This window comes from Bubalus kerabau, chromosome 8, assembly GCF_029407905.1.
Source record: "Bubalus kerabau isolate K-KA32 ecotype Philippines breed swamp buffalo chromosome 8, PCC_UOA_SB_1v2, whole genome shotgun sequence".
NCBI lineage: Eukaryota > Metazoa > Chordata > Mammalia > Artiodactyla > Bovidae > Bubalus > Bubalus kerabau.
In genome coordinates, this window is record NC_073631.1 from 96,354,738 (window position 1) to 96,426,826 (window position 72,089).

The 72,089-nt window shown below is 44.4% G+C and overlaps 1 protein-coding gene and 1 long non-coding RNA gene across 2 annotated transcripts; one reads left to right on the forward strand and one right to left on the reverse strand.

Annotated features, from left to right (window-relative positions):
- Positions 1-38,408: 38,408 nt before the first annotated feature.
- TSPAN33 (tetraspanin 33) lies at positions 38,409-57,892 on the forward strand. Its single transcript, XM_055590875.1, has 8 exons — positions 38,409-38,648; positions 51,674-51,731; positions 52,401-52,528; positions 52,869-52,943; positions 54,364-54,459; positions 55,985-56,113; positions 56,513-56,674; positions 56,860-57,892. The coding sequence occupies exons 1-8, from the start codon at positions 38,547-38,549 to the stop codon at positions 56,959-56,961; spliced, it is 852 nt and encodes a 283-aa protein (XP_055446850.1). The 5' UTR covers positions 38,409-38,546; the 3' UTR covers positions 56,962-57,892.
- A 4,532-nt stretch (positions 57,893-62,424) lies between these two features.
- Positions 62,425-62,948, reverse strand: LOC129658635 (uncharacterized). The gene is made up of 2 exons (XR_008717470.1): positions 62,754-62,948; positions 62,425-62,580 (listed from the first exon to the last, which is right to left on the reverse strand). It is a non-coding gene; the product is annotated as an uncharacterized LOC129658635 (long non-coding RNA).
- Between the last annotated feature and the right edge of the window lie 9,141 nt (positions 62,949-72,089).

Genomic DNA, 72,089 nt, shown 5'->3' on the forward strand with positions numbered 1-72,089 from the left:
GGCCACAGGGTAAATACAATGATGTTGCCACGGAGGGTGCATTCTTGACTGGGAACTTCAAGTAGAAAGAAGTTCAACCTGTTTGCTCAAGCTCGGGAGGAATGGAAAAATGCCATGAGAGATGAGACAGAAACAGGGGAGGAGGATCAGGTGAATGCTTGTATGCCTTCAGTCATGGGTTGAGTCCTTCATTCAAGAATTTTACCTGTTACTTTCTGTGCACCCAATGCCAAGTCAAGCACTTCTAATGGCTTTACCTTCAGTAAGCCACAGTCTTGGGAGGAGAAAGGCCTATGCAAATACTCTCAAAAAAATGTTGTTTTTGTTGTTTTAGTCATGTCCAACTCTTTGCAACCCCATGGACTGTAATCTGCCAGGCTCCTCTGTCCATGGAATTCTCCAGGCAAGAATATTGGAGTAGGTTGCCATTTCCTTCTCCAGGGGATCTTCCCCACCCGGGGATCGAATCTGCATCTCCTGCATTGGCAGGTAGATTCTTTACCACCAAGCCACCTGGGAAATTCCCTCAGACAAGAGATACATGCAAAAAGAGGTGTACTTTAAGCGCTGAGCAAGAGACACACAAACTCTGCCCACAGGAGGGGGAAGGAGAAGGAAGCCCATTCAGAAGATTTTGCAAAGGTTGTATGATTAGTAACATACTTCCTGGGTAGCAAGCAGGAGATGAGGAGCAGTGGGGTGGCAGCTGACAGTCAGCTGGTAAGCAGCTCACAGTCTGCTTCTCACTCAGAGTTGCTCTAAAGGCACAAAAAGCACATCCAGTCTAATCAGGTCCTTAATGGCTCTGTTCCCACTGCACCAAGACAGTCCAAAGCCGGGTTTAAATCCCACACAAATTCACTTCTCTCCTGCTCCATTTACCTGCCTCCTGCATCACATTCCTTGAATGTTTCTCTCTGCCCTGTAGCTCTACAGTCTAGCTCAGGATTTTGACCTTGGATTCACAGTCTGGCTGCAGCTCTTTAAATTGCTGATTCCATGAAAGGCCTTAGGGTCACATCAACTGGCTCTCTACTGGTTACTCAGTAGCTAACTTGCAAACTCTGAGATTACCAGTCAGTCAAGAAGAAAGAGCTCCTGGGCACATGGCATTCGCTCCGCTTGGCTAACTCAGCATTGCAAAGAAAGTTTTTCCTTCCAGAGGTGAATTCCAGCTTGCACAACCAGTGGAGCCCACAGCTGGGAGCCCATAAGCACCATTGCCATCCTCCCCCAGTGCTGGGCAAGTCCACAGTATTTTCCCCTCACCTTCCCAACTACACCGAAGACCACGCGGTTTCATGGCATCCTGCTGCAGCTGCCTAATTTTTGACCCTCCAGGCCCCAAAGATAACCAGTGATTTCTGTTTTCCTGCCTTACTGGGAAGCTCTGAAGTGGCCTGTGCCCCTTGTGCAGCCAGAAAGACCCTGTACAGATTCTTCACAGGATCATTTAGAATAAAAAAGACCCTAGCAGGCACTGGCTGATGACCACTGCAGCCAATGAAAAGATTAGCGAGCCTGTGTTTCATGGAACCTGTTTCCTGGCTCTGGATTTGCTCAATCACTAGATCGTGTCTGACTCTTTGCGACCCCATTGACTGTAGCTCACCAGACTCTTCTGTCCATGGGATTCTCCAGGTAAGAATACTGGTGTGGGTTGCCATTTCCTTCTCCAGGGATCCTCCCAGTCCTGGATTTCTTGTTGTTGCTTAGTTGCTCAGTTGCGTCCGACTCTTTGCGGCCCAATGGACTTCAGCATGCCAGGCTTCCCTGTCCTTCACTATCTCCCAGAGTTTGCTCAAATTCATGTCCCTTGAGTCGATGATGCCATCCAACCATCTCATCCTCTGTTGCCCCATTCTCTTCCTGCCCTCAATCTTTCCCAGCATCAGGGTCTTTTTCACTGGTCTGAATTTGACCTGTGTGCAAATTTCCAGGAGGGGCTGAACATAATGATGCTATGAACCAGCTTGGATGCTGAAGGAGGTGGCCTTACAGGAATGGTGGTCCTGAAGGTAAGGCCCAGAAAGGCAAGCTGGCTAACCACCTACACCTGTTCACCAGTCTGGGCAAGCCCGGAATTTGGCTGGGGCCTGTCCAGAGCACAGAGCTCTGGGTGGATGACTGTAATTGTGTGCCTATGACCATAGAAACTGGTGTCATTGACATAAGTTTCTAAGTGCTGAGTTGGGCTTCCCTGGTGGTTCAGACACTAAAGAATCTGCCTGCGATGCAGGAGACCCGGGTTTAATCCCTGGGTGGGAAAGATTCCCTGGAAAAAGGAGTGGCTACCCATTCCAGTATTTTTGCCTGGAGAATTCCATGGACAGAGGAGTGTGGCAGGCTAGGGTGCACAGGGTCACAAAGAGTTGAATACAACTGAGTGACTCTCTCTCTCTCACACACACACACACACACAGGAATTGAGTCACCTTATCAAACAGGGCCAGTCCATAGGGTCCAAATTCCCTCACACCCAGACTTACCTGTTTTAAGATGCTAGGGTCATGCCCTGAGACCTCAGGTGGCAGCCACTTCTTAACTACCTGCTGCTTGTCAGCACTGCTTATAGGCTTTGTGGTCTGTAATTTACATTTAATTTATAGTAACAAGACCAGGCTCCCAGTCCCCCCTCACTTCCTGCTTCCTGCTCTCATCTAACCCCTCCCAGCCTGCTGGCCACTCACCTGAGGAGTAAATAACACCTCATGGGGACAGTGGCTGTCTGTGTCATCACCTTTATGCCCACTGCTACTGATATTTGTATACACTGACCAGCACAGGAAAAGCACTGTGTATGCTCTTTATGGGCTTCCCTGGTAGCTCAGAAAGTAAAGAATCTGCCTGCAATGCAGGAGACCCAGGTTTGATCCCTGGTTCGGGAAGATCCCCTGGAAAAGGGAATGGCTACCCACTCCAGTATTCTTGCCTGAAAAATCCCATGGACAGAGGAGTCTGGCAGGCTACATACAGTACATGGGGTTGCAAAGAGTTGGATGCAACCGAGTGACTAACAACGTAATAACAGGCTCTTTATACAAACTATTTTCATTACTGTAACGCTATATGCTGTGCTATGCTATGCTAAGTCGCTTCAGTTGTGTCCGACTCTGTGCAACCCCATAGACGGCAGCCCACCAGACTCCGTCGTCCCTGGGATTCTCCAGGCAAGAATACTGGAGTGGGTTGCCATTTCCTTCTCCAGTGCATGAAAAGAGAAAAGTGAAAGTGAAGTCGCTCAGTCGTGTCCAACTCTTAGCGATCCCATGGACTGCAGCCTACCAGACTCCTCCATCAATGGGATTTTCCAGGCAAGAGTACTGGAGTGGGGTGCCATTGCCTTCTCCTACGCTATATAATGATTCCTAAATAGACAGTTTTTCAATTCTGGGACCATCTTTCTTCTAATTGTCGGTCGAACATCCCTCATGTTTTGCCACGACTTCAAATTCAGCACAATTAACAAATCCCCTCCAAATCAGGTGTTTCCTTCCAACCACTCTATTTCTGTTACCATTCTCTCAGTCTTTGGGATTAAAACACTGAGTCCCCCCTCCAATTCTTCCCAACAATCACAGCTCACATTTTATCTGTTCCCTGATACCTCAGAGTTTTTCGAATGCTTCCCTAACCCAGCAGTTCTCAGCCCTGGTTGTACATTAGAATTATTAGAGGAACAATTTTAAAAGTACAAATGTGGGCCTGGGGTGGCCGGGGGTGACCTCTCTCATGTGGTTGTGCAGATCATTCAGTGTAGCAGCGGGAGTGGGTGGTCGAGCCAGTTCATGTTCTGCTGCCTAAGCCAGCGGCGCTGGCGTGAAGTTACATTTGATGAGAGGAAGGGGAGCCTTTGACTTCACGCAAAGGCACAATACAGACCGAGAAAGCCCTGGCCATCCTCTGAAATTCTGGCTCAGCAGACCTAGAGGTTTATATTCTAAATAGTTCCAGTGAAATAAAGACTTCATTCCTAAATAACTGCATCTGCACTCTCTCTCTTTTTTGTGCTTTTATTGTCTTATATATTACATCTATGTATATTATAAACCCAGGAATACATTGCTATAATTATTACTTAAAGAGGCTTAGAGAAGGAGAGCAAGTATATATTACAGAGCTGTTCTATTAACTTTCTGTTTTGGTCTTCTTGTTTCTCTTTATTTCTTCCTATGGATTTGAGTTTCTATCCAGGGTCATTTCCTCACTCCAATACAGCTCTGCTCCCACCTGCTTCCTTCATGCTCTTATTGTCAAATACGTTACACTTTTACATGTTCTAGCCCCAGCAATACAATCCTATATGTATAATTTTATGTCATTGCTTTTTAAAACAATATATAACTCAATACCATAAAATTCACCCTCTGATGACTATTAATGACTAGTGCTTGTTGGCCATTTCTGTATCTTCTGGGGTGAAATGTCTATTCAGATCCTTTGCCCATTGAGTTATTCCTCTTTTTATTATTGAGTTGTAGAATATTCTAGATACAAGTCTCATATCAAACACATGATTTACAAATATTTTCTCCCATCCTGTAGATTATTTTTTCACTTTCTTCATGGTGTTCTTTAAAGCACAAAAAGTTTTTTATTAAAAAAAGTTTGAAATTTTGATGATTCCAATTTATCTACTTTTTTTCTTTCATTGCTTGTGCTTTGGTGTCATATGTAAGAAATGGTTTCTATTTCAGTTTATGTCTTTCCTCTTGCATTTGGTTATGAGCTATAAAGGGAAATCGGGTCATGCCTTGGATATGTCAACTAGTGCTTTGCGTAAAGTTTGGAGTTTTCCAATATTTCTTTGAATATTCTTTTCTATCTCTTTCTCCCCTCTTCCTGGTACTACAGTTACGCATATGCTGGTATGCTTAATGGTGTCCCACACTTCTCCAAGGCTCTGTTTACTGTTATTCATCCTTGTTTCTCTTTGTTCTTATGATTACAAAATCCCTATTGATCTATCTTCGACTTCACTGATTCTTACTCCTGACAGATCAAATCTACTGTTGAGCCCCTCTAGTTAATTTTTCATTTTGGTTACTGTACTTTTTGACTCCAGAATTTCAATTTGAATCTTGTAGTTTTTATCTTTTTACTGATATTCTCTGTTTAATGAGACGTTGTCATCATAAATCCTTTAAATCTTTAGGTATGGTTTGCTTTAGTTCTTTGAACATATTTATAATGGCCTTAGGAAGCATCACTACGAACTAGACTAGTGGAGGTGATGGAATTCCAGCTGAGCTATGTCAAATCCTAAAAGATGATGCTATTAAAGTGCTACACTTAGTATGTCAGCAAATTTGGAAAACTCAGCAGTGGCCACAGGACTAGAAAAATCAGTTTTCATTCCAATCCCAAAGAAGGGCAATGCCAAAGAATGTTCAAACTACCTCACAATTGCATTCATTTCACATGCTTGCAGGAGAAGGAAATGGCAACCCACTCCAGTATTCTTGTCTGCAGAATCCTGTGGACAGAGGAGCCTGGTGGGCTGCTGTCTACGGGGTCACACAGAGATGGACATGACTAAAGCGACTTAGCAGCAGCAGCACATGCTAGCAAAGTAATGCTCAAAATTCTCCAAGCCATGCTTCAACACTACGTTAACCAAGAATTTCCAAATGTTCAAATTGGATTTAGAAAAGGCAGAAGAACCAGAGATCAAATTGCCAATATCTGTTGGGTTATGGAAAAAGCAAGAGAATTTCATCTACTTCTGCCTCATTGACTATGCTAAAACCTTTGTGTGGCTCACAACAAACTGTGGAAATCCTTAAAGAGGTGGGAATACCAGACCACCTGACCTGTCTCCTGAGAAATCTGTATGCAGGTCAGGAAGCAACAGTTAGAACTGGGCATGGAACAATGGACTGGTTCCAATTTGGAAAAGGAGTACGTCAAGGCTGTATATTGCCATCCTGCTTATTTAACGTAAATGCAGAGTATATCATGTGAAATATGAGTTGGATAAACACAGCTGAAACCAAGATTTCTGGGAGAAATATCAATAACCACAGATAGGCAGATGACACCCATCCTTATGGCAGAAAGTAAAGAGTAATTAAAGAGCCTCTTGATGAAAGTGAATGAAGAGAGTGAAAAAGTTGGCTTAAAACTCCAACATTCAAAAAACTAAGATCATGGCATCTGGTCCCATCACTTCATGGCATATAGATGGGAAAACTATGGAAACAGTGACAGCCTTTATTTTCTTGGGCTCCAAAATCACTGCAGATGGTCACTGAAGCCATGAAATGAAAAGAGGCTTGCTCCCTGAAAGAAAAGCTGTGACAAACCTAGACAGCATATTAAAAGGCAGAGACATTACTTTGCCAACCAAGATCCGTATAGTCAAAGCTGTGGTTTCCCTGGTGGCTCAGATGGTAAAGAATCTGCCTGCAATGCAGGAGACCTGGGTTTGATCCCTGGGTTGGGAAGATCCCCTGGAGGAGGATATGGCAACCCACTCAAGTATTCTTGCCTGGAGGTTCCCCATGGACAGAGGAGCCTGGCAGGTTAGAGTCCATGGGGTCGCAAAGAGTCAGACATGACTGAGTGACTAAGCAGAGCACAGCACATGGTTTTTCTAGCAGTCATGTATGGATGTGAGAGCTGGACCATAAAGAAGGCTGAATGCTAAAAAACTGATGTTTTTGAAGTGAGATGTTAGAGAAGACTTGAGAGTCCCTTGGACTGCAAGGAGATCAAACCAGTCAATCTTCAAGGAAACCAATCCTGCATATTCATTAGAAGGATTGATGCTGAAGCTGAAGCTCCAATACTTTGGCCACCTAATGTGAAGAGCCCACTCATTAGAAAAGACCCCAATGCTGGGAAAGATTGAAGGCAGGAGGAGAAGGGAACGACAGAGGGTGAGATGGTTGGGTGGCATCACGTACTCAATGGACATTAGTTTGAGCAAGCTCCATGAGATGATAAAGGACATTGAAGCCTGGTGTGCTAAAGTCCATGGGGTCACAAAGAGTCAGACACGACAAGTGACTGAACAGAAACAACAAATAATCAATGCTTTGGAGTCCTCGTCTGCTAAGTGCACCATCCAGGTCCTTCAGGGCAGTTTCCACTTTCTGATTTTTTCCCCTGTGGATGGGTCACACTTTTCTGTTTCTTTGTATGTTTCATAATTTTTTATTGAAAAGTGGACATTTTGGATAATAGATTGTAGGAACAATGGATGCTGATTTCCCATCCCAGAGGGTTGTAGCTCTTGTTGTTTGCTTCATCATCATTTGCTTGTTTAATGGCTTGACTGATGCATTGTTTAATGTTGCAAAGTTTACTACCCCTCTGATGTGCAGCCTCTGATGTTCCTGCTCAGTTTCCCCTTGTTTTTATCTTTTAGCCTGGCTAACTGAGGTCGCCCTGGATTGGCCTCAGCTACTTATTGGCCGCAGGTTGCACTTAAAGCTCCTTAGCCAGTTATATGTTTACCCTTTATCATTGGATGTGTGCTTAGCTTGGAGGCTACTGTCACATTAAGGGAGTTTACTTTTTTGCCCCATGTTTGTCCAGATATAGCTTAGATGTATCACTCTGATCAGATATCACTCTGATCACTCCTGATATGGTGCAGCCTTGGGCATGCCCACAGTCATCCCGACTGCCAGGTGTGAGTGTGATTTGACTTTTCTTAAAAAAATTATTTACGCATTTATGGCTGCACTGGGTCTTCGTTGCTGCTGGAGGGCCTTCTCTAGTTGCGGTGAACTGGGACTGCCCTTCATTGCGGTGCACAGGCTACGCACTGAGGTGGCTTCTCTTGTTACGGAGCACCGGCTTTAGGCTCGGCGCCTCAGTGGTTGTGGCGCACAGGCTTAGCCGTCCCAGAGGCATGTGGGATCTTCCCAGACCAGGGATTGAACCCGTGTCCTCTGCATGGGCGGGCAGATTCTTAACCACTGGACCACCAGGAAAGCCCTGATTTTATTTTTAAGACTACTTTCCCAGGCGCTGTCCCTGGTCAGAGTAGCTTATTGTTCTGTCAGTGTTTGGTCAGAAGTTGTATTTGAGCCCCTCGTGTCATAAGGAGCCCTGTGTTAACAGCCAGTGTGTGTCTTGGGGAAGTTTTCAAGTCTGCTCCATGCCCTGTCCCGAGTGCCCCTGAGTGGGAACAGCCAGGCATGTGTGCTCAGCCTGTCTGATCCATAGAGTTAAACAGGCTTCCACGGGGGCGCGCCTTGGCTTCTTCCTTTTTCCCTGGTTCTCTATTAAATTTCTAGCCACAATGCTATTTTGCTTATATCATGGAGCTACCAGCTCCTCTTAATTGTTCTACGTCAAGACTCTGTTGTTTTCCACAACACCATTAGGCAGAATTCTCCAGGCTCTGTTCCAACACCGTCTTAAGCAGACTTCTGAAGCTCTTTGTCCTCAAGGGTTGCCTTCCTCCTTGGCAGAACCCACAGCATCAGAGCTGGGGGCGGGGCCCCTTTTTCCTGGAGCAACATCCTGCTTTTCCAGTGGGTGGGGGTGGGGGGTGGAAGCTACTGATCTTCTCTGCCTGTTCCTTCTGGTGTAGAACCCCCACTCTACAATGGGATTGGGAGAGGGGCGTAAGACTTGGGGCCCCAGTATTCTCAGCCTGCCATGCCTATAACAGAGAACTAGGGGATGGAAATTCTGACAGTCTACTTCTCATAGGGTGAAATTAGCCACAGACTGGGAGCTGGGATGAATCTTCTTGTAGAGGAAGGCTAAGAGAATAATGGGTCATGGCTCAAATGCTGTAGACTCTCATCATTCTTCCTAAAATGTGGGTTTCTTGTACAGTAAGTCCCCTACATACGAATAAGTTCCATTCCAAGAGCGTGTTCATAAGCCCAGTTTGTTCATAAGTCCAAAAAAGTTAGCCTAGGTACCCACTAACACAATTGGCTATAGAGTACTGTACTGTCATAGGTTTATAATACTTTTCATACAAATAATACATTAAAAAAAACAAACACAAAAATAAAGAAAACATTTTTATTAAACATACAGTTCCTTGAAAAGTACAGTAATACAGTACAACAGCTGGCATACAGGGGCTGGCATCAAGTGAACAGGCAAGAAGAGCTGCTGACTGAAGGAGGAGGGGAGGTGGGAGATGGTAGAGCTGAAGGATCGTCAGCAACAGGAGAGGGAGGGCAAGCTGCAATCTCACTCAACGCCTGAATGCACATTCACACCTTTGAAAGTTCACAACTTAAGGGTTCGTATGAAGGGATTTATTGTATATTTTTCTGCTTGCTCTATGCTCTTGGAGCAATTTTGAGTGATTTTTAATGATAGTGCATGCTTTGTTTTACAGTTTTTACCAGTTAAGTTGTTGTTTTGCTGGGGAGAGGATCCACCTAACTCCTTCCTCTGCCATCAAAAAATTCCACTCTCCATGTATTGTATTTAGAACAGTGTAGATGGTGACTGCAGCCATGAAATTAAAAGACGCTTACTCCTTGGAAGGAAAGTTATGACCAACCTAGATAGCATATTCAAAAGCAGAGACATCAGTTTGCCAACAAAGGTTCGTCTAGTCAAGGCTATGGTTTTTCCTGTGGTCATGTATGGATGTGAGAGTTGGACTGTGAAGAAGGCTGAGCGCTGAAGAATTGATGCTTTTGAACTGTGGTGTTGGAGAAGACTCTTGAGAATCCCTTGGACTTCAAGGAGATCCAACCAGTCCATTCTGAAGGAGATCAGCCCTGGGATTTCTCTGGAAGGAATGATGCTAAAGCTGAAACTCCAGTACTTAGGCCACCTCATGCGAAGAGTTGACTCATTGGAAAAGACTCTGATGCTGGGAGGGATTGGGGGCAGGAGGAGAAGGGGATGACAGAGGATGAGATGGCTGGATGGCATCACTTGACTCAATGGACGTGAGTCTGGGTGAACTCTGGGAGTTGGTGATGGACAGGGAGGCCTGGCGTGCTGCGATTCATGGGGTAGCAAAGAGTCGGACACGACTGAGCGACTGAACTGAACTGAACTGCATCAGAGAAAGTGCTTGACAAATGGTAACTGATATATTTTGTTTCTTGCCATTTGTCCTTCAAGATTCAGTGCTTTCCATCTTTTGTGAAGCCTTTCTTTGAGTGCAAAGCCTGTGACAGAAAGCCTGCCTCTGAACCCAGTGTGTACATGTGTGCTAAGGGGCTTCAGTCGTGTCTGACCCTTTGTGACCCTGTGGACTGCAGCCTGTCCATGCTTCTCTGTCCATGGGATTCTCCAGGCAAGAATACTGGAGTGGGTTGCCATGCCCGCCTCCAGGAGATCTTCCTGACTCAGGGATCGAATTTGTGTCTCTTGTGGCTCCTGCATTGCAGGCAGATTCTTTACCACTGAGCCACTGGGGAAGCCTCTGAACCCAGTAGCATTTATTATGTTCTGTTTTGCCCAATTACTTACCTGCTGTGGATGAGTGCTGCCTCCTTGGCTGGAGCGTGAGATGTTCTGCATTTTTATATTCCCGACACATCTGATGTTCAGTAAATATTTGTTAAGTGATATGAAACACAGAGTAGTATAAATTATAGAGGAACAGTTTGTACCTGACAACAATGTAAGTAATCCCATTGACACGTCCACTCAGTAGGCTAGTTTTTTTAAATAATGGTTTTATCATAATTCTTACATCATATAATTCAACTATTTAAAGTATCCAAGTTAATGGTTTTTAGTATATTCACAAAGTCTCACAACCATCAGCGCAGTTTTAGAACATTTTCATTACTCTCACTAGCAAGCATTCCCCATTTCCCTTCAGTCTCCCACCCTTGGGCAAATCCACTCTCTCCACGGGTTCGCCTAGTCTAGACTCTTCATGCAACAGGAGCACCGTATGTGATCCTTCTTTTCTGGCTTCTTTCACTCAGTGTAGTCAAGGTTCATCCAGTTTGTAGTGTTTCGGTACTTCGTTTCTTTTTATTCCTATAAGCAGTAGTTTGTACTACTTCACTGTATTGATAGATCATGTTTTGTTTATTCGTTCATCAGCTGATGGACATTTGAGTTGTTTCTGTCTTTTAGCTATTATGAACTGTGCTGCTTGTGTGCATGTGCAAGTGTGTGGACATGTTCTCACTTTTCTTGGGTATATACTGAGGAATGGAATTGCTGGGTCATATGTAACTCCATGTTCAAACTTTTGGGGAACTGCCATATGGTTTTCCGAAGCAACTTATACCACTTTTCCCACCAGCAGTATACCAGGCTTCTCATTATTGTCTTTTTGATACAGCCATCCTAGTGAGTGTGAACTGGTATCTTGTGGTTTTGATTTGCATTGCCCTGTTGAGCATCTTTTCATGTGCTTATTGGCCATTTGTATGCCTCTTTTGGAAAAATGTCTATTCAAATCTTCTGCCCATTTTAAATTGAGTGGTTTGTCTTTTTTATTATTATTTGTGAGAGTTTTAAGTTAATCCTAGATACAAGTCCCTTATCACATATGTGATTTGCAAAAAATGTCTCTCTCATTCGGTGGATTATCTTTTCACTTTCTTGATGATGTCCTTTGAAACACAAAAGTTTTTAATTTTAATAGTATCTAATTTACCTCTATTTTCTTTTTGTTGCTTGCTGTTATTGTTTATCCTTAAAAATTGTTGACACAATTTAATATTTTTTCATATGTGTCTACTCAGGCAAGGGAAACAGAAGCAAAAATAAATAAACAGAATACAACAAACTAAAAAATTTTTTCACGGTGAAGGAAACTATCAACAAATGAAAAGGCCAGCTACTGAATAGAAGATATTTGCAAACAACGTACTTAATAAGGGGTTAATATCCCAAACTGACAAAGAACTCATACAACTCCACATCAAAAAATTAGACCATCTGATTAAAAAAATGAGCAGATCTAAATGGACATTTTTTCAAAGAAAACATACAGATAGCCAACAGGTACATGAAAAGATGCTTAACATTACTAAACAGAGAATGATTAATGCAAATCAAAACCACAATGAGGTATCACTTTATACCTGTCAGAATCACTGGTATCAAAAGACAACAAATAACACAGTGATGATGTGGAGAAAAAAGAACCCTTATGCACTGTTGGTGGGAATGTAAATTGGTGCAACCATGACAGAAAACATTATGGCTATTCCTCAAAAAATCAAAAATAGAATTACCATTTAGTGCAATAAATCCAGCAATTGCACTTCTGAGTATTTATTCAAAGAAAATGAAAACACTAGTTATGAAAAGATATATGCACTTCTATGTCTGTTGAAGCACTATTTACAATAATCAAATATGAAAGCAACTTAAGTGTCCATGAAAGGATAAAGAAGATTGTGTGTGTGTGTATGCATGTGTGTGTATACACATATATATTAATATATTCATATACACATTGGAATATTATTCAGCCATAAAAATGAATTAAATCATGCCCTTTACAAAAACATGGATTGACTTAGAGGATCTTAAATTAACTCAAATAAGTCAGAGAAAGACAAACCCTGTATGAGTTCACTCTTGTGTGGAATCTAATAAACAAAACAAACATAATAAAACAGAAACGGGGTTATAGATACAGAGAACAAAATGTGGTTGCTGGACTTCCCTGGTGGCCCAGTGGTTAAGAATCCACCTGCCAATGCAGGGGACATGAGTCCCACATGTTGCAGAGCAACTAAGCTCCTGCACCACAGCTGCTGAGCCTGCACATCCTAGAGCCTGTGCTGTGCAACAAGAGAAGCCATTGCAATAAGAAGCCCATGCGATGCAATGAAGAGTAGACCCCACGCACTGCAACTAGAGGAAAAGCTCGCACAGCAATGAAGACCTAGTGCAACCAAAAATAAAATTAATAAATTAAAAGAAAAAGTGGCTGCAGAGGGGAGGGAAGCGGTGGTAGAAAATAAATAGATGAGAGAGATTAAGAGGTACAAACTACAGGTGCAAAATAAATGAGTAGGAAATATTTATTTATTTTGTAAAAATAATTGGGTATGAAAATACTGTGTGTGGAATATAGTCATTAACTATGTAATATCTTTGTATGGTGACATATTGTAACTAGACTTATCATAGTGATCTTGTTGAAATGTATAGAAATATGGAATCACTATGTTAAATAAAAGAAAGTGAAGTCGCTCAGTTGTGTCCAACTCTTTGCAACCCCGTGGACTGTAACTTACCAGGCTCCTCCGTCCATGGGATTCTCCAGGCAAGAACACTGGAGTGGGTTGCCATTTCCTTCTCCAGGGGATCTTCCTGACCCAGAGATTGAACCGGGTCTCCCGCCTTGCAGGCAGACACTTTAACCTCTGAGCCACCAGGGAAGCCCCATGTTATGTAACAGGAACTAACATAGTGTTACAGGTCAATTTTATTTCAAAGAAAAACTCATAGGAAAGAGATCAGATTTGTAGCTAACAGAGGTGGGGAGTGGAAGGGGAGGGGGAATTGGATGAAGGTGGTCAAAAAAGGTACAGTCAGTTCGCTGTACTGTTGTGTCCAACTCTTTGTGACCCCACGGATTGCAGCACGCCAAGCCTCCCTAACCATAACCAACTCCAGGAGTTTACTCAAACTCATGTCCATCAAGTTGGTGATGCCATCCAACCATCTCATCCTCTGTCGTCCCCTTCTCCTCCCACCTTTGATCTTTCCCAGCATCAGGGTTTTTCCCAATGAGTCAGTTCTTCACTTTAGGGGGCCAAAGTATTGGAGTTTCAGCTTCAGCATCAGTCCTTCCAATGAATATTAAGGACTGATTTCCTTTAGGATGGACTGCTTGGATCTCCTTGCAGTCCAAGGGACTCTCAAGAGTCTTCTCCAACACCACAGTTCAAAAGCATCAATTCTTTGGCCCTCAGCTTTCTTCACAGTCCAACTCTCACACCCATACATGACTACTGGAAAAACCGTAACTTTGACTAGATGGAAATTTGTTGGCAAAGTAATGTTTCTGCTTTTTAATATGCTGTCTAGGTTGGTTATAACTTTTCTTCCAAGGAGGAAGTGTATTTTAATTTCATGGCTACAGTCACCATCTGCAGTGTTTTGAAGCCCCCAAAAATAAAGTCTGTCACTGTTTCCCCATCTATTTGCCATGAAGTGATGGGACCAGATGCCATGATCTTAGTTTTCTGAATGTTGAGTTTTAAGCCAACTTTTTCACTCTCCTCTTTCACTTTCATCAAGAGGCTCTTTAGTTCGTCTTTGCTTTCTGCCATGGGGTGATGTCATCTGCATACCTGAGGTTATTGATTTTTCTCCCGGCAATCTTGATACCAGCTTGTGCTTCATCCAGCCCGGCATTTTGCATGATGTAGTCTGCGTATAAGTTAAATAAGCAGGGTGACAATATACAGCCTTGGCATACTCCTTTTCAAGTTTGGTACCAGTCTGTTGTTCCATGTCCAGTTCTAACTATTGCTTCCTGACCTGCATACAGATTTCTCAAGAGGCATGTCCACTGGACTGGTATTCCCATCTCTTGAAGAATTTTCCAGTTTGTTGTGAGCCACACAGTCAAAGGCTTTGGCATAGTCAATAAAGCAGAAGTAGATGTTTTTCTGGAACTCTCTTGCTTTTTCGATGATCCAGCAGATGCTGACAATTTGATCTTTGGTTCCTCTGCCTTTTCTAAATCCAGCTTGAACATCTGGAAGTTCACGGTTCACGTACTGTTGAAGCCTGGCTTGGAGAATTTTCAGCATTACTTTACTAGGGTGTGCTGCTGCTGCTGCTAAGTCACTTCAGTCGTGTCCGACTCTGTGCGACCCCACAGACGGCAGCCCACCAGGATCCCCTGTCCCTGGGATTCTCCAGGCAAGAACACTGGAGTGGGTTGCCATTGTGAGATGAGTGCAGTTGTGTGGTAGTTTGAACATTCTTTGGCATTGCCTTTCTTTGGGATTGGAATGAAAATTCACCTTTTCCAGTCCTATGGCTGCTGCTGAGTTTTTCAAATTTGCTGGCATATTGAGTGCAGCACTTTCACAGCATCATCTTTTAGGATTTTAAATAGCTCAACTGGAATTCCATCACCTCCACTGGCTTTGTTCGTAGTCATGCTTCCTAAGGCCCACCTGACTTCACATTCCAGGATGTCTGGCTCTAGGTGAGTGATCACACCACTGTGGTTATCTGGGTCATGAACTTTTTTGTATAGTTCTGTGTATTCTTGCCACCTCTTCTTAATATCTTCTGCATCTGTTAGGTCTATACCATTTTTTGTCCTTTATTGAGCCCATCTTTGCATGAAATGTTCCCTTGGTATCTCTAATTTTCTTGAAGAGATCTCTAGTATTTCCTATTCTATTGTTTTCCTCTATTTCTTTGCACTTTCTTATCCCTCCTTGCTATTCTTTGAAACTCTGCATTCAAATGGGTATAGCTTTCCTTTTCTCCTTTGCCTTTCACTTCTCTTCTTTTCACAGCTATTTGTAAGGCCTCCTCAGACAACCATTTTGCCTTATTGCATTTCTTTTTCTTGGGGATGGTCTTGATCCCTGTCTCCTGTACAGTGTCATGAACCTCCATCCATAGTTCATCAGGCACTCTGTCTATCAGATCTAATCCCTTGAATCTATATGTCACTTCCACTGTATAATCATAAGGGATTTGATTTAGGTCATACGTAAATGGTCTAGTGGTTTTCCCTACTTTCTCTAATTTAAGTCTGAGTTTGGCAATAAGGAGTTTACAATCTGAGCCACAGTCAGCTCCTGGTCTTGTTTTTGCTGGCTGTATAGTGCTTCTTCATCTTTGGCTGCAAAGAATATAATCAATCTGATTTCGGTATTGACCATCTGGTGATGTCCATGTGTAGAGTCTTCTCTTGTGTTGTTGGAAGAGGGTGTTTGCTATGACCAGTGCGTTCTTTTGGCAAAACTCTGTTAGCCTTGCCCTGCTTAATTCCGTACTCCAAGGTCAAATTTGTCTGTTCCTCCAGGTATTTCCTGACTTCCTACTTTTCCATTCCAGTCCTCTAAAATGAAAAGGACATCTTTTTGGGGTGTTAGTTCTAGAAGGTCTTGTAGGTCTTCATAGAACCATTCAACTTCAGCTTCTTCAGCATTACTGGTTGAGGCATAGACTTGGATTACTGTGATATTGAATGGTTTGCCCCGGAAATGAATAGAGATCATTCTGTAGTTTTTGAGATTGCATCCAAGTACTGCATTTTGGATTCTTTTGTTGACTACGATGGTTACTCCATTTTTTCTAAGGGATTCTTGCCCACAGTAGTAGTTATAAACTAAATAAGAACTAGGAATATAATGTACAATATGATATTAAATATCATTAACACTGCTGTTAATGTTAATTATAATGTTATATATGAAAATTGTTAACAGAGTAAATCATAAGAGTTCTCATCACAAGGAAAACATATTTTTCCTGTTTCTTTAATCTTGTATTTATATGAGATGATGGGTGTTTATTAAACCTGCTTTGATCATCAGTAAGGCAAATTATTATGTTGTGCACCTTATACAGTGCTGTATGTCAGTTATATCTCAATGAAAATGGAAGAAAATTACAGACAGGAATATTGTACAGAGAAAAACATGCTTAGGATGAATGTGCTAATTTTTTTTTGACATAAGACATCTACCCAATTCAAATACATTTCAGCAGACAGGAAATTCATTGGTCGTGAACTTTAAGAAAGGTCAAACAATTAAATTATAAAATGGCTAGGGTCATGGATCAACCTCAGAATGAGCTAGATCCAGAATTTCTAATAGCACCAGGGCTCTCTCTACAGCTCTTTTGTCATTTATTTTAATAACATATCCAGATACACCATCCCTGGCAGCTCCCAAATTTTGCACTTGCTGTTCTAACACTAAGGAGGTGCTGCTCATATTTTAGGCATCCATACCCCAAACAGCATCAAATCTACCACTTGCCCAAGCTCTCACAACACATGCCAACCCAGCCGTGCACCCTATATAAAAAGCTCTTTCCTGAAAAGATGTATAAGAGTTGACAGTGGTCACTGGGGATAAAGCTAGAGGAGAGAGACTGTTACCTTTTATTTCACACTTTTATCATGTACTTCAATTACTTTTTTTTTTTCAGATTTAAAATAAAACAATCCTCTAATGCTTAGAAGGGGAAAATATGTATAAGAGAAAAGATGGGAAAGAAAATCTCTAAATGCCAGCATGTGATAGATGCATTAAGAGGATGGAGTCATGTAGGAGTATTTCCTTTCTTTGGTTGTTTTTCCCAAGTCTTTTATAAAATGATTATACTATTTTATACCAAAGATGATCTTTAAAAAAAAATAGAACCACACAGGGAACTATATTCAATATCTTGTGATAAATCAGAATGGAAAAGAATATGAAAAATAACATATATATGTATAACTGAGTCACTTTGCTGTACAGAAGAAATTAACACAACATTGTAAGTCAACCATATGTCAATAAAATATAACATTGATACATAGTCACCTCCCAAATTAATCATTTCAGGGAAAAAAAATCCGGATTTCTATATTTTATTTTTGCACGAAGCAAAGCTAACCCAGAGTCACTCTGCTCTTTCGGTGCTGGCGGTCATGACTGTTGCTGGCTAGTGTGTGAGTCAGAGAACTGAAAGAAGAGTCTTTTCCATAGTCTGTATTATCTCAAGACTGGTTCTGGGATAATAAACTAGGGGAAAGTGGTGAGGTTTTAGAAGCCTAGAGATGATGATAAAGCTTCTTTCATATAAAATAAGTGGGGTTTGGCTGCTCCAGTTTTATTGCTGGGCAAGGTCTGCGTGGACCCACCCAGGTGCAAGAGTCCACTCAACCACAGACACGGCTGCAGAGATTACCTTGGACTGCAGTTGGCTGATAGATTTCCTTCAGCCTCAGCCCTAGTCTTCCCTCTTTCTCCTTCTTTCCAGTCATATCTCTTTTTGTATGGACCCCATAAGTTTCCTTGCCACTAATCATTAGTAAGGCTAATCACTGATCTCTACATTGTGACCTAACAAATTTCTGTGGTGCTGCTCCTCTCCAGAGGGCTCACTATGGATTTTACTGTGTTGTCCATCAAATCGTCAGCAGGAAATGCAGAGGACAAGATGAGTGGACAGGAGAGGCCTGAAGTGACCACAGTTATAATCAGCGCATTTAGGCATGGACCTCGCAGCTCCAAGCAGGATGAATCAGCAATTGGAAGAGTGCTGGCTCTTTCCCATTTCTTTAGCTCCTGGACTCACCATCCAGGCTGTGGAAGTAAGAAAGGACAGTGGATGGAGTGGTATTGGTTTTCCCTTGGATCTCTGTGCTATTTTAGAATTCCAAACTTACAAGACACTTTTAGCTTTTAACCTTTCTTATATTTGTTTATTTGCTTTATTACTTCTCTTGGCCACCATATTTTATATGTCAGTGCAAACACCTTCATAGTTTGCCTATGTTTGTGTATTAACACCAATATAGGCCAACAAAACTCAGAGCATCTGATCACTTAAGGTTGTTCCCCAGTTGGGTCTGATCCTTCTAAACCTTCCCCTCAAAGAATCAAGCTGACTTCCAAGTGGAGGGATCTGGCCATCTCCTGTCCACAAGGACATTCTCAACCTTGTTGTGGGGAGTGGGTGGGACAAGGAGATTGGCAGAGGGTACTGGCCTAGAACCCAAACTCAAGAGTCCACAAGCAACTGGGATAGACGGTTGCTCCTTTGTAACGAAGAACTGGAGGCTCTGGCAACTCAGCTGGTCTCCTGCGATTAATTCAAATTTGGTTTTACTTAATGGAATTATGGCCCCTGTCTCTGGTCCTGTTTTAAGGTTAGGCCATGGTGTCCTGGGATTAGGGAAGGGGAGAATCTGTAATAGGCATAGGATTGGTGTGTGGAGGGTCACAAGGCAGACAAATCTGAGGGGTTCCCAGGGGATGCCAATGTTCCACATCCCAGTATTAAGTCGTACAGCCCATATAGAGCCAGGGGCATCTGAGGCTGGGCCAGGATTTAAGGAGAAAGACAAAAGATCCCAGAAACAACAGAATAACTTTGTGAAATACAGAGAGGCTGACAAATGCAATGTGGCAGATCTTGTTCTGGGTATTAAAATTGCAGGTCTGATTATGAATAGGATGACTCTGCTGTCTCTGGGCAAGTCCTGGTTGGCCAGGCTGCCCTCCAACAGCTCTGACCTCACAGGACCCAGCCTCCTTTCCGTAACTGGAGGGACCAAAATGGCCCTTCCTTAAGGACAAAAATATTTCCCATCATAGGACTGATTTTGGACCATGAAAACAAGTTTGTTCCTTTAATGGGAGTGTTTCTGCCAAATTGGATCCAATATTCCTGTTAAGACGCAAATACATATTTGGAGCGGTGACAAGGAGTGGGTCAGTAATAAGCCTTAGCAGCTATTGGTACTTCAGCATACATTAGTTTAGGAACAAAAGAAAATATCCTGAGGACAAGTTACGGATCGGGATGGTTAGGGGGTTTTGCTGTGTTAGTGGTGATATTAGTTGGTTGTTTTGTTTTATTGATAGGGAGGAGGAGACTTGAAGGAAGGCTCAGAGCCAAAACAGTGCTGATTAATGTAAGAGGCACTCTGATATATCATAGTCCTTGATCTCAAAGGAGACATCATTCAGGCACTAGGGAGATAAACCACTGATATTCTATTCTCTCAAAGTAATCATTGGAAAAGGAAGGATGAGCCAGGATATATTGGAAAGTAGAGTCCTACAGATCCCTGTCCTGTCACTTCATGGCAGATAGAAGGGGGAAAAGTGGAAGCAGTGACAGATTTTCTTTTCTCGGGCTCCAAAATCACTGCAGACAGTGACTGCAGACATGAAATTAAAAGACACTTGCTTCTTGGAAGGAAAACTATGACAAACACACTAGATAGCATATTAAAAAGCAGAGACAACACTTTGCCAACAAAGGTCCATATAGTCAAAGCTATGGTCTTTCCGGTAGTCCTGTGCAGATGTGAGAGTTGGACCATAAAGAAGGCTGAGCACTGAAGAATTGATGCTTTTGAATCGTGGTGCTGGAATAGACTCTTGAGAGTCCCTTGGATAGCAAGAAGATCAAACCAGTCAATCCTAAAGGAAATCAACCCTGAATATTCATTGGAAGGACTGATTCTGAAGCTCCAATACTTTGGCCACTTGGATACAAAGAGCCAACTCGTTGGAAAAGATCCTCGTGCTGAGAAAGATTGAGGGCGAGAGGAGAACGGGGCAACAGAGGATGAGATTGTTGGATGGCATCACTGACTCAATGGACATGAGTTTGAGCAAACTCTAGGAGATAGTGAAGGAACAGGGAAGCATGGTGTGCTGCTGCTGCTGCTGCCACTAAGTTGCTTCAGTTGTGTCTGACTCTGTGCGACCCCATAGACAGCAGCCTACGAGGCTCCCCCGTCCCTGGGATTCTCCAGGCAAGAACACTGGAGTGGGTTGCCATTTCCTTCTCCAATGCATGAAAGTGAAAAGTGAAAGTGAAGTCACTCAGTCATGTCCAACTCTTAGCAACCCCGTGGACTGCGGCCCACCAGGCTCCTCCGTCCATGGGATTTTCCAGGCAAGAGTGCTGGAGTGGGGTGCCATTAGCAAAGAGTAGGACATGACTTAGTGACTGAACAACAGTCTTACAGAAGGGGTCTGTGGAGGTGAGGGATCCCTTTACCTCCCCACTGGGCAGAGTGTTTGCTGGAGGAAAGGGTTGTAGGGAGAATGTTGACTCCACAAGAAAAATTCTTGGGTTGGTCTGTGTTTGCTAAGTAGGGCCCACTACTCTGGCCTGCCAAGCCCTACACAGGCCATGCCTTCAGAAAAATGACAGGGTTCTACTTCCCTCTGTTCTAAGAACCATACTGACATTTGTGGCTCCACAGGCCACAGAGTTTTCTGATCAATCAGGAGGCCAGCACTTTGTGATAGGTGCTTATCCTTCATTTAACCAAATACCACCACCAGCCAACCACTACCCTCAGAGGCTGTCCTGAGGGAGGCTCTTGAGTCTCTGAAGAAACCCTACTAGCTCTATGCCATACTGTGCCACGAATCCTGGCACCCTGGATAGGGGCTCCCCTCTGCACACCCCAGAATAGCAGCTGGCCTTATTAAAATGTGCCAACTTGCTTATAAATCAGTCCCTTTAGGCTCTTCTATTCCCCAAGCCGTATACACTCAGAGCCTTCAGGAAGTATCAAGGCCAACCTCCCCAGGAAGTCTCAATGACACCATTTTACAAGGAAGAAACGGAAGCCCAGAGAGATTAAGGGGCTTAAGTCACACAGCTACTTAGTGCAGATATGGAGCTAGAACCCAGGTTTCAACTCCCACTCAGTGCTCTTTCCTCTAGAATCTAGCCTCTGCCCTCTTCTTATGTTTGACATAAGAGAAAAGGATTATATCTGTGGCTCTCAGGAAAGCTTCACTCTTGGATTGAATTCTGATTTTTCTCCTCTCAAGGCTCACTGAAAGCCACATACAAAATTTCTCTGCTGGATATGAGTTTTTTTTTTAATGGCTCTGAAAGAAAAAAATAGCAAATCTGGTTTCCTAATGAGATAATGAATGCACAAGTACTTTGAAAAAGGTACAGCACTTCAATGCCTTTCCAATATAAGGTATTATTATGCTCTTAAAAGAAATGCATAGCCCTCACTAGTGTGGGGGTGGGGTGGTGGGGGCCTGGTAGAAACAGTGAATCATAGACTGTTTTCTCCAGAAAGCTGACTCATTTCTTGGTTGTCCCAAACTCAGAGAGTCAAACATCTTGGGGTTATTTCCCACCTCAGTAAGGAATTGGTGGTGGGTTTTTTCCTGGGGTCCAGCAACTGCAGGAAAAGCTGCCCACAGTACAGGGGTGAGTCATTTGCCTCTCGACTGCCCAGGCCCGCTTTGGTTACTGCAGTTAACAGTCATTAGCTGTCAGCATAATCAGCCTTCGGGACCCACCTTTTAAACAGCCCTGCTGTGTGCTTCTCTCTGCTGGAGCTGCTGAAAGGAGGTCATCAGGCAATTGTGCAAAGTCAATGTCTAAGCTATAAAGACAAGCATCCTAGACCTGGCTACATCATGGGGATCTTGCATACGGGATGGATTCCTAAGAAAAGGCAAATATTGATAATATCTGCAAAACACAACAGGGTGGAATATCGGGCCACTCAGTCCTTGTCTTAGTCGGTTCGGCTGCTATAACAAACTACTGCAGACTGGACAGCTTATAAACAACAGACATTTCTTTCTTACAGGGGAAACCAAGGTCAGGGAGCCTAACAGATTTGGCGTAAGACGAGAATCTGCTTCCAGGTTCTGAGAAGGCTGTCTTCTCTCTGTTTTCTCAGATGGCTGAAGCAAAGGGCTTAGCTGTCCGGGTGGTACCAGCCTCATTACTTCATCACCTCACCAAGACCCCATCTCCTAATACCATGGCAGTAGGCACTGGGTTTCAACATATGAACTGGGATTGGGGGGAGGGGCACAAATATTCATTCTAAAGCAATTCTTTCTCAATTGCAAGCTATTGGAAATGCATTTGAACCTGACTTAAGCAAAACCAACTAATTTATTGACTCACCTAACTGAAAAGACTAAGGAGAGGCCTAATTTCAGGCACGATTGGATATGGGAACTCAAACAGGGTTACCAGGGCTTAGTTTCACCCCATCGCTCAGTCCTGTCTCTCCTCGATGTTAACTTCAATCTGTGCGTGGCCCAAAGTGGCAGTTGTTCACCTGTAGTGCTAGGGGTCCTAGCCAAAAAGAGAGGCAATCTTTTCATTCATATTCCTCTCCTTTACCACATTCATTCTGAACTTGAATCACTCCCATCCATGTGTTCTGATTGGCCAGAACAGAGTCATATGCTCAACTCCAGGCCCCAAGAGTAGATGTTCCCCTTAGATAGTTAGCTTGAGAGAGAAGGTAGGGTAATTTCCCAGAGGGAATCTAGAATACTGGTTCCAGCAGGGGGAATGGGTGCTGGGCTTGGAAAAATAATGGACAAGGATTTAGTTCTACTCACACAAGCGTTTGAAACATTTTCTCCCTTCAAATCAGCTATGATCAAATTTCAAATTCCAGGGATTCTGTCTGAGCTTGATCATACTTTGATTTCTGGATGGTTGAATAGAAGGTATACAGAATAAATGTTTTCCAAAATGTATGACGTCTATGGTATGAAGTGTAGATATTGGGCTGGGTGTCCCTCCCGGGAATATTTGTTTTTAATAAATGAATAAACACCTTAATTTAAAGCAGGATTAGATTATGATCAGATTAGAAAGCAGTTGGAATTTCAGGCAAGCTGGTAAGAGTGAGAAACAGAGGAAAGGATCTGTCAACTGACACAAAAATGAACAGTGCTCTATCCTTATACCGCAGTGAGGCTGCTTCTGATAGGAAACGTCCCTTTCCTCCAGTTTGCAGTCTCAGCTCAGTCCCAACTCCAGAATCACTACATCCCCTCAAGGTCACCCCTGGGTCTACCAGTTACCTCATAGCCAGACCCTCTTCTACAGGCAAAGGCCAGCTCCCTCTGATGTGCTGGTTAGGTTCTCCTGACCTCCCCCTGACCCAAATCCAGAGCTGCTGTTCTGACCTCTCACACCTACTCTAGCTCTAGGTTCAGATACCCTGCAGACAATATCTCCAAGGTCTCCAGGCCTCCAGATTCCAAACCTTATTTGTTTCTTGCTCACACAACCTGCAATCTTCAGCCCATCTTTTGAAAACCTCATAATCAGCCCTGGGGCTTCCCCAGTGGCTCAGTGGTAAAGAATCCGCCTGCAGTGCAGGAGATGCAGGAGACGCCAGTTCGATCCCTGGGTCAGGAAGATCCCCTGGAGGAGGGAATGGCAACCCACTGCAGTAGTCTTGCCTGGAGAATCCCATGGACAGAGGAGCCTGGCGGGCTACAGTCCATGGGATCTCACAGAGTCCAACATGCCTATAGTGACTTAGCACACACACTCATATACTCAGCCCCAAACTTATTTCTTGCTATTCCTCGATACAATCTGTTCTGGTTTTCAAGGTCTCCCTAGGTCTCTGGGTCTTCCTTTCTCCAAAGGCACACACAGTCTCACCTCTTCACCCTGGACTGGAGGCTCGACCCTGCTGCCTCACTGAGTTCTGCGCTGTCTCTCCTCCATCCTCTGTGATCTGAAAGGATGACTGTCAGTGGAAGTTGAGTACACCTGGAATTTTTCACTGGATTCTAACAGACCTCGGTGCTTTTGACTTCTTGAGAGAGCACAAGTGAGACTTCTCCTTTCATTGGCTGGTTTACAGTCCTGCTTCAGAAAGAACTCCAAAGTCTCCCAGGATCTTTTGCCAATTTACATGTTCATTGGGATCATCTTTTTGTCATTGCTACAACATGTTGCTTCCCTGGTAGCTCAAATGGTAAAGAATCTGCTTGCAACACAGGAGACCCTGGTTCGATCCCTGGGTTGGGAAGATCCCCTGGAGGCAAGCATGGCAACCTACCCCAGTATTCTTTTTTTTCCACTTCAGTATTCCTGTCTAGAGAATTCCAAGGACAGACATGGGGTCACAAAGAGTTGGACACGACTGAGTGGCTAACACAACATGTTAGATTTTTAGATTCCCCTACAACATGTTCCTGACCTGTGAACCTTGCCTCTATTCCGTTATTGACATGCCTCTAACTCTTTGAATCATTCTTTGTAGACTATTCGTTGGCTGTATTACTCCAGCAGTACAAATTCTCTCCTTCACTTTGTCTCTGTCTCTCTCTCCAAGGGCTAGAGAGGAAGTACAGTTTTTGAAGCTGGCTGAATATATACTTAGGAATGGTGGAGACTGTGGCTAATTGGAGAGGGTAAGCCCAAGCTAAAGGCATTCAAATTAAAAAAAAAAAAATTAAGACACTGTGGGACAAATAAAACTCACCTATTTTTCAAAGAAGCTAATGTGCAAACCACTGTTTAGACTTGCCTGGAAGTTCTTCTGTTTTGCAGGACTATTCCTGAGCAGGGCATTTCCTTCTCATCTAGTGGAGTTAGAACATACTGTTTCACACTCTCATGGGAAATGGCAGTTGTTGGAAATGGAGACTGAGGAGGGGGTTGATACAAATCTTAGAATATAATCTCTTTACCACTTTTTATTAGCGTTACATTAGTAATCATGAGTGAGCTATATGAAGACTTCAGTACATCCTGGAAACAATACTACTTATTTAATATCAACCTCCTTTCCCTTCCTTAGAATCAGACTCTGGATCTTACATGGACCCAGACAGTTCCAAGTCACTGCTTCTTCAGATACTTTTTCTGTAAGAGGCAGTAAGGTTCAATGGTTATGAGCATAGTTCCAGAGTGAGTCTAGATGGGTTTAAACCCAGACTCTACAGTTTCCTGGCTGTGTCTGTGTCTATAACCTTGGACAAGTTAGGCAACTTCTTTTGGCTTCAGTTTCTTTATTTGTTAAATAAGGACAATAGCACCTATTTCATGTCATCATTGAAAGGACTAACTGAATTAATATTTGTAAAACATAAAGTATATGGAAAATCGAGAAACAGGAAAAATTTGTTTTTAAACATTGTATTAAATTTTCATATAACATCATCAATATCTTTTTTCAACTCTGGGACAACCCCAATTTAAAGCAGTAGGTTCAATTTTAGTCTATAAAAATACAATACACTAAAGCATGTCTAAAAATTCTAGAAATATAGGGAAAATTATATACAAAGTACCCTGGAGTGGGTTATCATGCCCTCTTCGAGGGGATCTTCCCAACCCAGGGATTGAACCCAGGTCTCCTGCATTGTAGGCAGATTCTTTATCATCTGAGCCACCAGAGAAGCCCATGTGTGTGTGTGTGCGCTCGTGTGTGTTTAACAGGCACGACTGTTGTTGAGCAACCATTAGTGGTCCCTCTCAGCCATTGGTTGGCATCACAGTAGGCCCTTCCCCCAAGAAAGCAACACTTAGTTAGTGATTGTTAGTGAGCAACTGATGGTGAGCAATTGTTAGCAATACTGTTCAGCCATTGGTTGGCATCCTACTGGGTCCTTCCCCTTCCACTTCCTCTATATAAAAGGACACTGAATTTGGACTGAGGGAAATTTTTTTTTTTGAAACATTAGTCTGCCATCTTCTTGGTCTGTTAACTTTCTGATGAAAGTCATCATTCCTTACTCCAACAACTTGTCTCCCAATTTATTGGCTTGTCATGAGACAAACAGAGCAAGCTTGGGCTTGGTAACATATACATATATGAAAGAAACATTTTTTTTACATTAATAAATGTATTCATTGCTTCAGACTTAGAGACATTTCCCTGAAAAGATGACTTGAAAAATTTAAAAACTAAACATATTATTTGAAAAGCTAAATAACATACAATTTAAAAATCAATGTATCCTGTGTTTCCTAACTTTTCAGACATGCTGCACTTAGAACAGTGATTGGCACATTCTAAGTTAAAAACGTCATTTTCTCCTGGTTAAGTCTCATTACTTTTGCCGGAAGTGTTTCCTCCTCATGCTGAACCATTCTGGTCCTACATCCCCACTTTGGAAACTCTTGATGTAGCATGCCTCCAGAGATCTTGGCCTGCCTATGCTATTCCTTGCTGTTCTTGGAGGGTGAAGTGATATGTATAGAAAGAATATTATAGACACAGCCAAAAAGAGTAAGTGAGCAAGTGATACTAGAAACCACTGATTTTATAAATAACCAGAAAGCTTAAGTATAGCAGATGCTGACCATTTTTTTTCCCAATAACTTACTATATTTATTTTATACATAGGAAACACAGTCACACGATTCATAGTCAAAAGAATGTGCAGTGAAAACTCTCCCTTCCACCCCCGCCCTCCAGCTGTTTTCTTTCTTGTGTGTGGATGGGGGAGGGGAGATGGGGACAGGGTTGGGGGAGGGAGGGGAGGAGTAGTTTTGACTCACTCTTGTGTCTACTTCTGGAGATAGTTTATCCACTCTCAGGTCCACAGACCTTCATCCCAAATCCTTAGGGACAAATAGGTTCAGAATTAAAAACTTTTCAGATTTCAGACTGTAATAAGGTGTTTACAGCATTGATTCTGTTGCATTCCAGGGCTTCCCAGGTGACTCAGTGGTAAAGAATCCACCTGCCAATGCAGGAGATGCAAGAGACTTGGGTTCAGTTCCTGGGTCGGGAAGATCCCTTGGAGAAGGAAATGGCAACCCACTCCAGTATTCTTGCCTGAAAAATGCCATGAACAAAGGAGCCTGGTGGGCCACAGTCCATGGGTCACAAAAGGGTCAGACATGACTGAGCACAGCGCAGCACAGTCCTGATTTTAGCACTAAATCTCATACCTTGGGAATCCCCTTGGCCTCAGGCAAAACTGACCACTTTTTAATTTTTAACCAAGTGTTTCTTTGCCTTTGCTGCTTCTTAGGATAAATTCAAGATTGCTTTAAGGTCACTTTTTCCCTTTTCTGTTGATTTTTAGATTTCACCTCTCTTTCAAATCACTAGGCAAAATGTTCTGACAAACATCAAGATCTACATCAAGGTGAACACTCGTAAACAATTTTAGCACTCACTAAGAATTAACCTCAAAATAGCTACCTAAGTAAAATTAGCAGGATTACCAGGGGCTGGTTCAAAAAGTAATTATAGAACTCTTTCTCTTGTTCTTTAGAAATTCTAGATACTCTCCATGATGTTGCCTAGGTCTGTGGAAAACATTAAATATTAGACTTATTCTTGTGAAAAAATATCTATTTGTGTTTGTGCATTCATATGCCCAGAGAAAATTCTGGAAGACAGTGGGCTTACAGATGATTTTTATTTTCTTCCTTTTTATTGTTTGGATTTTTTTGTAATGAATGTTTCTTAATTGTGTAGCAGTTTGAAGTGTTTTTTATTTGGAAGGAAGTGCTGGGATGTTATTTCCAGAATTATCTTGATTCTTTTCAAATTTCCTTTCTGTATTTATTAGTAAAACAGAGACAAATTCTGTTTCAAATCTGAACAATTTAGCTGAGCTTGCAGCTAGATTGTGTGCTTCTAAATGTTTGCCTAAGGCTGTATCTTTTCATATTTGTACCCCAGCATTCAGCACAATACTCAGTGTATGAGTGCTCACAGCATGCTTGCTATACTGTGTTTGAACACTCCTATAAGCATAACTTCATTCTGGATGCAAGGATGCAAATTCTTTTCACAGGTTCAATAGTTTAAACCTAATATCACAGATTTTTATCCATGGTGAGTACCTTTGTGACGCCATGGACTGTCGCCCACCAGGCTCCTCTCTCCATGGAATTTCCCAGGCAAGAATACTGGAGTAAGTTGCCATTTCCTACTCCAGCAGATTTTCCCAACTCAGGGATCGAACTCACGTCTCTTGGGTCTCCTGCATTGGCATGTGGATTCTGAGCCACATGGGAAGTCCTGTACCCTATTATACATACATATTACACACACATCACCTTGAAAAGGTGAGTCAAAACTCTACTTTCTAGGTGACAGAAAATCTAAGATTAAGAGTAGTCAGAACTGCCAGTAGTGATCTCTACCCTAGCACTTGCTGTCACAGATACGTGGATTTCAAAATAGAATGAATATAGTCTATGAAATCCAATTTATATTCAAGCTCTCTTTTAAAAAATAAATAAGTTCCATCTGTTTTAATGTAATGAAATCTTATCTGAAAGAAAGGATAATACTTGAAATGCAAAGTTCAATTATACTTCAATATTTTAATTTATTTTTTTCTATACCATTACATTAAGAATTTGCTACAGACTCCCCTTGCTTGAAGAACTCATAATGGCCTTTACCTTGCAAGTGAATGCAGGTCCTCCTAAGAACCCACTCCCATTACTTCTCGTTGCTTGTAGACCTATAAGATTTAGGTTACAGCATGTCCCAGAGGATGAGGTACAGAGACTAACCTGTGAAGAAGTGAGATATGTACTAAAGGATTACATTAACTTATCAATTTACATCAACTAATTCCAAAACTGGGAAAAGTTCACAGACTCTGAGCCTCTTGAGTGAATTTACCACTTTGTATCAACACAAGAAATATATATAGGAATAAATCCCAAGAGTATGGGATCAGGATGAATGAAATATAAAGTTGAAGCAGGCCAAACTTCTTGATATGAGCTCCCAAAGTAGAGATTCTGATTTAATATGTTAGCTCAAGTTGCTGGAAATGGCTCTTAGAGTTTGTTTGGTTACTTAACTGAAATACGGAACTGAAGATGGCCCAGGACTGAAGTTCCTGAATGGACTGACTGAATTTTCCCTCGTGAACTATAGAGCAGGGCTTCTCCACCTTGGCGGTATTAACATTTTGGGCTGAGTGATTCTGTTTTGTGGGCTGCCCGGTACATAGTAGGATTTCTAAGAGCAAAGCCAAGACCAGGGTGAAATGAGAGAGCAACTAGTTTTGGGCCCTGGGACCATTATTCACCCCCTCCTAGTCCTGGCCCTGTTTAGGAGTATTTCTGGTCCCTATCCACTAGATACCAGTATATTTGTGACAACCAAAATTGTCTCCAGACATTGCCAGATGTCTCGTGGGGGCAAAATTGCCCTCAGTTAAGAACCATGGCTGTAGAGGAAAGTTCCCTAAGGCTTAGGGGAAATTGGAAGGCTAAAGTAGATTTATTATGCAAGGTGTGCTCACCTACCCGTGACTATGTTCCCTAGGACAATGAGAAATGTATTTGTTTGGAGAGGTCCAGCTTCCTTAAATAACTCTATGGTGGCTCTTCTCTGGAGGCCAGGTTATCACTAAACTGGGTTCCCTAAATTCGGTGGGCATAATGGGATCCTTAGGGTGGCAAGAAACAATTGGTAGCACCTAGTTATCAAAGATAATGTGGTTACTGTAATGGTCAGCAGAACCAAAGTAATATTCAGAACAGTCTGACCCACAGAGACTGTTGGCACTGGCCAATTGATCACAGTGTTCCTAGAACTGAAACTGATGGGCAGCCTACCAGTCTACTTTAGCTGTGTAAGTGGGGAAGCTTAGCATCTGGTGAACAGGATTCTGGCATGAAATTACCACAGTAGAAAATCTTAGCCCTTCAACCAATTCCCAGACAAACAAATTCATAGACCCAGAACCCTTGTCATGAAGGGGAGTCCAGGTCCCTTTGAAGAAGGAACCCATCACACAATCACAACTTTTATAATGTAAATCTTCCTAGCCTTCTCTAATTGGAACTGCCGCCATTTTCCTGGATGACTGTGCATTGTTGCATGCGTGCTCAGTTGCTTAAGTCTTGTCCAACTCTTTGCAACTCTATGGACTATAGCCTGCCAGGCTCCTCTGTCCATGGGATTCTCCAGGCAAGAAAACAAGAGTGGGTTGCCATGCCCTCCTGCAGAGGTTCTTCCCAACCCAGGGATCAAACCTCTATCTCCTGTAGCTCCTGCATTCCTGACAGATTCTTTTACTGCTGAGACACTGGGGCATTGGTAAAGGGGAAATATACGGCTTCAGGAAAACTGGACACTGGCTCTGAAGTAATTCCTAAAGACCCAAAGTGTCCAAGCAGTCCAAAGGTCAGAATAGAGGTTTATGGTTTTCAAGTGATTAATAGAGTTCTGCCTCTGGTTTATCTCTCAGTGGGCCTGGTGGGTTCCCACAACTACCTTCTGGTTATTTTCCCAGTTCTCTAATGGAAATTGGCACAGGCATCCTCAGCAACTTGGCGGAATCACCACATGGGTTTCTTAATTCATGGACTAAGGGCTAATTATGGTAGGAAAGGCCAAGTGGAAGCCTTTCGAATGGCTTCTACTTACCAATACAGTAAAAAAAAAGCAACACCACATCTCTGAAATTGAAAGTGTAAAAGTGTTAGTAGCTCAGTTGTGCCCGACTCTTTGTAATGCCATGAACGGTAGTCTGCCAGGCTCCTCTGTCCATGGAATTCTCCAGGCAAGGAAACTGGAGTGGGTACCCCTTCCCTTCTCCAGGGGATCTTCCCAACCCAGGGATTCAACCCACATCTCTTATGTCTCCTGCATTGGCAGACAGGTTCTTTACCACTAGCGCCACCTGGGAAGCCTCATTAAGTATGTATTACTGTCCTAATACATCCCCATTCAATTTGCTTATTTGGCCTATGAAGACAAGTGAAAAAGCATGGAAGCAGTTTCATGTAAACTTAATCATATGGTGACTTTAACTGTGGCAGCTGTTCCAGCTGTGGGTTTTTTTTTGCTGGAGCGAATCAACCTGTCCCCTGGCACCTGGTAGGTAGCAACTGGGCTGCTGAATCCCTTTTTCTTTATTAAAGGCCATCAGAAGTCATGTGCTATCAAGCACTGACTAGTATACACCTTCACTGTTCTGCATCTGGGCTGTATCAGCTGTCCAGCACTATGTCATGATCTATATTCAGGGACCTTGATCACCTTTTCATGCCACAGAACATTGTGCAGGTCCATTACATTAATGATATCATGTTAATTGGAGCCAATGGGCAGGAAGTAATAACTATGTAGACATATTGTTAATATACATGTGTGCCAAAGGGTCGAAAATAAGTTCCACTGAAATTCAGGAGCTCTCCAAAGTAAAATGTCTGGGGGTGCAGTGGCTTGGAACATTTGAATTAACCCTTTTACTATAATGAACAGTTTGTCCACCTGGTCTCTCCTGTCTCTGAGAGTGACACAGTGCCTAGCGGACCACCTTAGATTTTGGAGGCAACATATACCTCATCTAAGATTGTTACTATGGCCCATTTATTGAGTGACCTAAAAAACTGCTAGTTTTGAGTGGGACTCAGAATTAGAGAAGGTTCTGCAGTCGGTCCAGGCTGCCATGCAAGCTGCTCTGATCCATGTCATAAGACCTAGCAACTATGATGGTGTTGGAAGTGTCTGTGGGCAGATAGAAATACTGCATGGAGCCTTTGGCAGATTTCTATAGGCAAAACATAGCATAGACCTTTAGGATTTTGGAACAAAGCTGTGCTATCCTCTGTAGATAACTACTCTCCTCTGATTTGCTACCGGGCCTTAGTAAAGATTGAATTCTTGGTCATGATCCACCTGATCTGTCCTGAGCTGTCCATTCATTGCATCCTATAGTTTTCTGGTGTATTAATAAGGATTATTTGGTTGAAACAAAGGGTAGCTTAAACTAGCTTAATAAAGGGAATTCTCTGGTGGCTCAGTGGTTAGGACTCAGTGCTTTCATTGCTGGGGCCCAGGTTCAATCCTTATTTGTGGAACTAAGATCCCCACAAGCCTCACTGCACAGCCAAAAATTTTTAAAGATCACAGATTTTAAAAACTAGCTTAATAGCAGATTCTTTACCAACTGAGCTATTGGAAAGCCCTAATAGAATGTAGATTTGAAAGATAACAAAGTAACCCCTGGGACCCAAGGGCAAGCAGGCAACTGGGCCCGAGAAAGGGACTCATCTGGGAAGTGGAAAGACTCTTCTCTCCATCTATCTCTCTGCTCTTGTCCGAAGGTGATTCATTCACCTGCTGAAGATCAATTCTCTTTTGCTCCCTGGTCCTTATGGTAAAAACATGGCTTCCCTCAGCTACTGAATTTATCTGTTAGAGGCTTAACCACACAAAGAGAGGGTGATCATCTCTCTGTTTTGAGGGGGAAGGAACCAGTTGACCCAGCTTTGATGTCAGGAGTATCTGGGTGGAGTGGATGGTGGGTAGGCAAGATCACATGGTACAAAATGGCTACCACCATGAGATAAGATGGAGCACTTAAGGGTAAGTGGGGACAGGGTAGATGGTCCAAAGGTTCCATTTAGAGTTACATACGTGCCTGATTCTCCAGCTAGATCATGAGCTCCTCAAGGGCAGTAATAGTGGCTCATTCATCTTCACGTGCTTTTTATGCCAAGAAGCGAATATTTTTTGGATGAATTTATAACCAGTTCTGTTGACCTTAACTCACACATTAGGCTCACACAAGCATCCAAATTAATACACATAGACATATTCCAATAGACACTCTAACGTACAATAAACACTGGTGACAGATATTTTTCTAGCTTTCTTCCCATATCCTTTCTCCCCTTCTTTCTTTTTTTTTTTTTTTTTCTTTTTCTTTTTTTAGCCATGCCACATCACTTGCAGGATCTTAGTTCCCCAACCAGGGTTTGAAACCGAGTCATAGCAGTGAAAGTGCCAAGTCCTAACCACTGGCCCACCAGAGAACTCCCTCCCCTTCTTTCTTAAAAATAGAGCTTCATTTCCCCCCAACCCCTTGGGGGAAGTAGTACAGTAGTTAATAGTACTATTTTCCCAGACCCTTTGCAGCTAAGGTGGCAATGTGACCCATTTCTGGCCAATAGATACTAGTGGAAGTTACTGAGAGACCCTCTGAATGCTTTGTGAAAGGGACAGGTATATCTGGGTTCTACCTTAACTTGAATGTGTAATCAAGGAGGGTCCAACCTCCTGAAGGGGGGATAAATTGTCAGGCTTCTATAAGAGTATACAATTTTCTATGTGGTCTTCAGCAAACGTTCTGCTTTCTTTTTTTTTTTTTTTTTCTACTTTATCCCTTAAGTTTGTTTTAACTAAAATTGCTAACATTGCCAATCATATTCCCATTTCATATATGCAGCTGTACTCAGTCATATTTCAATTGTCTAATAAATTTAAAAGGAACATAATCCAATATAAGTCTGATTTAATATTCCCTTCATTTAGGCATTCTTGAGTTATTAATTCTTCTTAGGCTCAGAATAATCTTATCCAATTTTGTCCTTATTGTACTAAAAGTTCTTCTTAAATAAAAAAAAAACATAGATAGACACAATTTTTAAAACCCCAAATCTTGAGTTCAAGTATGACCTGAGGTCATTTACTATGTACCAACAGATGTCTGATCAATTTTAGACCCCCTAAACCATTCCTGACCCTATCTTTTGGAATCTTGCTTCTTAAAGCACCCCAAACTACAATCTCCTTAGTAGTCATCATGGTATCAACTCATTCCTGACTTCTCATTTTTGCTTATGCTATCTTAGCCAAGCCCTAAGCACCTTTATAAAGCTTTCTTCAATTCCTCCAACTCACTCATCTAGCCCTCTTTAAATTCTTATTCTTCTCACCATTATTATCAACCTAGTTTCTAAGTCTTCATAAAGGAGATTTTAGCATGTTAATATCCAATCAAAAGTCCTTCAATAAAGCCATGTTTTGAACAATGAATACATTCTGAGAATCCCACAAGGAACGTTCTGCTACGTGTTAGGGAAACACAGCCACTGTCCTATAGGCATTATGGGCTGATGGGTTATTCACATCCGGGACTCACTAGAATTCTCAAGTGCTCTACAAAGTAGACTGTAAACAACTTCAAGGCACTCCATGATCTGTCTAAAAATTTATTTTATTAATTCTATCCCCCATTATTCATTTTCTTTTGGCTAAAATAAATTAGGCTACTTGCCCAGTCTGTACTAAAACTGATCTCTGGGTGATCATCTAATAAAAACATTCAGCAGCTTGGTCTTTTTCTCAGCCCTCACCCATCTAACATCTGAAAATGGGTATCTACCCTTCACTCACCCATTTAATCTTTAACATCTTATAAAATGGCTTCCAACCACACCACCCTCTTCATACTGAAACTGATTTCCAAGTGGTCACCTTAACCTGTTAATGGCCAGTCTCCCAGTAACCTGGCCTTGGCTCACTTCTTTGACTCCTAGCCCTGATTCTCCTATCATCCCCATACTCCAACCAAAGAGATTCTCTTTTCCCTGTGGCTTCACTTCTATCCTTTCCTATCAGTTCTGTACATTACCCCTAAATCAGATCCTAATTTCTGACTGTGTGTGTGTGTGTGTGTTAGTTGCTCAGTCATCTCTGACTTTTTGTGACCCCATAAACTGTAGCCTGCCAGGCTTCTCTGCCCATAGAATTCTCCAGGCAAGAATACTGGAGTGGGTAGCGATTCCCTTCTCCAGGGGATCATCCCGACCCAGGGATCAAACTTGAGTCTCCTGCATTGCAGGCGGATTCTTTACTGTCTGAGCCACCAGGAAAGCCCCAAGTTTCTGATTATCTAGACTATTAACACTGATCTTCTAACAAACATTCCTCTCTTCAGTCTCTTTCACATTCTAACTGAAAGGAAAAAAAAAGCAGGTCTTACGTTATTTCCTTCTTCCAAACTCTTATTCCTAAATCAATTAAACACTAACTCCCCACTCTGATGTTCAAGTATTTCTAAGATTTTAACTCAGTTCAGCATGAATTAGCATCAGTCAGTGTAACCTTTCACTGCTATACTCAGCATACTCTCAGCTCCAGCCAAACCAGTCGGCTTATTTTTCACTAAACACACAGTGCTTGTGCTCTCCAGGCTCTGGTTCACCTTTTATTCACCTGGATTATCCTTTCCCCCTCATCTCTGCTCTTCTAAATCTTGTGTTGTGTGTGCTTAGTCACTCAGTTGTGTCCTACTCTTTGCTACCCATGGCCTGCAGCCTGCCAGGCTCCTCTGTCCATGGAATTCTCCAGTCAAGAATACTGGAGTGGGGTGCCATGCCCTCCTCCAGGGAATCTTCCCAACCCAGGAACTGAACCCAGGTCTCCTGCATTGCGTGTGGATTCTTTATCATCTGAGCCACCAGGAAAGCCCCAAATCTTATCCTCCCCTAATTTCACTTGCCATGATATCTTTACTAACTCTCTACCAAATTTGTGTTGTTATCATACTTCCTGACTGGATTCTAAACTCTGCTCAAACAAAATATTGCATTCAGTGAACCCTTCTATGTGCCAACTTGTGCTAAGTGACTTGCATGCGTTATCTCATCTAATCCTCACATCAATGTTGTTAGGCCAGCACTCTCCCCATTTAACACCAAAGAAAATGAGGCTCAAGGAGATTAAGCATAGTTTGCCCAACTCATACATATAACAAGGTTGAAGTCATTGTTTTAATCTATTTGGGCTGCTATAACATAAATGCCATAAACTGAGTAGCTAACAACAGAAATGTATTTCTCACAGTTCTGAAAGCTGAGAAATCAAAAACCAAGGCACCCTCAGTTCAGTGTTTGGTAAGTTCTCATTTTCTAGTTCATAGGCAGCTATTTTTTCACTGTTCTCACAGGACAGGCAGGGTGAGGGAGCTCTCTGGGGTCTTTTTTACAAGGATACTTATGCCATTCATGCGAAACAGCAAAATGGCTGTCTGGGGAGGCCTTACAAATAGCTGTGAAAAGAAGAGAAGCGAAAAGCAAAGGAGAAAAGGAAAGATATAAGCATCTGAATGCAGAGCTTCCCTGGTGGCTCAGAGGTTAAAGCATCTGCCTCCAATGCGGGAGAACCTGGTTCAATCCCTGGGTCAGGAAGATCCCCTGGAGAAGGAAATGGTAACCCACTCCAGTATTCTTGCCTGGAGAATCCCATGGAGAAACCTGGTAGGCTACAGTACACGGGGTCGCACAGACACGACTGAGTGACTTCACTTACTTACACTTAAAGAATAGCAAGGAGAGATAAGACAGCCTTCCTCAGCAATCAATGCAAAGAAAGAGGAAAACAACAGAATGGGCAAGACTAGAGATCTAGGCTGTATATTGTCATCCTGCTTATTTAACTTATATGCAGAGTACATCATGAGAAACGCTGGGCTGGAAGAAGCACAAGCTGGAATCAAGATTGCCAGGAGAAATATCAATAACCTCAGATATGCAGATGACACCACCCTTATGGCAGAAAGTGAAGAGGAACTAAAAAGCCTCTTGATGAAGGTGAAAGAGGACAGTGAAAATGTTGGCCTAAAGCTCAACATTCAGAAAACGAAGATCATGGCATCTGGTCCCATTACTTCATGGGAAATAGATGGGGAAACAGTGGAAACAGTATCAAACTTTATTTTTTGGGGCTCCAAAATCACTGCAGATGGTGATTGCAGCCATGAAATTAAAAGACACTCTTTGGAAGGAAAGTTATGACCAACCTAGATAGCATATTCAAAAGCAGACACATTACTTTGCCAACAAAGGTCCGTCTAGTCAAGGCTATGGTTTTTCCAGTGGTCATGTATGGATGTGAGAGGTGGACTGTGAAGAAAGCTGAGTGCTGAAGAATTGATGCTTTTGAACTGTGGTGTTGGAGAAGACTCTTGAGAGTCCCTTGGACTGCAAGGAGATCCAACCAGTCCATTCTGAAGGAGATCAGCCCTGGGATTTCTTTGGAAGGAATGATGCTAAAGCTGAAACTCCAGTACTTAGGCCACCTCATGCGAAGAGTTGACTCATTGGAAAAGACCCTGATGCTGGGAGGGATTGGGGGCAGGAGGAGAAGGGGATGACAGAGGATGAGATGGCTGGATGGCATCACCGACTCGATGGACGTGAGTCTGAGTGAACTCTGGGAGTTGGTGGTGGACAGGGAGGCCTGGCATGCTGCAGTTCATGGGGTGGCAAAGAGTCGGACACGACTGAGCGACTGAACTGAACTGAACTGAAAGGCTCCATTCTTATGACCTAAGCACCTCCCAAAGTCTCCATTTCCTAACGCTATAATCATAGGGGTTAGGATTTCAGCATATGAATCTGGAGATAAAATCGATTCAAATGTTCAGTCGACAGCATTCACGTGTGCATTAGATAGCCAGCCCAGGGTCTGTCACCTGTACTGTACTGGTATGTGTCAGATCAGTGTGTTAAAAACGATGTCTGCTCTCGGATCTAGACTTAAATAGTGAGATGGGAATTGAAAGAGTAATGAATTAGGATGGCAGGATTGTTGGTGATGTTTCCAAATTTCCACTATTGGATTATAGTGTTTTGTGAAATAAGCATTTAAAATATATAGTTATTAAACAGGATAGCAGCTCCTTTTAAACAGTCTTAATTGTCATGTGTAGGTTAGTTTTGTCTCTCTGATTTTATTGTCATCAGCCCCCTACCCCGGGGTAGGGGGTGGATTTCTTCTACTCTCTTGTATTCCTACGGCTTTCAACGCATTGCTTAACATGGTGTATGTACTTGTTGATTTTAATGTATGTGTGTTTGCATATATGCACAGCAACTGGGTAGAGGACGTGGGTGTGTGATGACAGTGTGCATTCCTTCTCATCTTTTTTCCCTTGAGTAGCTGAAGCCTGGATGCTTTCCAGCTCGGGGGAGGAGGCGGAACTGCTGACCCTTTAACAAGTTGTCCCTCACTGAACAGGTGTCTCCCCCGCCTCTCGGAAAAGAGGGATGGTTGGATACTTAGTGACATCAGAGATCGACCAATGAGAAGTCAGGCTTCGGCAGACGAGCCAATGGGCGGTCGGGGGCGGGCCCGGTTTCCTGGGAGCCCGGCGCGCCAGGCTGGTCCTCCGGCCGCAGCGAAGTCTCCGCCGCTCACGCTGCCAGCCGCAGCTCCCGCGACTCCCGGCGGCTCCAGTGGCGGCGCCTTTCCCTTGCCCGCGCTTCTCCCGGACGCACGGCGCGGGCACCTCCCGCCGCGGCGCAGTGCCCCCGCCGCTTAGGCTCCGGCGGTGGTGCAGCTCATGCCTCCCGGCGCGGAGCGCGCAGGTGGGCCGGCCGCCGTGTGGAGATAGGCCCCCGGGGGCAGCGGCGGCTGGACCATGGCCCGGAGACCCGGGGCGCCGGCCGCCTATGGGGAGGACTTCTCCTTCGTCAGCCCGCTGGTGAAATACCTGCTCTTCTTCTTCAACATGCTCTTCTGGGTGAGTCTTGGGGTTATAGGGGCATCTGGGCTGCAGGGCACTCGCTGGAGGGTTGAGTGGGCTGCCAGCGCTGAGGAGGGGTCGTTCCCGGATGCCCGGTTCAAGGCGAACGTGGTGAGCGGCACAGTCTAGTTTTCTGGAAAAATCGCACTTTGAGGTAATTTATCCTAGGCAGGGACATCCCCGTGGCGCCTTGACTGCAGAGGGTGTTGGGGTGGAGGGAATGCAAGAGATTCGGTAAAGCTTTATGGGTATTCTCTGGGCTTCGTATGAGGGTCTGTGTCAGTCTAAAAAGGTGGATTTGAGCGGGAGGAGCGGGTTTTCCTGTTGGCCCAAGCAGAAGCTTAATACATTCACGATTGGGGGATTTTTCAGGCCTGGGGGCTGGGAGGCCCTGCTGGCAAAGAAAAAAAGAGGAAGCGGGGAACCCAGACCTTTCCTCTCCCTTCCCTCAGAGAGAATGGGTTCAGGGGCTTTCGTCTCTTCCTTTTGCAGGCCTCTGCCGCCCTCCCTCCTCCTCTTCCCTCCAAAGGCTGAGAAAGGACAGGAATGGCCTCCAGGTGTGGGTGTTTTTCCCAGAACTCTCCCAAACTTTGCCCACCTTTCTCAGGACCAGGCTCCATCCTCTGGAGTTTGATATTATTTCGCTTCTTTAAGACCGGGGCAAGTCCAGGGGTCCTTTCAGAATCTTCTGATTGGAGCTGAAAAAGTAGAAAATGTCGGTCTGGGGCTGCCTCGATTCCCACCCCCAGTCTGCCTTCAATTGTTGACTTGAGTAACCTGGGCAATATGTTCACCTCTGTGGGCCTCAGTCTCCTCCTCCATAAAAATCAAACCCAGCATGATCAAGGATGCTGGAAATTCTCTGCTGGAGCTGAGAATGCAGCTGGGCCAGATGATGAAATGCTAGCTCAGTCCTGTTTCATGTCTCGAGAGTCCCTGAGCCTCTCTGGGTTTGAGAACATGGGGAGATCCATCTCCACCCCCGTCACATTCCCCAGTTTCTCTTCCAGCACCAACGACACCAGAGCTGCTGCTGCTCTAGGAGTCCATTACACTTGCCCACCTCTGCTTGAGACCTAAAGTTCAGACTTGCAGGAGGGAGGAGTCTACGTTTCCTAGGAGAAGGAGCAGACTAGGCAGCTAAGCCAGTTGCTGGAAAGGTTTCACGGGGGCCATGGTGTGAACAGACACAAAGTACATAAGTGCCAGCCTGTTGGGAAAAATGAGAGAAATCCCAGAGGGTGGCGATGACAGCTCACTCTCAGCCATTGTACTGGGAAAAACGAAGTTTGAACTCCTAACAAATTCTCAGTTCGGCAACTGGCAAAGAAAACAACTAGAAGACATCTTGTCTAGAGCTCTGCATTTTATATATAAGAAAGCCAAACCATAGAGATGTTCTTTTATCCTATGTCAAAAAGGGGGTTAGTGGGCTTGACCTGGTGATTTCTCTACTGAACCACAGGGGAAGTCCTTGGTTGCTGCTGTCGCTGGGGTGTTAGCAGTATTGGTAGTTAACTAGTCAACGCCAGTTTCAGCTGGTGGCTAGGGAAGAAAATCTCACCACCACTCTGTCAGGCTGGGGGATGTCCTAAGGGGAAGCCCCACACCTAAGGGCAAATTCCAGAGAACCCTCTTACATGCCCACTGAGTATGCCAGGCCAATGACACGCCATCTTTAGAGTCAGCACTAGCATCCCAGGGAACTCAGGTCCTTGTTCTAACTTCCTCTGTCAATCATGACTTTGCATGCAACTCCGTTGCAGCCTTCGGCGCTTCACTCTTATCTGTGCACCCTAGCAACAACAGCTGGGTGCATCTGTTACACTTGCCTTCACGGTCATTTTCCTGGACTTCCCCCACTCTATCCCTTTTACCAGATAAGTGACTTTGGGAGGTCACAGAAAGGGAGAGAGTTTGGCTCCATAGACCCGTTTTTCTTGGTTCCAATGCTTCATTCAAGGTCAGAGGACCTGGCTAACCAAGCTGGAAGCATCCCAAATTAGAGAAGCCCCCCTTCTTGGCCCTATTTGAGACTCATAAAAAGTCAGAGGCACTAGAAATAGCACACCGAAGGACAAGAGGCCCAATTTCTTTTTGGCACCAACTTACTGTGTGACCCCAAGCCAATATATGTGTGTCTCTGTCCTTAAGCTTTCTCCTCTAAAGGAGAAATTTTTTTCTGCCTCTGAACTATTTAAAGAGGAATGTCACTCTGGGGACTGTTTTCTTTCTTCAAGACCTGGGGCTAGCTCTAAGGATGCACCTTTCTTGTGTCCTGGGACCCTTGGGACATCGACCTTTGCAGGGGACAGTATTTTTTTTGCATTACTGAATGCCACTTCTCCCCCAGGTCTGGACTCATAGAGTTAATCCCACATATGGTCAGCAGGAGATGAAGAGCTGTTTCCCCAGATCAGGGGTCATTTTTCTTCCCATCCCCCTTTAGGGACTGATTATGGTGATTTCTTTCTTTAGGTTTCTCCACCATCTTAATCGGAGAAGGCAATGGCATCCTACTCCAGTACTCTTGCCTGGCAAATCCCATGGACAGAGGAGCCTGGTGGGCTGCAGTTCATGGGGTCGCTAAGAGTCAGACACGACTGAGCGACTTCCCTTTCACTTTTCACTTTCATGCATTGGAGAAGGAAATGGCAACCCACTCCAGTGTTCTTGCCTGGAGAATCCCAGGGACGGGGGAGCCTGATGGGCTGCCGTCTGTGGGGTCGCACAGAGTTGGACACGACTGAAGTGACTTAGCAGCAACCATCTTAATCAAATTCCCCTTTCCTACTCAGGAGGCACCCATGGTTGGGATTGTCAGCCAACTCCTATTCCAGGGAGAGTGTATGTTCTGGCCAGGCGCCGGGGAGGTGTGGATGGATGGTGTTTGCATCTGTGCCTGGGTCACATTGGGAAGGCATCGCCTGGCCTCATATGCAGTGGTGATAGTGGTGACCGTGGTGGCAGTGGTTAGCCGTGCTACTTCTCTAGGAGCCCTGACCCTTGGGGCATTTGGAGTCTGACTCAGAAGGCTCCTGGCTCCTATGGGACCAAGACCTGTTCCTTCTGTTCATGCTTCAAATCTCAATTCCTCTTTTGCCTAGGAGTTCTAGTTTTCTTCCCAGAATTGTGCAACTGGGTTACTGATTGTTAGGATTCCATGGCTTGGAGAATTGCCCCAGGATCACAGAAGTTATAGTTTAGTCTTTCCGTTTAGAAGTAGCTGACTTTCCTTACCTCCTTGTATTAGACAGCTCTGTGCAGAGGGAATGAGGGCTTTTCTAGTGGCTCAGTTGGTAAAGAATCCGCCTGCGGTGCAGGAGACTGCTTGCAATATAGGAGACCCTGGTTTGATCTCTGGGTCAGGAAGATCCCCTGGAGAAGGAAATGGCAACCCACTCCAGTATTCTTGCCTGGAGAATCCCATGGACAGAGGAGCCTGGTGAGCTACAGTCCATAGGGTCACAAAGAGTTGGACATGACTGAACACAACCTTCTGTCTGTCCGTGCAAAGGGAAGACAGTGGGCTGATACACCACGCTTTGTCAGCTTGGGCATACGTTGGCAGGAGCATTTTCATTGCTGCCCACAGCAACCATCTCCCTCCTTGCTGATCCTTTTCCCACCCAGGGCAGCAGTTGGCGTAACTTCTGAGTCAGGCAAAGCCTAGAAGCTCAGCTCTCCTGCCTCTGTGTCTCAGCTGAGCCTTCCTTAGAGGCGATGCCTCAGGACTCCCCCTGCCCCGGCACCTTGTGCATGTTTTGATCGTCAGATCTTTTTTTTTTTAACCTGTGCCCCAATTATGCATTTCTTTATGTCTTCCCCTCTAGGCTCCTGAGGGTAGAGACTGGCTTATTTACTTCTGGATTCTCAGCGCCCAAGCTATGTTTGGCAGAGAGTGGGTACTTATTGAATGTTTATTGAGTGGTGAACGAGGGATCAGAGCCTATGGGGTGGAATCAGGATGCCCTTCCTCCCTTCTTATGGACACTAGTCTGTCAGGATGCAGCACAACCTTAAGTCCTCAAGCATCCTTAATTCTTAATTAGGGTTGCATCCTGTGTTCTCTTCTGCAGTGGGTCTGGCACCCTTCCCTCAAGCCGGGTTAGAAAAAATGGCAGCCATGCCCTCCATCATCTCCCTCAGGGCCATGCCTGATTACTGCCCATAGCACACATGGACCCATCCAGGTCTTCCCTGGGCTGATCCAGGGTTCTGATGAGGTATCTCCTTCAAGAAATTCACCTTCCCGCCTACTTCCACTGTATTGGAATCCCTAGGGGATTCAGAATGCTCCCCCCAAACCACCTTCAGCACTATCTGTTGTAGTCTGGCTCAGAAGCCACAAGGAAATGATCAGGCATTGAGCCTGGCAAAAGCCCCTCCTGAGTGCCCGGGTCCCTTCCTGCCCACGCCACCCCCACCTTTACCACCATGCAAGCGTGGGCACACAAACACACACACACATACACAACTACCTACACATGTTAGGAGATAGAGCCCATTTCCTCCCCCATATTTTCCCTCCTTTCCCTATAGACTAGGCAGGCTGCAATAAACAAATTATCACATTATTTTTTATAAAACAACACCACCACCACCAAGAATGAAGACAGAACCACACTCTTTGTTGTCAGGTCACACACATGCCTTCTTAACTCCCTAAATAGCTCTGTTTGCCTTGTACCAAGTAGAAAATCATAGACTTCAAGCAGCTTTTAAAAAGGATAAAAGAGAAGCATCTCTTAGAGTTTCGGTAGCAAGCTATGTGTCAGGCTGGCGACTCCAGGCTGTGAGTCTGAGTGTTTATACCACTATGAGCCCTTGTGAACTTCCCTTCCTCGTTTATAACCTTGGAAAACCAAAACCAGCCGTGGCCTAAAAGGAGCTAAAGAGTTGGCCCAGACGTTGGAGAGGAAAGAGCTCTGTGGACTCCACTCCAGCCGAGGAAAGAGCCCTAGGGACTCCACTCCAGCTGGACAATTCCATCCTATCCAGCGGGAGAGAGCCAGTCAGTCAGTCCCACATGCAGAGTTTCCACCTTAGAAATCCCAGAACAGTGGTGCCAGGATGGCTGCTGAAGGACTGGTGTGTGCAGATCCCAGGTAGTGAGAGAGGGGGCCCTGCTTTAGGGCTCACAAGCTATGATTTTTTTTACTTCATCCAGAAATAAGGACAGAAAGGACTGAGAAGTGGGAGGTGCAGACCCCTCCCTCCCAACATCCTTCTGGCAGTGGGTGGAGGGGACAGTGGTTTGAGCCCCATGCAGGGAATCACTCTACTCCCAGCTGTCTCCCACTGCCACCATCAAGAAAAGAGGGGGAAAGATTCATTCCAAAGAAAAGGTGAGACAGATCCACCCAGTTCATGCAGACTAGGCTTTCTATTTTAATTTTTAAAAATTTTTTCAAGATTTTATGTGGGCCATTTTTTACTAATAAAAGTCTTTACTGAATTTGTTACATTATAATATCTGTTTTATGTTTTGGTTTTTTGGCCATGAGACATGTGGGATCTTAGCTCCCTGACCAGGGATTGAACCCACGCCCCTTGCATTGGAAGGCAAAGTCTTAACCACTGGACCACCAGGGAAGCCCCTAGATTGGACTTTAGAATGTGGAAGGTGGACAGGCCAGGCTTCCTCTCGGGGGCTGGTGGGCCCTAGTGGTGATGCCCCATTGGCCCCTTTCAGGCATGGCTCCAGCACTTCCCTCTGGGTCCTACAGGGCCCTCCTGATGCTATTTTACTTCCCCGGCCTGAGCCCCGCCGTTCGGAGATTACCAGCTGCTCACGCAAGACAACTGCAGGCAGCTCCTTCCCACCTCACACGAGGCCCTGAAGTGAACGCACACGCCCTGGAGCTGCTGTGAGGCAAAGCGGGAGGCAGCCATGTGACCAAGGTCATGAGGCTCTGGAGCCATATGGACATACCTTCCAGTCCCACTTTAGCCACTCACTAACTGAGTAAATTCTCCCAACATCAATTCTATAAACTGGAGATCCGACCACCCTCTTGGGCTTGTGGTCATAGTGTGTATACAGCGCTTAGTCCAGTGCCTGGCCCTTTAGCCCTCGAAGAAAGGTAGCTATTACCATCGTTGTTAGGATTGGCTCGTCAAGGTCACCTATTGGGGAAGGACTTGGAGAGCTAGGATGAGTGCTCCTCCTGACAAGTGACAGGTGTGTGGGGACTCAGCCTAGGCCAGGGCCAACCTTAAACCTGACTTCCTTCAGCCTCAGATGCCCCTGCTCACATTCCTGCTGTTAGCCAGAAGGTGATGATGATTAATGGTGTTGTTATATTTTAAAGTTTACAGAGATGTTTCCTATATATCATAGGAACAGAGATTCCACTGTTGTCCGAGGACCTTCCCCAGGTCCACTTCTCAGAGCTTTTCACATTGCATTGGTTTTAATCCAATGGAAACAGACTCAAGAGCTAATCTGCCTGTAATTATGGACATTCGAGCCAGTAGCTCTCTTGTCCAGGACCTTACCTGGGGGCCCTTCCCACTTGGTGCTGATGGCTGTGAATTAGTGTGCCAGGGGCTGGAATAAGGGTTTTCCTCACAAACATCAGTTCATGACTGTCTTTTCCTGATTTACAGGGGGGAAAAAAAGGTCAAATAATGGAGTGACTTTTCTCTGTTTTCAGTTATCTCCCATCTTCTCTCCAAGACCACAGCTGCTTATCTGCCGTCAAGGGCACAGGGAAGAGGACACGTTAGCAGCAAGCCTTCTGGAAAACTAGGAAACTATTTAGAGTATTGCCATACTATTTTATGAGACGCTGAGACATGTGGCTAACAATCAAATCATCTGTTAGTAAAATTGTTCCTTATTTCTAGGGTAGAAATTAGTATGTCGTTTCCTCTCGTGACATATTGAGAAGGACACATTATCTATGTTAATACTCCTGTCAAAAATACATCATCTGGATCAGATTGGGAAGAAACAATCCAACATCCAAACTGAGGGATGTTAATCCAAACCACTGGCCTGGACTTATAAAAAAAAAAAAAAAGTCAGTATCAAAAGGAAAAATATCAGAACATGCATTGGCAATGATGTGGAAAAATTGGAATCCCGTACATTGCGGGTGGGAATGTGAAATGGTGCAGCTACTGTGGAAAAAGCTTGGTAGCACCTCAAAAAATTAAATATAGAATTACCCTACGACCTGGCAATTCCACTCCAGGGTCTATACCCAAGAGACAGCAAACAGGAAGTACTCAAACAAAAACTTGTACATGGATATTCATGGCAACACTATTCACAGTAGCCCAAAGGTGGAAACAATCCACATGTCCATCAGCAGATGAATGGAAAAACCAATTGGGTTCTATCCATCCAGTGGGATATTACTAGGCCTTAAAAGGTAATGAAGTCCTGATACATGCTACAACACTGATGAACCTTGGAAAGGTTAGAAGATTGACACCAAGAGCCACATATTATATGATTCCATTTATAGAAAATGTGCAGAATAGGCAAAACCATAGAGACATCAGGTCTGTGGTTGCCAAGGGTTGGAGGAGTGGAGGGAGTTGGGAGTGACCATTTAATGGGTACAGGAATTGTATTTGGGGTGAAGAAACTGTCCTGGAGCCTGATAATGGTGGTGGTTGCCCAGCAATATGAATGTACTTATGGCCACTGAACTGCACCCTTTAAAATGGTTAATTTCGTGGTGTATGTACTTTACCACAATTTTTTTAAAGTCAGTGTTTTGAGAAACCAAATACAAAGAAAAGAAAAAAAGCTGTGAAACTGTTCCAAGCTAAAGGAGACTTGATGCATGGATCACTAACTACATGATTGTTGACTGGAAGCTGAATCAGGAAAAAAGGAGGGGAATGCAGTTATAAAGGACATTATTGGGATAATTGGGCAAAGTTAAATATGAATATAAAGTAGATAGCAGTAGTACCATATTAAAGCTTCAAAAAGAATCTAATATGTCAAGATTGCATTCGGTATACCAAGAGAGCACTGTAGCTTCTCAGTGTCCTGTCACCTGAACATTTTTAAATTCTACTGCCATTTTTTGGTGTAAGGAGAAAACACCCTGATAAAGGTTGTAAAACTGTAAGCAAGTGAATCCCAGTTTAAGAAAATATGATATTACAAACTGTGGATTTACACGACTAACAAATTGAGGGTGACTTTTTTTAAAAAATAGATTTCATTTTTTAGAACAGTGTTAGTTTTACAGGAACTTTGAGAAGATGGTACAGAGAGTTCCCATATACCCCACATCCAGTGTCTCTTGTTTATTAACATCTTACATGAGTATGATGCTGCTTCCCAGGTGGCACAGTGGTAAAGGATCTGCCTGCCAACACAGGAGACTCAAGAGACACAGGTTCGATCCCTGGGTCAGGAAGATCTCCTGGAGTAGGAAATGACAACCCATTCCAGTGTTCTTGCCTAGAAAATTCCATGGACAGAGGAACCTGGTCAGCTACAGTCCATGGGGTTGGTCTCAAAGAGTCAGACACAATTGAGCACGCACAGGAAAAATCTGGAATGAACTTTTCAGCCAACCTGAAACATTTATTACATTAAGTTCCATGCTTTATTCAGCTTCCCTTAGTTTTTACTTAATGCCCTTTTTGTGTTCTAGGATCCCATCCAGGATACCAAATTTCATTTAGTTGTTATGTCTCCTTAGGTTTTTGTTGGCTGTGGCAGTGTCTCAGAATTTCCTTGTTTTTGAAGCCTTTGACAGTTTGGAAGAGTACTGATCATCTTGTCCCTCTATTGGAACTTGACTGATGTTTTCTTATAATTATACTGGGGTTATGGGTTTGGGGAAGGAAGACCACGGAAGGGAAGTGCCATTTCACATAATCTCACATATCAATGACCTGTGCGGATGTTGACGTCGATCACCTGGCTGAGGGAGCCAGGCTTCTCCACTGTAAAGTCAGTCTTTTCCCCACCCTTTTGCAGTCTGTTCTCTTCGGAAAGAAGTTACTGTGTGCAGCCCACACTTGGAAGTGGGGAATTGTGTCCCACCTCCCTGACACTGCAGTGAGTGGTAGTCGCTCAGTCATATCTGACTGTGTGGCCCCGTGGACTGCAGCCCGCCAGGCTCCTCTGTCCATGGGATTTCCCAGGCAAGGATACTGGAGTGGGTTGCCATGACCTTCTCCAGACACTGCAGTACCTCCGTAAAATATTTGGAATTCTGTGTGAGAGATTTGTCTTTGCTCTCCCATTTATTAAGTCATTTATATCAGTATAGACTCATGGATATTTATATTTGGGGTAACAATTCCATACTCTCTTGATATCTCTTTGGCATGGCCACACCAATGTGGGGTTTTGTTTTTTTATTTTTGAGCGTTTCCTTACCTTCTGGCACCACAAGATGCTCCAGACTTACCTATTTCCTGCCCCAGTCCTAGGATCAGCCATTTCTCCAAGGAGCCCAGCGGATGGCTATTTTCATTATAAGGTGGTGACTCACCTTACATAAGGATAAAGGTACTGGTGCGGGCAAATTATTTTATATAATTTGATGGACAACTCTTCAGGAACATGCCTTTGGCTGGACTCAGCTATTTTAAAAACTGTGTCTAGCGTTTGAAAGTTTCCAGTGAGGCTTCATTCTAGCCAGAATATGAAAAGCTATTCTAGGAAGAGAAGTGTCTTTATCTCCGTTCTCATCATGAAAGGAGGTCACTGGTGATATTGTGGGATGTCACAAGGATTCTGCAGCAAAGACTGATATGGTGTAGACGGTCCCCAACTGAGATTGGAAATGAGGTTTAGTCCAGATGTTGTCACTGCACCCATGTGCACTTGGTCAAATATCACTTTGCTCTTTTGGCCTCATCTATTAAAAAAAAAAGTGAGTGGTCGGGCTCATTCCTAAGTTTCTATTCAGCTCTCAAATGCTAAGCTAATAACAGCAGTACTCACTTTGGAATGGCAGCAGCTCTGAGGAATTCAGGGTGGGAGATGTGGTCGGGAATAGAAGTGTGAAAGAGCAAGCTGTGACTCCAGGATAAAGGAGCAGATCAATGACAGAAATGCAGAATTTCAGAGGTAGCTAGTGAGCTTCCAAGTAAGCAGGATCATTAATGATATTAAATATTCATGATCATATTAATGTCTTAACTTTATTTTTCACATAACCAGCACCTGCTGCTCTAGATCCCTGGTGAGTGTGCTTGAGGCTGGTGGGTCTTGAACTTGGCTGCATGTTGGAATCACTTGGAATGCATTCAGGAACACTGTGACCTGGGTTCCAATGCCAGAGATTCTGACATACTTGGTTTGGGGTGTAGCCTAGGCATCAGGAATTTCGAAGTTCTCTACAGGCCCCCCCATTTTAATGGCAGCCAACATCAAAAAGCACTGCCTTAGGCTGTAGACGCTCTTGCCCCCTCCCACATAACAGATGTGTCTCCTTAAGGGCAGGGACCACATCTTGCTCATCTTTGCAGTCTTCAGAGTATCTCCTACATAACAGCTGATGAATTGGATTTGGAGAGTGTATTTGTTTCCTATTACTGTTGTTAACAAATTGCCACAAACTGAATGGTTTAATATAACACAAATTAGTTTTCTTATAGTTCTGGAGGTCAGAAGTCCAAAACAGGTCTCATTGAGCTGAAATCAAGACGTCAGCAAGCATGATTCCCTCTGGAGGCTTTAAGGAAGAATCTAGTTCCTTGCCTTCTCCAGCTTGTAGAGGCTGTTCATGGTCCTCAGCTTACAGCACACACTTCAGGCCCTGCTTCCGTTCTCATACACATCTCCTCCTCTACTCTGACCCTCTTGCCTCCTTCTTATAAGGTCCCTTGTGATTATATTGGGCCAACTGGGATAATCTCCCCATCATAAGGTCCTTACGCAAATCACATTTACACAGCCCCACCAGCCATGTAAGGTAACGTTTTCACGGGTTCTGGGAATTAAGACAGGATATCTCTGGGGGGGACACTGTTCTACCTACCGCAGATAGAGACAGAACAGCTGCTATAATTACAAGCCCACCCATGGAATGAACTTACCCTGGGACACATGGCATCTCTTTACTTTCCCTTTCTTGTTTTAGCTGTGTGGGGATTTAATCAGAGACTGTCTGTGAAAAGTTATACATGTGAAAATTTAACATGTGAAGAAACAGCGAGGAGCCTGTTTAAATAAAGAGCAGATACATATTTTTAAATGACTCAGTAAAGTGATGTTCAGAACCAGAATTGGCTGTGGTGAGTTTTAAAGGGCAGACAGAGATGCCTGATCGCTCTGGCAAAGGGCTTATGTCTCTGGGCCGGCGGGATGACTGGGATCTCTGTTGTGGGTTTTCCTCACCTCCCACCCACTGCCCCTTGCTCCCTGAGCCTGGCTGTGCTGTGGGACAAGAAGCCAGCTGGCACCTCCAGCCCCTCCCACAGCTCTCTGCAAGCAGCTCCCTCGCTCCTGGACACACAGTGTGAGGGCCAGCACATAACGCATGGGGCCCCGAGGCAGAGGTGATGTCAAACGACTGGGGACCAAGGAGAAGGGTCCTAAAAGACATGGTTTTAGACAAGGTTTTCCCATTTCCTGCTGAATGCACTAGCTGGTAGAGTTCGCTAAAGAAAATCTCTCTCTCCTGAGGACTAGTCTGACCTGTTGTCCTGCAATAGGGGCTCAATTCCCTTCTCCCACCAAAGCCCCAAGATGTTTATTCCCAACTGGTCTCTGTCTTGTAGGACAGCGGAGTCCAGCCAGCCCTGTCATTCCCCACTGAACTGGTCAAGTTCCTGCTGAGAACTCCCTCCAGCCAGAGCGTGGCCCCAGCTATTGCCATGGTGACAGCCAGCTGCTACTTAGCACCAGCTTGGGAACAGGGCACAAAGGAAGGGTGTGCACACGGGATCACCCTGCACTCCTGGAAGCCTGCAGCAAGGGCCCCTTTAGGGAGCCCTGGTGGTCTTTGATGAGTTTGTTTTCTCAGAGAGAAGCCAGGAAGTTTGAAAGGTCTAAACTTCTCTGTTTCCACACCCTGGAATCAGACTTTATAAAGTTTCCTTTGTAAGGTAGTTCTGCTATTTTACACCAACGCATTCATGTGCAAGCATTCTTTCATTCTGGTTGCACTTTCATTCTTACATTTGACACCACATTGACCTCCAAGAGGGTTAGAGATCTGGGAGCATCTACTCAGGCCTGCTTCAGCTTGAAGACCTTCCCTTTGAAGTAGCTGGATTCAAATTCAGAACTTCACAGTTTCTATGTGACCCTGGGCAAGTTAAATTCTTTTATTTCATCTTCACAGTAATCTTATTAGATATAGTTGTTTTAAATTCCCATCTTCAGGGACTTCCCTGATGGTCCAGTGGTTAAGAATCCACCTGCCAATGTAGAGGACATGGGTTTGATCCCTGGTCCAGGAATATTCCACATGCTTTGGGGCAACTAAGCCTATATGCCACAACTACTTAGCCTTCGCTCTAGAGCCTGAGAGCCGCAACTACTGAGCCTGTGCGCCTAGAGCCTGTGCTGTGCAACAGAAAAGCCACTGCAGTGAGAAGCCCGAGCACCACAACAAAGAGTAGCCTCCGCTCACTGCAGCTAGAGAAAAGCCCACACAGCAACAAAGACCCAACACAGCCAAAAAGAACAACGACATCAAAAAACAAATTCCCAGATACAGAAACTGAAGTTCAGAGAGTTGTCCAGAGTGGGCTCAGATTCACCTCACTCTGAAGCCCATGTTCCTAACTGCTGTTCTGTATTAACCTTGCATTGCCTTAACTTCCTCATCTGTAAGATGGGGAGAATAGCTGCCTCACCAGATAACTCTGTTGTGAGAGTTATATGTGATCATCCTGATACAGGCTTTTCATGGAGGTAATGCCCTGCTGGATTCTATCAACAGTATCACTGGGGAGGAAAAAGATGCTCATTTCTGGTCCAGGAAGAGTCGTCATCCTCCTGTCCTCCAAGGTTACTCATGGCTCTCAGGGCTCCCTGGCTTCCTAAACCTCAGAGTGTGGCTTCTTCCCTGTCTCCACAGGTGATTTCCATGGTGATGGTGGCTGTGGGCATCTACGCTCGGCTGATGAAGCATGCAGGTGAGCTACAGTTCCTGTCCATCTCCCCATGACTCTCGGCTGCCCCTTTCTCCTCTGCCTCTTTCAGCCCTGGCCCTTCAGCCCTCCTCCTCACAGAAGCTATGGAGCTATAGGGGGCAGCCACCCTCTAGCCAAATCCTGGTGGCTTACTCTGCTGGCCACCCAAGCCAGTTCTCCTGGATTTCCCCAAGCTCCCACGAATCTTCTGAGATCTGCCTGCAATTTAGGCTTAGGGCATATCTAGGGAAGAAGGTAGGCTTCTGGGTGCAAAGACTAACCAGAGGCTTCAGCCCTCCCTTCACTATGTTCCAGAGAAACTCAACCTCCATTCCTATTCCTCTACACGAAGTCTCCAGGAAACAGAATGTGCAAAAGCCAGCAAGCCTAATGCCATTCTAATTCTTTTCTGGGGCAAAAGTGGTTCCTCCTCTCTCAAGCCTGGGAATAAAGGCTCTTACTTTGTTAGTTCCTCAAATTAAAGGCCACAGACTGTTCTGGGCCCTTGGTGTTCTCCCTGTGGGAGAGCAGTACTGCTCCCTGTAACCTTTACCTAGCCACACTGGAGAGTCCCCCACCAGGGGAGGAGGATAGTTCTGGGGGCACCCCACCCCACTCCTGGCACCCTGCTCAGTGGGCACCAGCTCAGACTGAGAGCCCCCCCCCCCCCAGAGGCGGCGCTGGCCTGCCTGGCTGTGGACCCGGCCATCCTGCTGATCGTGGTGGGCATCCTCATGTTCCTGCTCACCTTCTGCGGCTGCATCGGATCTCTCCGCGAGAACATCTGCCTCCTGCAGACGGTGAGTGGTCAGGGGCGACCCCCTGGGAAGGCCTGGGCCCCTCCTCCCTGTGCTTCTTCCTGAAACCCTTCAGTTTGTTTTGTCCCTTGCTGACCCCTGGTCTGTGCTGGCCACTCCTCCCTGTGGAGTTCAGCCCAGGTAACCCAGCAAGGGCGAGCACCCCCAGGACAGCGTCCCAGAGGCAGCTGGGGTGTGGGGTGGGGGTGTCCGGGAGAAGTGGCCTGTGGGGTGGGGGGTGTCCGGGAGAAGTGGCCTGTGGCCCCCAGGCGTCCCTGTGGCCCTGGGAAACCCCTGCCCAGCACGGTAACAGACTGCCTCCTCTTGCCATGCTCTCCCACAGTTCTCTCTCTGTCTCACCATCGTGTTCCTGCTACAGCTGGCAGCTGGCGTCCTGGGCTTCGTCTTCTCAGACAAGGTAACTCGGAGTCACAGGCCTACTCAGATGTGAACCAGAGGAAGGAAGGGAAGGTTCCTGCCTGTGCTCAGCCTGACTAATTAACCACAGTGGTCCTTCCCCTGAGGAGCATTAGCCTTTGAAAGATTGTCCTTAGGGATGAATGGATGCCCTTTAAAGTCACCATATTTAAAGAGGATTTCAAGATTGTAAGGTGTTTTCCTCTGACAGTCTGAGAGGCCAACAGGGAAATAAATTCTATGAACCCAAAGTTAAAATAGTCTGCAAACTTTAATGGCAAATGATTGAGTAAAATTCAGTTATCAAGTGGGTCACAGACAACATGAAGAGCCTTTTATTTCTTTAAAAAATTATTTATTGGGATAAACAAACGTAAGAAATGGGGGAAGTAAACAAGACTTTGAACAGCTCTCACCATATCTGGAAGTGGTCTGCCATTCAGTGGCAGCCCTTTTAATTAAAAACCAGAATTTCTTTCCAAAAGGGCAGATGATTGCCAGGGGCAAGTATAGGACTATGGATAAGAAATTTTGAGAAAAGTAATGAAGCAGGAAGGAAGACAGCATGCTTAAACTATGAAATTGAGAGCCACTGAGTCAATTCAGAGTGTTCTAGTAAAATCCTAAAAATGATAACAGAGTAAAGATCTGTACTCAAAAACATTGGAGAAGACTTTTGAGGGTCCCTTGGACTTCAAGGAGATCCAACCAGTCCATCCTAAAGGAGATCAGTCCTGGGTGTTCATTGGAAGGAATGATGTTGAAGCTGAAACTCCAATACTTTGGCCACCTGATGTGAAGAGCTGACTCATTTGAAAAGATCCTGATGCTGGGAAAGATTGAGGGCAGGAGGAGAAGGGGACAACAAAGGATAAGATGGTTGGATGGCATCACCGACTTAATGGACATGAGTTTGGGTAAACTCTGGGAGCTGGTGATGGACAGGGAGGCCTGGCGTGCTGTGGTCCATGAGATCGCAAAGAGTTGGACACGACTGAGCGACTGAACTGAACTGAAAGAGATGCAATTCTCTTATGTCCACTAGAGGTCAGTGTCTTAGCTCAGTAAGTCCTTTCTACTAAAAAACAATCCACCCCCTCAACACACACAAACTAGTTTCACTGCTTTACATCAGTCAAGTATTTTGTGTAATAGTACTCAGAAATAGATAAATATTGGCTTATCTTGAAATGCGGCTCTGAGACATGGCAACAGCAGATCAGCATTTTTCTTGCCCACAGGTACCAGGGAGCCCAGGGATGCATGGGCTTCGGAACTGGCCCTCTTCCCTGCTAGGACTTGGTTCTGACTTCAAGGTTGACTTAAAGAAAGAAAGATGAGCACCGTCTATTGCTGTTTCTGCAGGGGAGCAGGTTAGGGGCTAGTCCTGTGTTCTGATTCCCTCTTCATGTTCCTGGCAGGTGCGGGGCAAAGTGAGTGAGATTATCAATAATGCCATCGTGCACTACCGAGATGACTTGGACCTTCAGAACCTCATAGATTTTGGCCAGAAGGAGGTACGGGTTGAGGAGGGGGGTGGTCATCTAGTGGTCTGGGAAGCTACGGGTAAACGTTAATGCTATCCCAAGAGACAACTCACCCTCAAGGTCTGTGGGCTTTTTCATTACCTGATAGGTAATGGATTCTGGGAAAGGGTTTGGCAAAAAAGCCACATATAGCTTTAAAAGTAATTTTACTGGCACAGAACAGTATATATAGTAATTTACCAATTGTGTAAAAGAGGAAAGAATATGCACTCATATTTACAAAAGGAATATGGAAGGATATAAAAGAAACCATTATAAGTGGTTACTCATGGGGGGGATCTGGCAGCTTTTTTTTAATATCACCAATTAGTTACATTTTTAAAATTGTGGTAAAATATACATAATATCAAATTTACCACTTTAAGTGTACAGATCTGTAGCACTAAGTACATTCACACTGTTGTATAGCCACCATCACTATCCATCTCCAAAACTTTCCTCCCAAACTGAAACTCCATACCCATTAAACACTAACTCTCCAATGCCCCACTCCTCCTAAAAACCACCATTCTATTTTCTGTCTCTGTGAAATTCTGTCTCAATGAATACTGTTTGTCCTTTTGTGACTGGCTTGTTTCGCTTAGCATGTCTTCAGCATTCATCTATGTTGTGGGTTGTGCCAAAATTTCCTTTATAAGGCTGAATAATATTCCATCATATGTATATATCACATTTTGTTAATCCATTTGTCTTTTGGTGCACACTTTGGGTCACTTCTGTATTTTGGCTCTTGTGAATAATGCTGCTGTGAGTCAGAAATTATATTTGAAACAAAAGTGCTTTTGAGACCAGTGCTGAGTTCCCCTTCACTTGGTGTAACACCCTTAACTTGGATCCTATTTGCTTTCATGGTGTAATTATGGGTCCACAACATTGAAAAGTCCCCTCCTGTGCTTTCTCTACATTAAGACAAATGTTTGTAGCACTGATCCTTTAATTATTTCAGCCAGTATTTTGGGAACATATCCTTTTGCCAGGCTCTATGCTTCCCTGGTGACTCAGTAGTAAAGAATCCGCCTGCCAATGCAGGAGACATGGGTTCGATCCCTGGGTCGGGAAGATCCCCTGAAGAAGGAAATGGCAACCCACTCTAGTATTCTTGCCTGGAAAATCCCATGGATGGATGAGCCTGGTGGGCTGCAGTCCATGGGGTCACAAAGAGTCGGACACAACTTAGCAACTAAACAGCAAATGCTATGCAAGAGTGCAAAACCAGAAACTGCCCTCAAGGAGCTTATAGTTGAGTGTGTAAAACAAAATATATACACAAGAAGTTACAAAAAACATATAAAGTAATAGAAATTAAGAAAAGATAACTTCTTCAGGTGAAGGTCACTGAAAAGCTTGAGTTCAAAGTTTCAAGGCTGTGTTTAAACACAACTTGAACTTACAAGTAGAAGCTTGCCATAGACTTCTGGTTGCTTTGAGAGTTCCCTGTGTCACCTCAGTGTAAGGGGTGGGGGATATTTAACCCCTGTGATGGGCTCTGTTGCAGTTCAGCTGCTGTGGAGGGATTTCCTACAAGGACTGGTCCCTGAACATGTATTTCAACTGTTCAGAAGACAACCCCAGCCGTGAGCGCTGTTCTGTGCCTTACTCCTGTTGCTTGCCTACCCCCAACCAGGTGAGCACACGTCCCGCCTCATTTCCTCCCACAGTGATCTGAGTTACTTTCTGATTAGAGCAGCTGCCATCGGGAATCTCCATCCCCAGCTCAGCCAGTCAGTCCTGCGGAAGAACGGTCAGATGTTTTTCTTCACTCCAGTCTGATGGCTTTGTCAATCTTTCACTTCTATAGCCCACTTGGCGGCCCAGAAGGCCCAGCTCTCTAAGGCAAGGAGAACTGAACTCAGACCGCCAGAGGAAGGGAAGTCTGCATTTAGCAACTTCCAACCTAGCATCCTCCACATATATTCTCTAACAATTTAGGAGTTTAGGAAGGGTGGGAGGCCCATCAGCTAGGGCCCCAGAGAAAAAGTTTTAGGAATGGGAGTCCCACTTGGCTTTTGAACTCTCTCCCCAGGCAGTGATCAACACCATGTGTGGCCAAGGTATGCAGGCCCTTGACTACCTGGAAGCTAGTAAAGTCATCTACACCAACGGCTGTATTGACAGATTGGTCAATTGGATACATAGCAACCTCTTCGTACTTGGTGGTGTGGCACTGGGCCTGGCCATCCCCCAGGTAACTTACCTTGTAAAACTGCGGTTCCACAATTCTGTAAAGACTCCTTTAGTTTGGGGGAGGGCACCTGGGACTCAGGCACTAACACTGCTGAAGGGCAGGTGCTGACTGCACTGGGAAGACTGTCAGAGAAAACAAGGCCAGACCTCACGGCTGAGGTCCCAATTCCTTCTTACCTTTTCCAGCTGGTGGGAATCCTGCTGTCCATGATCCTCGTGAGTCAGATCAAAGATCAGATCAAACTACAGCTCTACAATCAGCAGCACCGGGCGGACCCATGGTACTGAAGATCCGTCCTACACCTCCTCTGTAGGGCAGCAGGCGAGCCTCATCAACCGACGGCAGTGGTTACAGCTGCCGGCACCTAGCGGGAGATTGGATTCCAGCCCTGCAAACCACAGCCCAGCGGGAGGAAGCAAACTCCAGGCAGCAGAAGGCAGGGTGCACAGGTGGCTGTAGTCTGAGAAGGATGTGCCTCCTCTCCTCATCCCAGCTCTCAGCACTGTTATTTTGTATTCTCTCTAACCTCAATCATTTGGGTTTATGTTTTTGTTTTGTCTGAGACAGATGCTTGAGCAACAGCAGTTACACAGAGTTGTGGGGGCACTGGGCTTTTCACCGAGCCATGACAACTGACGGCCCTACTAGGGCTGCTACTGAGCTTGACCAACATACTTAGATTCTTACTGTTGCCAGCAAGCCCTGCCTGGAGTCCAGTTGGCATGATACCAGCTCCAGAAGGGACCGGGGTGGAGCAGGCAGTGAGCCTGGGGGTCGACTGGGGACAGCAGTCTGCATTGGGTAGGAGTGGAAGGCGATGTGTTTACTAACTGCCTGTCCTGCCACCCTCCCAGGTAGTCAGAGTGAGCTACATCCTGCCCCTCCCTCATTTCCATGGAAACGTGGCAGCAAGGGCAAGGGGTACAACAGCAACCAAATTCATCTCTTCTCCTTTCCCTTAAAAAATGTTTGGAACCATAGTCTATATTCTGCAGCCAGCAGAGGTGGGACTGAGCCATAGGCGCCCTTGAATCCCACCCTGTATGGCCCTCCCTGCCCAGTAAGTGGATTTTCTTTTTAAACATTGGCAGTGTGCAGAGAAAGAGAAGTTAACACCCGCCCACCACCGCCATTCCTCTGCAGCAGAGCTCAGTGTAAGCAGGGATCTTGCTGGGGCTGGGGGAGCCAGAAATGGCAATAAAAGTTTGTTGACCTGGACTAGGCTGGACTCGGTGAATTTTCCATTCTGGCAACTAGAAGTTGGGGGGGTGCGGTAGAAGGACCCAGCCGTAGCGGGGGTGGGGTGCGGGGGGAGAAGAGGGAGGCCTCCCTCCAGGAGGGGACGCGACAGTCTCCTAAACGCTACTGTACTTCGCCCGTCCCATCACCCACCCCGCCTCCCTCCAGCAGATGCGTTACTTCCCTTCCACAACTTCGTCCTCTCCGGTTTAAATTAGATGGAGAGATTCCCAATTCGGATATGGGAACAGCGTAATTTTATCCCCAAACACGACGTTAATTTTTTTTTCCGAACGAAAATAAATTAATTTGCTACCCAAAACTTTCCAGATGGGTTAGGTCGATAAATCCCAGTCCAGCCCTCTCGCTGGGAAGGGAGGGGCGGGGGAATGAGGAGCAAGAAGGCCATCTCTTCACTACCAGTCTAGACCCTCTAGCCCTCTCTTCCATCTTTATCTGAAGGAGCTGGGTACCGCGGCCCATCCGGCTTTAGGGAAAACCCAGGAAAAAAAAAAATCTTCCATCCGGGCGTGGGGTTTCCTCGCGCGGAGAGAAGCTTGCGAGCCAGGCGGGCAGGGAGGCCGGGCTGGAGCGTCGCGGGGCGGGGCCGGGGCGGGGCCGCGCGGCGCCGTGGGTGGTCCCCGCCCCCGCGGCGGCTAGGCGGGCGCCTCCGCCCCCCGACCTGGAGGAGAGTGTAGGGCTGCGCGGGAGGGCTTGGGGGTGGGGCTGCGTGACCCCACTACCCGGTGAGTGTCCCCTAAGTCTCCTCGCCACGCTCTGCGGTCGGGGGGCTCACGCTAGGGCCTTGGCCTGGCTGGGAAAGATGGGAGAAGCCGTCCCGCGCTGGGCAGCCTCGCGAGCTGTCTCCCCGCCCCCAGTTTCCCCTAAGCCAGCCTTCTGCTCCTGGAGGGCGCCTTTCCAGCCGCCGCCTGGGGCCCCAGCCAATGTTTAGCTCCAGCTAGTAACAGAACGGAAAAAAAAAATAAAATCTTTCTTTTTTTTTTTTTTTTTAAAGTAAGGGCCTTTTATTCTGGGAAAGAAGAGTAAAAGCACGCTGTGATAGAGCCAGAGCGAGGCATTTTTTACTCTTTAACTTGGTGATGCGGACCCAGAAGTCCGCGTTAGGAGCTGGGGTGACGCACCTTCCTGGTTTACAGACTTTGAGGAGCTACCTAGTAGGAGACAGTTTATAGCCTCTTGAAGGAAAACACCAGGAACGCTGGTCTGCAGAACCAGGATTCAAATCCAGATTTCTTGAACCCGAACTACTTAAGTCTTTACTGTCTCTCATTATCTAGCCTTCAGGCTTGTACAAAAGGAGTAAGGAATTTCCGACCGAGTACCAGGGCTTATAACACCCTGAGCATTAAATGTGCAGGAGCTTATAGTGCAATTCAGTATTTCTACCTAGATACCTTTCTCAGTGTCTTTTTAGCTTTCTTTCTCTTTGGTCTGATGCTGGGAGAGAAAAGGCCTCAGTTTTTTAAAGGTTTCTCATCATTATTTCACATTTCAATTTAATTTGCTCCCTGAATTTCTATCAGTTTAATAACCCTAGTCTCAAGCATGTGGGGTTAACACGACTGTCTAATTGTTGTTCAGTGGCTAAATCTTGTCCAACTCTTTGCCACCCCCAGGGACTGCAGCACACCAGGCTCCTCGGTCCTCCACTGTCTCCAAGAGTTTGCTCACATTCATGTCCATTGAGTCAGTGATGCTGTTTAATTCATCCTCTGCCTCCCCCTCCTCCTTTGGCCTTCAATCTTTCCCAGCATCAGAGCCTTTCCAATGAGTCACATCAGGTGGCAGAAGTATTGGAGCTTCAGCATCAGTCCTTTCAATGAATATTTAGGGTTGATTTCCTTTAGAATTGACTGGTTTGATCTTCTTGCAGTCCAAGGGACTCTCAAGATTCTTCTCTAGCACCACAATTCAAAAGCATCAATTCTTCAGCTCTCAGCCTTTCTTATGGTCCAGCTCTCACATCTGTACATTACTGCTAGAAAAACCATAGGTTTCACTATATGGACCTTTGTTGGCAAAGTGATATCTGTGCTTTTGTAACATGCTGTCTGGTTTTGTCATAGTTTGAATAGCTAGCAAAGCTAGGCTTCAAAGGTGAGTGAATGGAAGAAGATTGTTGGAGCGATGGAAATCTGGCTGGATGGGCAGAAGTAAAGAGAAAGACCCACCCAAATTATCCAGATCATCTCTCATCTTAAGATTCTTAATTTAACCATATCTATGCTGCTGCTGCTGCTAAGTCGAGTCAGTCATGTCCGACTCTGTGCGACACCATAGACGGCAGCCCACCAGGCTCCCCCGTCCCTGGGATTCTCCAGGCAAGAACACTGGAGTGGGTTGCCATTTCCTTCTCCAATGCATGAAAGTGAAAAGTGAAAGTGAAGTCGCTCAGTCGTGTCCGACTCTTAGCCACCCCATGGACTGCAGCCTACCAGGCTCCTCCGCCCATGGGATTTTCCAGGCAAGAGTACTGGAGTGGGGTGCCATTGCCTTCTCCGAACCATATCTGTAACGTCCCTTTTACCATTACATATACAGATGTTCCAGAGAAGGCAATGGCACCCCACTCCAGTGTTCTTGCCTGGAGAATCCCAGGGACGGGGGAGCCTGGTGGGCTGCCGTCTATGGGGTCACACAGAGTCGGACATGACTGAAGCGACTCAGCAGCAGCAGCATACAGACATTCTTGGGATTAGGCATGGACATTTTGGGGTGGCCATTATTCAATTTGTCACATCCCCTTCCCACTACATGCATGATTTAAAGGTGGAGGAAATGTAGGAATGAACTGTTGTTGAATATTGGCAAGAGTTTGACATAGGTGTTGTCTGGCTTTCACCTAATAGTTACCTAACGTTCATTGTGTGCTTGCTATGTGTCAGGTACATATTTATTACAAAATTTGATGGGTGAATCCTTAACTGTTTTCTAACTTGTTCCCATTCCAAAGACCAGATTTTTTAACAGGGCCAAGGGCCAGTTTCAAAAAAGGGCAACAGCACATCTGTTCAGAGAGAGTTCTGGTTCGTTATTCTAAAAACGTCAAGAACATTTTGTAAACCTATGCCTCCCCACCCATTCCCCCAAAACATTAAGGGTAATTAGATATTTCCAAATTGCCATAGATAAAACACTCAGAGAGGGGTAACCACACTGTAGAACCGAGGTTGGAAGTCAAGCTCTCTAGTGTCTCCTCACTACCATACCAGGAACTTGGTCAATCACATGAATGGAATAGCATAGAGATTCCAGAAATGGTTTTAATCTTCTGTACTCTCTGACTAATCAACAAGAAGCCGCACAATGATGAGAGGAAGGGGTCATCACTAATAAAAGTTGTCAGGACACATGGATTACATTATGGAAGAGAAGTCACTACGATTCATATCTCACATCATACACTGCAATTCATTCCAGAGGGTAAAAGAATATTTTAAAGCAAAACAAACAAGGAGAATGAAAATCAGAATGTCCTTATGTGTTCTAGCAGTCGAGAACTAGAGTGGACAGCTTTTTGTGCCTCTGCCCAGCTCACAGGGATTCTTCCCTCTTTGGAAACTGGCCCCCCTAACCCCCAAGCCATAGGGGTGAGTCTTGAGAAGCTGTGTTTGTACTGTAAGATTTGGTCTCCTGGACAGAATTGACTGGATCAAGCTTGGGCACTGTGTTAGTATCCTAGGACTGCTGTAACAAAGTATAGTTGACCCTTGAACAATGTAGGGGTTGGGGCACCAACATCCTTTATAGTTGAAAATCCCCAGAGAACTTGATGGTCAGCCTTCTGGATCCACAGTTCCACATCTATGAATTCAATCAACCCTGATCATATGGTACTGTGGGAAGTATCTATTGAACAAAACCCATGTATAAGTGAACCAGTGCAGTTCAAACCCGTGTTGTTCAAGAGTCAACTCTACCACAAACTAGATAGCTTACAGCAGAACTTATTGTCTTATAGTTCTGAGAGCCAGAGTTCTGAGACCCTGTTGGCAGGATCGTGCTCCCTCTGGCCTCTAGGAGAGGATTCTTCCTCACTTGCCTCTTCCAACTGCTGATAGCCCTAGGCGTTCCTTGGCTTGTGGTAGCATAACTGCAACCCCTGCCTCATTTTTACATGGTGCTCTTCCTTCTGAGTCTGTGTTCCAATTTCTCCTTCTTATAAAGACACCAGTTATATTGGGATAAGGGCCCACCCGACTCCAGTATGACCTCATCTTAATTACCTCTGCAGCCACCCTATATCCAAATAAGGCCACATTCTGCACTACTGGAGGGGTAAGGATCCAGCATATCTTTTGAGGGGAACACAATTTAACTCATAACAGGCCTCTAGCCTAAACTGTGCCAGAGTTCCCTCCGTGGGACTTTGGAACTGAAAATGAGATTCTGGTCACAGCCTGGGCTGACTGGTCTGGTGGAGAAAGAGGAGACAAAAGGAATCTGAGACTCAGCTTCTCAACACCGTATAGACTGAGTAACAGAGAAAGTCTGTTTGCAGAAAGCAGAATGAAACAGATTGGGGGTGGGGCAGAGGAAGGCGGGCCGAGGAAGGATCCTCCTGGAAGCAGCTTTCACTGTGGTCCTGCCATGTTTCTGCAGCTCCACGGCTGTCCTGTCTTGGACTCCCGGAGACACTCTGTGTACTTACAGAAAAGCCCACTTTATTTGCTTAAGGAAGTTCAACTGGATTTCTGTTGCTTACAAGCAAAGCTAATAGAAAAGCTATAATCACAGTAAGATGCTGTATCAGTTTTTGGTTGGTGCTATATAACAACTCTCCACAAATGTAGTGCATAAAACAACACATGCTTATTACCATAGAGTTCTGTAGGTCAGAATCTGGTATGGGTCTCCCCAGGCTAAAATCAAGGTGCTGGCAAGGGCTGCATTTCTTCTGGAGGTTCCAAGCGAGAATCTCTTTCCTTGCCTTTTCCAGCTTCTCTAAGTCCACTTCTTCCGTTGTCAAAGCCAGTAACAGCAAATCAAGTCATTCTCACCACTCTCTCGTGTTTTCTGTAGCTGGGAAAGGTTCTCTGCTTTTAAGAACCTATGTGAATAGATTGGATCCACCTGCACGATCCAGGCTTCTCTCCCCATCTCAAAACCCTTAATCACATCCTTCTGCCAAATCCCTTTTTACCACGTAAGGCATCATATTCACAGGTTCTGAGGATTGGGTTGTGGACGTCTTTAGGACTTTCCAGGTGGCCCTAGTGGTAAAGAACCACCTGCCAATGCAGGTAGACATAAGAGACAGGGATTTGATCCCTGGGTAGGGAAGATCTCCAGGAGGAGGAAATTACACCTCACTCCACTATTCTTGCCTGGGAAATTCCATGGGTAGAGAAGACTGGTGGGCTACAGTCCATAGGGCCACAAAAAGTTGGACATGACTGAGCACACATCTTTAGGACACATTATTTTGTCTACCACAGATGCACAATAAAATATGACCATTTGTAACAAGATAGATGGCTGAGACCTTAATGATCGTTATTTGCACATTTTTTTTCTTATAAAATTTCTTCATTTTACATATTTGAACAACTTGGTCTGAAGCCTTGACCTCCTAAAACTTTTTATGAGGAACACAGGGTCAATGCTGTTCAGATTCAAAGACCTTTATTTAGCTGAAGTTCTTCCCATAGCTGAAGATTTAACTATCCCAGAAAGACACTAAATGAAGACATATTCCCAGAGGGCCCAATTGGAGAAGGGAAGGAATGAATAGAATGGGATCAAATGCTTATTTCCCACTAGAGAATTGCATATATTAAAATGTTATTATTGGGAAAAAGGCAATTGAAATTCCTCTAAGTGTAGAGTCTGAGGTGAATACCTGGATAAACATGTTTTCTGGCAGGAGACTGTAAGGGCCAGTTTATGTATAGACACAGGAAATGAAACATACACCTCTAGGAAAGTCGGTAAACACATGCCATTCATTCAACAAAGATAACGTGCCAGGTGTCATTTCAGCAATGGGTGCACAATGGAGAATAAAAAAATTCCTGTCTTCCTAAGTCTACTGGAGAGGACAGATTTATACAAAGTATGTTATATCTTAGTGGTAAAGAACCCACCGGCCAATGCATAAGACATGAGATGCAGGTCCGATCTCTGGCTCAGGAAGATCCCCTGGAGGAGGGCATGGCAACCCGTTCCAGTACTCTTTCCTAGAGAATCCCATGGATAGAGGAACCTGGCAGGCTGCAGTCCATGGGGTCTCACCGAGTTGGACATGACTGAAGGGACTTAGCCCAGCATGCATATATATAACATATGCTGTGATGTCAGGTAGCAATATAGGCTAGGGAAAAAAAGCAAGCTCTGAGGGTAGAGCCTGATGGACGAAGTGCTATTTTGGATGAGGCAGTTTAAAATGCCTTCATTTTTCGGCAGCCTAGCCATGTGGCTTGCGGGATCTTAGTTCCCTGACCAGGGATTGAACCCTGGGTCTCCAGCAGTGAAAGCATAGAGCCCTACCACTGGATCACCAGGGAACTCCCCAAAATGGCCTCGATTTTTAAAAATGATTTAATTCTAAACTATTATAGACTTATAGAACTTTGCAAGGAAATGTACAGGGAAGCCCCAAGCACTTTTCCCTAACCTCACCAAATTTGATGTCTCATGCAATTATAGTATGATATCAGAACCAAGAAACTGACATTAGTGCAGCCCATAGAGCTAATTCAGATTTCACCAGTCACACATGCACCATAGTGAAGTAAAAGTGAAGTCACTCAGTCGTGTCCGACTCTTTGCGACCCCATGGACTGTAGCCTATTAGGCTCCTCCGTCCACGGGATTTTCCAGGCAAGAGTGCTAGAGTGGATTGCCATTTCGTTCTCCAGAACATGCACCATAGATCTATGTAATTTTATTTTAAGTGTAGCCTTGAATAATCAACACAATCAAGGTACCAAAATGCATATATAAATTATGTCTCAATAAAACTGCTACAAAAAAAATACTCAATTGTGCCATCATCACAAGACACATCATTGGTATTACATCTGCATAACCACCTGTGTGCTCAGTCACTTCAGTGGTGTCTCTTTGCCATGCTATGAACAGTAGCCTGCCAGGCTCCTCTGTCCCTGACATTCTCCGGGCAAGAATACTTGAGTGGCTTGCTATTTCCTCCTCCAGGGGATCTTCCTGACCCAGGGATCGAACCCATGTCTCTTATGTCTCCTGCATTGGCAGGCGGGTTCTTTACCACTAGCACTAGCCATAGCCACACCCATTCCCTAACCCCTTCAGTTCAGTTCAGTTCAGTTGCTCAGTCGTGTCCGACTCTTTGCGACCCCATGAATCACAGCACGCCAGGCCTCCCTGTCCATCACCAACTCCTAGAATCTACTCAAACTCATGTCCATCGAGTCCATGATGCCATCCAGCCATTTCATCCTCTGTCATCCCCTTCTCCTCCTGCCCCCAATCCCTCCAGCATCAGGGTCTTTTCCAATGAGTCAACTCTTCACATGAAGTGGTCAAAGTATTGGAGTTTCAGCTTTAGCATCAGTCCTTCCAATGAACACCCAGGACTGATCTCCTTTAGAATGGACTGGTTGGATCTCCTTGCAGTCCAAGGAACTCTCAAGAGTCTTCTCCAACACCACAGTTCAAAAGCATCAATTCTTCGGTGCTCAACTTTCTTCACACGCCAACTCTCACACCCATACATGACTACTGGAAAAACCATAGCCTTGACTAGACAGACCTTTGTTGACAAAATAATGTCTCTGCTTTTTGATATACTATCTAGGTTGGTCATAACTTGCCTTCCAAGGAGTAAGCATATTTTAATTTCATGGCTGCAATCACCATCTGCAGTGATTTTGGAGCCCCAAAAATAAAGTCAACCACCGTTTCCACTGTTTCCCCATCTATTTCCCATGCAGTGATGGGACCAGATGCCATGATCTTAGTTTTCTGAATATTGAGCTTTAGGCCAACTTTTTCACTCTCCTCTTTCACTTTCATCAGGAGGCTCTTTAGTTCTTCTTCACTTTCTGCCATAAGGGTGGTGTCATCTGCATATCTGAGGTTATTGATATTTCTCCTGGCAGTCTTGATTCCAGTTTGTGCTTCTCCCTAACCCCTGGCAACCACTAATTCATTCTCCATCTCTATAATTATATTATTTCATGAATGTTACATATGAAATCATGCAGTAGATATCCTTTGAGATTGTTTTTTTCTTTCAGTAAAAAGGTCAGTTTTCATTCCAATCCCAAAGAAGGGCAATGCCAAAGAATGCTCAAACTACCATACAATTGTGCTCATGACTGAAGCGATTTAGCAGCAGCAGCAGCACATACTAGCAAGGTAATGCTCAAAAATCTTTCAAGCTAGTCTTTAACAGTACGTGAACCGAGAAACTACAGATTATTTTACAGATTATGAGCTGGATTTAGAAAAGGTAGACGAACCAGAGATCAAATTACCAACATCTTTTGTCATAGAAAAAGCAAGGGAATCCAGAAAAACATCTACATGTTCTTTTGACCAAGAGAAAGCTTTTTACTATATCAGTTCAGTTCAGTTCAGTCGCTCAGTCGTGTCCGACTCTGCAACCCCATGAATCACAGCACGCCAGGCCTCCCTGTCCATCACCAACTCCCGGAGTTCACTCAGACTCACGTCCATTGAGTCAGTGATGCCATCCAGCCATCTCATCCTCTGTCGTCCCCTTCTCCTCTTGCCCCCAATCCCTCCCAGCATCAGAGTCTTTTCCAATGAGTCAACTCTTCACATGAAGTGGTCAAAGTATTGGAGTTTCAGCTTTAGCATCATTCCTTCCAAAGAAATCCCAGGGCTGATCTCCTTCAGAATGGACTGGTTGGATCTCCTTGCAGTCCAAGGGACTCTCAGGAGTCTTCTCCAACACCACAGTTCAAAAGCATCAATTCTTCGGTGCTCAGCCTTCTTCACAGTCCAACTCTCACATCCGTACATGACCACTGGAAAAACCATAGCCTTAACTAGACGAACCTTTGTTGGCAAAGCAATGTCTCTGCTTTTGAATATACTATCTAGGTTGGTCATAACTTTTCTTCCAAGGAGTAAGCCTCTTTTAATTTCATGGCTGCAGTCACCATCTGCAGTGATTTTGGAGCCCCCCAAAATAAAGTCTGACACTGTTTCCACTGTTTCCCCATCTATTTCCCATGAAGAGATGGGACCAGATGCCATGATCTTCGTTTTCTGAATGTTGAGCTTTAAGCCAACTTTTTCACTTTCCACTCTCACTTTCATCAAGAGGCTTTTTAGTTCCTCTTCACTTTCCGCCATAAGGGTGGTGTCATCTGCATATCTGAGGTTATTGATATTTCTCCTGGCAATCTTGAGTCCAGCTTGTGCTTCTTCCAGCCCAGCATTTCTCATGATGTACTCTGCATATAAGTTAAATAAGCAAGGTGACAATATACAGCCTTGACGTACTCCTTTTCCTATTTGGAACCAGTCTGTTGTTCCATGTCCAGTTCTAACTGTTGCTTCTTGACCTGCATACAGATTTCTCAAGAGGCAGATCAGGTGGTCTGGTATTCCCATCTCTTTCAGAATTTTCCACAGTTTATTGTGATCCACACAGTCAAAGGCTTTGGCATAGTCAATAAAGCAGAAATAGATGTTTTTCTGGAACTCTCTTGCTTTGTCAATGATCCAGCGAATGTTGGCAATTTTATCTCTGGTTCCTCTGCCTTTTCTAATACCAGCTTGAACATCTGGAAGTTCATGGTTCACATATTGCTGAAGCCTGGCTTGGAGAATTTTGAGCATTACTTTACTAGCATGTGAGATGAGTGCAATTGTGCGGTAGTTTGAGCATTCTTTGGCATTGCCTTTCTTTGAGATTGGAGTGAAAAGTGACCTTTTCCAGTCCTGTGGCCACTGCTGAGTTTTCCAAATTTGCTGGCATATTGAGTGCAGCACTTTCACAGCATCATCTTCCAGGATTTGAAATAGCTCTACTGGAATTCCATGACCTCCACTAGCTTTGTTCATAGTGATGCTTTACAAGGCCCACTTGACTTCACATTCCAGGATGTCTGGCTCTAGGTCAGTGATCACACCATTGTGATCATCTGGGTCGTGAAGATCTTTTTTGTACAGTTCTTCTGTGTATTTTTGCCACCTCTTCTTAATATCTTCTGCTTCTGTTAGGTCCATACCATTTCTGTCCTTTATTGAGCCCATCTTTGCATGAAATGTTCCCTTGGTGTCTCTAATTTTTGGTGTCTAATTTTTTACTGTATGGATCACAACAAATTGTGGAAAATTCTTAAAGAGATGGGAATATCAGACCATTTTACCTGCCTCCTGAGAAACCTGTATGCAGATAGAGAAGCAAAAATTAAACCATACATGGACCAATGGACTGGTTCAAAATTGGGAAAGGAGTACGTCAAGGCTGTATATTTTCACCCTGCTTATTTAACTTCTATGCAGAGTGCAAAATGCTAGGCTGGATGAAGCACAAACTGGAATCAAGATTGCTGAGAGTGAAGAGGAACTAAAGAGCTTCTTGATGAAGTTCTCAAGAGGAGAGTGATAAAGCTGGCTTAAAACTCAACATTCAAAAGATGGAGATCATAACATCTGGTCCTATCACTTCATGAAACAATGGAAACAGTGGCAGACTGTATTTTCTTGAGTTCCAAAATCACTGTGGATGGTGACTGTGGCATGAAATTAAAAGACACTTGCTGCTTGAAAGAAAAGCGATGGCAAACCTAGACAGCATATTAAAAAGCAGAGACATCACTTGGCCAACAAAGGTCCGTATAGTGAAACTTACGGGTTTTCCAGTAGTCATATACAAATGTGAGAGTTGAACTATAAAAAAGGCTGAGCGCCAAAGAATTGATGCTTTCAAACTGTGGTGTTGGAGAAAACTCTTGAGAGTTCCTTGGACTGCAAGGAGATCAAACCAGTCAATCCTTAGGAAATCAACCCTGAGTGTTCTTTGAAAGGACTGATGCTGAAGCTCCAATACTTCAGTCACCTGATATGAAGAAATGACTCATTGGAAAATATCCTGATCCTGGGAAAGATTGAAGGGAGGAGAAGAAGGGGGCGACAGAGGACAAGATGGTTGGATGGCATTACTGACTCAATGGACATGAGTTTGAGCAAGCCCTAGGAGATGGTGAAGGACAGCAAAGTCTGGCGTGCTGCATGCAGTCCAAGGGGTCACGAAGAGTCAGACACTACTTAGTGACTGAACAATGACAACATAAATCCCTTGAGATCTGTCCAAGTCATTACATATATCATTCCTTTTTATTGCTGACTACTGTTCTATGGTGGACTTCCCAGATTGTGCAGTGGTAAAGAATCCGCCTGCAATGCAGGACACGTGAGTTTGATCCCTGGGTCAGGAAGTTCCCCTGCTGAAGGAAATGGCAGCCCACTCCAGTACTCTTGCCTGGGAAATCCCACGGACAGAAAAGCCTGGCGGGCTACAGTCCATAGGGTGGCAAAATTGTCAGACACGACTTAGTGACTAAACGGCAGCAGCGGCAGTGTTCCGTGGTATGGATGTACCACAGTTTGTTTAACCATTCATCCATTAAAAGACATTTGGTTAGTTTTTCAGTTTTGAGATATTACAGATAAAACTGCTATGAACACTGATGTACAAGTTCCTGCGTGGAAATAAGCCTTTGTTTCTTTTGGCTAAATGCCCAGAAGTGTGATGGTTTGGGTTGTATGGTAAGTGTATGTGTGCTTTTTTCAGAGGGGCTGGTTTCCAGAGGGACTGTATCGATTTTCATTGCCCAGCAATGTGGGAGTGATCCAGTTTGTCCCCAGCCTTGCCAACACTTGGTGTTAATCATGTTTTTCACTTTAGCCATTTTGATAAGTATTCCTGATTATCTCCTTGTAGTTTAATTTGCATTTCTCTAATGACTAATGATGTTGAATATCTTTTGATGGACTATTTGCCACCTATATATTCTCTTCTGTAGACTATGTTTTGCCCATTTTCTGATGAAATTGTTTTTTTAATGTTGAGTCTTGAGAGTTCTATATATATTCCAGATTCTAGATCTTTTTCAGATATGTGATTTGCAAATATTTTCTCCCAGTCTATAATGTCTTTTCATTCTCTTAACAGTATGTTTTGCAGAGCTAACATTTTAAGAATTCTGATAAGGTCCAATTTATTTTTTTTCTTATGGGTCATTCTTTTGATAAAGTCTAAGAACTCTTTGCTGAATCATAAGTCTTTAAAATTTTCGCCTATGTTTTTTTCCTAGAAATTTTATTGCTTTATATTTGTATGATTAATGAATTAATTAATGGCTGCACTGGGTCTTGGTTACTGTGTGTGGACTTTCTGTAGTTGCAGCAAGCAAGGGATACTCTCTTGTTGCAGAGCACAAGCTCTAGGGTGCACAGGCTCCGTTGCCCTGTGGCATTTGGGATCTTCCTGGACCAGGGATTGAACCAGTGTCCCCTGCATTGCAAAGAGGACAACGTAACCACTGCACCACAAGGGAAGCCCGACAAGATAATTTTGAGTTAATATTTGTATAAGCTGTAAAGTTTAGGTTGTTTCATATTTTTGCTTATGATGTCTAATTTCTCCAGCACCATTTATTGAAAAGATTACCCCTCTTCCATTGAATTTCTTTTGCTACTTTGTCAAAAATTAATTGGGCATATTTGGGGGCATACTTATGACTTCTCTATTCTATTCCATTGATCGATATATCTTTCTGTCAGTGCCACATTGTCTTGATCACTGTAGCTTTATAGTAAGCTTTAGAATCAAATTATTCCTCCCACTTTATTCTTCTTTTCCAAAAACTGTTTTGGCTACACTAGGGTCTTTCACTTTCTATATAAATTTTAGAATAAGCTTGTCTATGTCTGCAGAGAAACTTGCTGAGATTTCAGTAGGAATTGTGTTAGAGATTTAGGGAAAATTGACATCTTTACTACGTTGAATCTTCCAATCTATAAACAAGTGTGTCTCTCCAAGGATTTAAGTTGTCTCTCATTCCTTTCATGAGCATTGAATAATTTTCTTTATACAGGTCTTACACATATTTTTGGTAGATACATTTCATTTTCTTTGGAGCAATTATAAAGAATGCCTTCTTGAGGAGAAATAGTTGAAAGAGACCTGAGAGAAGGGAGAAGATGAAAGTGAACGGGAGTCAAAGGTTCTGAGGCAGGTGTTTGCTTGGTGTGTGAAAGGACCAGCAAAAAGAACATGTTAAAATGGAGTGAGCTAGAAAAAGAGTGGGGCTTCCCTATTGGCTCAGACAGCAAAGAATCTGCCTGCAGTGTGGGAGACTAGGGTTCGATCCCTGGGTGGGGAAGATTTCCTGGAGAAGGGCATGGCAATCCACTCCAGTATTCTTGCCTGGAGAATTCCATGGAAGAGGAGCCTAGAGGGCTACAGTCCATGGGGTCACTAAGAGTCAGACATGACTGAGTGACTAACACACACACACAGAGAAAAAGAGTAGCAGCAAATGAGATCCAGGCGGTTGCCAAGAGTCAACAGCATGATAAGATCTCAGAATTTACCTTGAATGTGGTGAGATGCCATTAGAGAGTTCTGAGCACAGGGATGATATGATCCGACTTACATTTTAAAAGGATCACCCTGGCACCTGGCTGGAGTGTATAAGGGTATACACTGGACTGTAGGCTGGACTGTAGGAGGGTATAAGGAAACAGAGGGCTCTGTTAGGAAGCTCCTGGAGTGGCCCAGGAGGCAGATTGACGGGAGCTCCAGCCAGGCTGGCAGTTGTGGAGGTAAGGAGGAGTAGTTTGAGTCTAGACATATTTCGAATGTGTAGCTGACAGGATACACTGATGGATTGACTGTGGGACGTAACTCAAAGAGAAGAGTCAAGGATGAGTCAAAGGTTCTTGCCTTGGGTGCAACTGGGTAAATGGTGGTGCCATTTATTGAGAAGAGGAAAACTACATTTTTTTTTTAGCTTTGTTTTTCTTCCTTTTTTTTTTTTAAAGAAAGTATAGTTTAGTTATTAATAATTTATAATGTTGCATTAATTTCTACTGTACAGCAAAGTGATTCAGTATATACATATATATGTGTGTGTGTATATATATATATATATATATATATACATTCTTCTTTATGCACATTCTTTTT

Coding starts and splice junctions, on each gene's coding strand:
- TSPAN33 (XM_055590875.1), top strand. CDS start 38,547: ATGGCCCGGAGACCCGGGGCGCCGGCCGCCTATGGGGAGGACTTCTCC. Junction 51,732..52,400: donor TCGGCTGATGAAGCATGCAG/GTGAGCTACAGT, acceptor CCCCCCCCCCAG/AGGCGGCGCTGGCCTGCCTG. Junction 54,460..55,984: donor TAGATTTTGGCCAGAAGGAG/GTACGGGTTGAG, acceptor GCTCTGTTGCAG/TTCAGCTGCTGTGGAGGGAT.